Here is a 72,089-nt window from a genome sequence, read left to right on the forward strand (position 1 = left end):
CTTGCATGAAACTTAACAATTTGATTCACATGCTATAATAATCGAGTCGTAACGAGCGATAAGACTAATTGAACACTTTGACCAGTCGTGTTTACCGTTATTGATACGACCTACTTGTTTAGGTCAAGACTAGCATCCGTTCTTGCACACGTTTACTTGTGAAGTACTTTTATACGCTTGCACTCAAGGTGAGATCATAGTCCCACCTTTTCAACAACTTTTACTTTTAAACTATGGGATGAGAAACATATACGTATCATACTTTTATGCTTTGAACACAAGTACGAAAACAAACATTCCACATCGAGTTAGAACAAAAAGCCTCAATTCAATTATCATTAGTTACACTTGCAGGGTGTAAACGTGAACTTATGTTATGTGATCACATTGGGCTTGACGAGCCCTCATTCGGACGGTTCGCTACCGTTAGCGGATGAAATATATTTTCGAGTATAGTGTATGTTCTAACACTACGTAACAGGGTACAAAACAGTTAAGTCTTGATAATTGGGTGCTCGCGAACATACTTTTGGAATAAGAACGATTTGGATAATCAACTATAGTAAATCTTGTGGTTCAAAAAAAACGTTACTATTACACCTATGATTTCACCAACGTTTTTCGTTGACAATTTTCTATATGTTTTCTCAGGTCCTTGAACGCTAGGTGATACATGCTTCCGCACATTATTTTTGATACTTGCTTGGATGTCGAATATACATGCATACGTGGAGCGTCTTTTGACTTAACTTAATTTGTGTCGCATGGGTTTCAATTGTACTTAAAACGTTGTAACATGTTTAGACTTGAACTACTTTGTAAACTTTGAAACATCTTTATAATTGAAATGAATGTGACATACTTTGGTCAAACGTTGTTTTAAAGAATTATGACCACGTAACGGGACCTAAGTAGACGGCGGCGTCAATGACGATTTTTTCGGGTCGGTACAGATGGTATCAGAGCGTTGGTTGTAGGGATTTAGAGTTCATTGGTGTCAACCCCGAGTCATAGGGTACATTAGTGAGTCTAGACTACAACCGGCATATAGACTTGAAATAGGAATTACTTGACTACTTGTGCATTTATACTCGGACTCTTCGATTCATATCTAACTTTTATTTCATCTTAATCTTACGTTGTTTAATTCGATTGACACGCCACCTTGACTTAGTGAAATAATTTCGAATGCACATATGAATTAGGGTAATATAATTTCCGGGATTATATTACGGTGACTCATGTGAACGTTCCGACATTATGACATAAAGAATTTAAGGCGAGTCAAGGAAAAATTTTCTCTTTATCCTCATTCCATATCACGATTAGTATTATTAAGAATACTAATCAACGATATTCTTGTGTTTTGAAGGAACAATGCCTCCTCGTCGTGTACCACGCAACGAAACTCCCGAACAAGCTCTTCAACGCATGATATCCACCGCCGTGGACGCGGCCATGGCCGGTCACTCATCCAACAATAACAATAACAACAACCACAACAACAACAACAACAACAATGGAGCCGGTAATTGAAACGAGGGATGCTCCTATAAAGCTTTAATGGGATGCAAACCTCACACCTTCGATGGAACCGGGGGACCTGTTGTGCTCACCCGATGGTTTGAGCAAACGGAAGCCGTCTTTAGCATAAGCGGTTGTCGGGACCAAGACAAGGTCAAGTACTCCACTCACACTTTTGCCGGTGTCGCTCTCACTTGGTGGAACACCTATGTGCAATCGGTGGGTACCGATGAAGCCCACGCCCTCTCTTGGGCCGATTTAAGGGAAAAGATGATCATCGAATATTTCCCTCGTGAAGAAACCCGAAAGCTCGAACAAGAGCTAAGAACTCTAAAAGCGGTCGGAAACGATCTCAAGGCTTACAATCAACAATTTTCTGAATTAGCCTTGATGTGGCCAAACCTTGGGAACCCCGAGTCTTCAAGGGTTGAACTTTACATGGATGGTCATCCAAAGAGCATCAAACACGGAGTAATGTCATCCAAACCCACTAATCATCAAGAAGCTTTGAATATCGCCTGCAAATTGATAGAAACGGTGGACGAAATCGTAGTACCGGCACCTAAGGCCGAGGATAAATCGGGTGGCAACAAAAGAAAATGGGAAGCCACTCCATCAAGCAACTACCACAACAACACCTTCACCAAAAAGTCTTTCACCTTCGACGACAAGAAAGGTTATGTCGGGAATAAAACATTTTGCAACAAGTGCTACAAACATCATTATGGTGAATGTGGCAAGCCATTTTGCAACAAATGTCAAAGGAGTGGCCATGTGGCCAACGATTGTAGAAACGCCGCTCCCGTTGCTCAAAAGGGGCCAAATGCACCAAGACCGGGTGTTTGTTTTGAATGTGGCCAACCGGGTCATTATAGGAATGTGTGCCTAAAGAAGAAAGCTAACCCCAATACACGCGATCGAGCTTTCAACATCAACACCGAGGAAGCCCGGGATGACAATGAACTAGTCACGGGTACGTTTCTTCTCAACGATTCTTATGTCTCTTGTTTATTCAATTCGGGTGCTGATAAGAGTTTTGTAACCAAGACTTTGACTCATTCTTTTAGCACTCCACCACTCCCACTAGATACTACTTATACCATTGAAGTGGCCAACGGGAAACTATTGAGTGCCGTCGAATTTTACCGGGGGTGTACGTTAAACTTAATGGGTAAAGAGTTTGAAATTGACTTGATACCTATAGAACTAGGGAGCTTTGATGTAATCATTGGTATGGATTGGCTAGCCAAAATGAAATCTCACATTCTTTGCGATCTTAAAGCGATTCAAATTCCTATCGAGAATGGTGAACCCTTGATTGTCTATGGCGATAAGAGTTGCACCGGACTCAACCTCGTCTCGTGCCTTAAAGTTGAAAAGTACCTTCGTAAAGGTTGTTTCGCGATTCTAGCCCACGTTAAGAAAGTTGAAACTGACGAGAAGCATATCGATGATGTGCCAATTGTTAGTGACTTTTCCGATGTATTTCCCGACGAATTGCCGGGACTTCCACCTCATCGACCAGTTGAATTCCAAATCGATCTTATTCCGGGAGCCGCACCCGTAGCACGTGCACCGTATAGACTTGCTCCATCCGAAATGCAAGAATTGCAAAGTCAAATTCAAGAACTACTTGACCGTGGTTTTATCCAACCTAGCCATTCACCATGGGGCGCTCCGATTTTATTCGTTAAGAAGAAAGATGGATCCCTACGAATGTGTATCGACTATCGTGAACTAAACAAATTGACGGTTAAGAACCGATATCCTCTTCCACACATCGATGACCTCTTTGATCAATTACAAGGATCTCGTGTATATTCGAAAATCGATCACCGCTCGGGTTATCATCAATTAAGGGTTAAGGGGGAAGATGTCTCCAAAACTGCTTTCCGGACTCGTTATGGTAGTTATGAATTTCTTGTAATGCCATTTGGTCTCACTAATGCACCGGCAGTGTTCATGGACCTTATTAACCGCGTGTGCAAACCGTATCTCGATAAATTCGTTATTGTGTTCATCGATGACATCTTGGTCTATTCAAAAAGCGAAGAAGAACACGAACAACACCTTCGACTCATGCTCGAACTGTTGAGACAAGAACGACTCTATGCCAAATTCTCCAAGTGTGAATTTTGGTTGAAGGAAGTTCAATTTCTTGGTCATGTTGTAAGCGATCAAGGTATTAAGGTCGATCCCTCAAAAATCGAAGCCATTAGCAAATGGGAGACTCCTACTACTCCTACTCACATTCTCAATTCTTGGGTCTCGCCGGGTACTATCGTAGATTCATCGAAAACTTCTCTTTGGTTGCACGTCCTCTAACCGCGTTAACTCACAGGGGAAAGAAATTTATTTGGGCGACGGAGCAAGAATCCATGTTTTAAGTCTTAAAGACAAAGCTAACCACCGCTCCTATCTTGTCACTTCCTGAAAGGTAATGATGATTTTGTGGTATATTACGATGCCTCTAAACATGGTTTTGGGTGTGTATTGATGCAACGAAAGAAAGTCATTGATTATGCCTCTCGACAACTAAAAATTCATGAACGGAACTACACGACACATGATCTCAAACTCGGAGCCATTGTCTTTGCACTCAAAATGTGGAGATACAATCTTTATGGAACCAAGAGTACTATCTTCACTGACCACAAAAGCGTTCAATACATCTTCGATCAAAAACAACTAAACATGAGACAACGACGGTGGATTGAAACTTTGAACGATTACGATTGCGAGCTTCGTTACCATCCTGGGAAGGCAAACGTAGTAGCCGATGCTTTAAGTCGAAAGGAAAGAGCGGTGCCTCTTCGTGTCCGAGCTTTAAACATCACCATTCACACCAACCTCAATAGTCAAATTCGTGTAGCTCAAGAGAGGCTCTCAAGGATGAAAACATCTCTCTCGAACACTTGAACGTCCTCACCTCTCGATTCGAAGTTAAAGAAACCGGACTCCGATATTTCACCGGAAGAATTTGGGTACCTAGTTATGGGGACCTACGAAGCCTTATTTTAGATGAAGCCCATAAGTCAAGATATTCGATTCACCCCGGTGCCAATAAGATGTACCACGACCTCAAGGAACAATATTGGTGGCCGAACATTAAAAGGGACGTCGCTACTTATGTTGAAAAATGCCTAACTTGCTCCAAAGTCAAAGCCGAACATCAAAGACCATCCGGACTACTTCAACAACCCAAAATCCCGCAATGGAAGTGGGAAAGGATAACGATGGATTTTATCACTAAACTACCAAAGACGGTGGGCGGTTATGATACTATTTGGGTTATTGTTGACCGTCTCACCAAATCCGCGCACTTCTTAGCCATGAAGGAAACCGACAACATGGAAAGACTTGCACAACTTTACATTAAAGAGATCGTAGCCCGTCACGGTGTGCCTTTATCGATTATTTCTAACCGAGATGGCCGTTTGGTTTCTAGATTTTGGCGTGCTTTACAAGAAGCATTGGGAACGCGTTTAGACATGAGCACCGCATATCATCCACAAACCGACGGACAAAGCAAACGCACAATTCAAACCTTGGAAGACATGCTAAAAGCTTGCGTTATCGATTTTGGAAAAGCTTGGGACAAGCACTTGCCTCTCGTCGAATTCTCCTACAACAATAGTTATCATGCGAGTATCAACGCCGCACCATTCGAAGCGTTATATGGCCGAAAATGTCGTTCTCCTCTTTGTTGAGCCGAAGTAGGCGACACACAAATCACCGGACCCGAACTCATTCATGAAACAACCGAGAAGGTCGTTCAAATCCGAGATAGGCTTAGGACGGCCCGAAGTCGTCAAAAGAGCTATACCGACAAAAGACGCAACGACCTCGAATTCCAAGTCAGAGATCGTGTGATGTTAAAAGTCGCACCTTGAAAAGGTGTAATCCATTTCGGTAAACGCGGGAAGCTAAATCAGCGGTATATTGGTCCTTTCGAAATCTTGGAGCGTGTTGGAATCGTTGCTTATCGTTTAGACCTTCTGCCTCAATTGAGCTCCGTTCATCCTACTTTCCATGTATCGAACTTGAAGAAGTGTTTTGCCGAACGCGAACTAGTCATCCCTCTTGAGGAACTTACTATTGATGACAAACTTCATTTTGTGGAAGAACCGGTTGAAATTGTGGACACCTCCGCCAAGACGCTAAAACAAAGTATAATTCCGATCGTTAAGGTCTGTTGGAATGCCAAAAGGGAACCCGAGTTTACTTGGAAAAGGCAAGATCAAATGCAAAAGAAATACCCTCATTTATTCGTGGATTCGGAAACGCAAGATCCCGAGGAAGAAACAACGACTACTACGCCTACTTAAATTTCGGGACGAAATTTATTTTAAGGAGTAGGTAATGTAACATCCCGCCTTTTTTCGTTTACTTTCCGTTTAATTATTTAAAGTCCATTATATGATTATAACATCTTCCGTTAAAACGCGTTTTAAATTATCTCGTTTAGGTAATTCACGCACCCGCTTTGAAACTTGAGGGACTAAACTTGCCAAAGGACAAAAGGTTTGACTAGGTCAACTAGTCAAACCCTTCTCATCCACTCATCCATTCACCTTCCTTTTCTAACTTTTGATACTTCCATTTTCTCTCAACTCACTCAACAAGATTCATCATCTATTCAAGATCTAGCAAGCATCAATTCAAACAAATTACATATTTGGAATCCTTGCATCTTCTTCTTCAAATCCATACCAACTTTATTGCATTTGGGTACTTTTTTAAAAACACTAGATTTTGTGTTCTTAATGTTTTTAACTTATAGAAGTGTTAATTAGTGTCTATCGCTCAAGTCTAACATGAATATATGATTTGTATGCTTATTCTTATCATTTTGATGTAACTAGCTTAAACTTGAATTGGGTGTGCTTAATCTTGAGTTTTGGTGGATCATATGTTGTTAGATGTTAAAAGTGCATGTATTAAATGTGTTAATAGCATCACTAGCTTCAATTTGATATGTAAGTTGACTTGGAAAAGCCTCATTAACATGATTAAGGATTTTATGATTGTTGGTTAGGGTTTGGTAGCCTTGAATGTGATTTTTGATGCATTAAAAGCCTTGGAATGTTGTTTGTAAATATTTAGTAGTATTGTATGTGTAATTACCTACGAAACGGTGTATTATATGTGTGTAGTAAGTTTCCGAATCATCTTATGCGTTTTACGAACTTGAAACCTTGATTACGAGCTTTAAATGATCAATCGACGAGAATTCGATTATTGTAAATGATGTTTTTGTTTGATGAAAAGTGTTTACTTGTATTCCTTGTTAAATTATCTTTCTAACGATATAAGATACGTGTTTTGAATGTTTACGATTGATAAGTTATGGTTGTTTGAAGTTGGATTCGTTTAAGTGTTCAAAACTGCCAGACTTGCTGAACAGATTCATGGAGCGGCGCTCCAAATCCGGCTGTCTAAAGTTTCACTTTTTCGTTTTTAATTCTAACTATGCTACGCGCCTCCGATTAACATGAAACTTTTTCTAACATGCTCATATATGATTAAAAACCTCAGAAAAATAGTTCGGGACCCGACCCGAACATGTTGACTTTTTCGTTGACTTTGACTTGACCAAAGTTGACTTTTGTCCAAACTTAACCAAATACCTATGCAATCATTCTAACATGATTTTTATACTTGTACCTTGCATGAAACTTGACAATTTGACTCACATGCTATAATAATCGAGTCGTAACGAGCCATATGACTAATTGAACACTTTGACCAATCGTGTTTACCGTTATTGATATGACCTACTTGTTTAGGTCAAGACTAGCATTCGTTCTTGCACACGTTTACTTTTGAAGTACTTTTATACGCTTGCACTCAAGGTGAGATCATAGTCCCACCTTTTCAACAACTTTTACTTTTAAACTATGGGATGAGAAACATATACGTATCATACTTTTATGCTTTGAACACAAGTACGAAAACAAACATTCCACAGCGAGTTAGAACAAAAAGCCTCAATTCAATTATCATTAGTTACACTTGCAGGGTGTAAACGTGCTTATGTTATGTGATCACATTGGGCTTGACGAGCCCTCATTCGGACGGTTCGCTACCGTTAGCGGATGAAATATATTTTCGAGTATAGTGTATGTTCTAACACTACGTAACAGGGTACAAAACAGTTAAGTCTTGATAATTGGGTGCTCGCGAACATACTTTTGGAATACAAACGATTTGGATAATCAACTATAGTAAATCTTGTGGTTCAAAAACAACGTTACTATTACACCTATGATTTCACCAACGTTTTTCGTTGATAATTTTCTATATGTTTTCTCAGGTCCTTGAACGCTAGGTGATACATGCTTCCGCACATTATTTTTGATACTTGCTTGGATGTCGAGTATACATGCATACGTGGAGCGTCTTTTGACTTAACTTAATTTGTGTCGCATGGGTTTCAATTGTACTTAAAACGTTGTATCATGTTTAGACTTGAACTACTTTGTAAACTTTGAAACATCTTTATAATTGAAATGAATGCGACATACTTTGGTCAAACGTTGTTTTAAAGACTTATGACCACGTAACGGGACCTAAGTAGACGGCGCCGTCAATGACGATTTTGTCGGGTCGCTACAGATGGTACCTCTTCGCAAGCTCTTCTCACAAGTCCCGTTACATGGCATCAGCGTCTTGGTCATCCCGGACATGATGTTCTTCGAAGACTAGTTTCCAATAAAGATATTATTTGTAATAAAATGTTGACTCCTTTATTTTGTCATGCGTGTCAGCTTGGCAAACATGTTCGACTGCCTTTTTCTCTTTCTAGTACTCATGTTAATGCTACTTTTGATATTATTCATTCAGATTTATGGACTTCCCATGTTTCTAGTATTGGTGGTTTCAAATAATACATTATATTTCTTGATCATTATTCGCACTATGTATGGATTTTTCCGTTAAGAAATAAATCTGACACACTTAATACATTTATAAACTTCTGTGCCTTTGTTCGAACTCAATTTAAAAAAGAAATAAAAGCCTTCAAATGTGACAACGGTGGTGAATTCGATAACATCGTCTTTCATCAACTTCTACAATCTAACGACATCCAATTCCGATTCTCTTGTCCCTACACTTCTCAACAAAATGGGAAGTTCGAACGCATGCTTCGCACAATAAACAACCTCGTCCGCACTCTTCTCTTCCAAGCTCACCTTCCGCCCACTTATTGGGCCGAAGCTCTCTACATGGCAGCCTATCTCCTTAACATTCTACCATCCTCTGCAATTAACCATGAAATCCCGTACTCACGCCTGTACAAACACAAACCCGACTACACCATCCTACGCGTCTTTGGATGCCTCTGCTACCCACACCGTCCAACCACTCACAAACTTGAACCTCGTTCTACACCATGCATCTTCTTAGGGTACCCCTCCAACCATCGGGGATACCGCTGTCTGGACCTTTTCACCAACAAAATCATTCTCTTTTGCCATGTCACATTTGATGAGATTTCTTTCCCTTTTGGATCTATGACACCCACTCAGCCACCATCTTATGACTTTCTTGATCCTCCACGAGCCTCTTCTCTCGATCCTTTTCTATCCCTACTACAACTCCGGAGACACAGCCTCCTCCCACTGAGGCAACCGCCACCGCACCTTCCACACACTCAGCCATGGAGACACGGCCTCCTCCACGTGAGGCTACCGCTACCGCACCTCCCACCAACTCTTCTACGGAGACACAGCCTCCTCCAATTGAGGCTAGAGACACCGCACCTTCCACGGAGACACTGCTTCCTCCTGTTGGGGCTACATCTTCCTCTACCTCCACTCATCCGATGATCACTCGCACGCGTCTCGGTACCACTAAACCCATTAACGGGCCGGGCCTAATCTATACTTTAACAGCGTCTTATAATCCTCAATTATCCCGCTAATTTATTTATGTGCAACTTTTAGTATTGCGCAATCACTATATCACTATATGTAAGCGCAATTCATATGCGCAACCACGCATATCATCAATGCCCCCAAAAGATTTAATAAGACTTGAAATTGAGGAAAAAATTGTCGCTTAAATGCTATGTTATATGTTCACTTAAATGGCACCTCATCAAATTTTTGATGAGGTGAGAGTCATGCAAACCTCTCTAAAAAAATCATGTTATAAGAAAGAAAGTTGTTTAACCGTTTCCTACTCAAGAGACGATGTCTTAATGTCAAAATGTCACCTCAATGAATAAGTGGAGTTAACTTGAAATTCTCATTTGATTGGAAATTAACATTAGTTCCTAATTAAGTATTGGTGGTATGGCATCAATGAATCAAGGATCCAATAAAAAAATAAAAGATGTGATGAAAAGACACCACAAATATTTCCATTCGTAGCAGGGCAAAACATTGTGTTGTAAACTCTCCTAAACTGATAAACCACAAAACAAGTGACATATACCCGTCGCTTTAATCTTCGATGACATGTACCAACGTTAATTGTCATTGTTGTAGGCCTCCTACTCCTAATTTTAAATTTAAATAATTAAAATTATGCAGAAAGAATAAAAGAAAGTGAAGGTAATGTTATACTTCCTACGTCTCAAATTCTTTTATCTACCTTAAGATCACTTGTATTGGTTAAGGCTTTTCCTGCTCGTGTCAATTGTCTTTTTACACTTTTTGGATGAGTATGATGTATTTTTTTTTTAGTGGAGTAGTTGTGGTATTTCTTTTTAGTGTTAGTTAGGAGTATTGTGATGATGTATTAAAATATAATTAGGTTAAGTATTAAAAGATAATAAAAATAATATTTTTAAATTAATAAAAAGATAAAATAAACAAGTGACACACGTTTCTTTTAGTCACTTTCTAACTGGCGCCTAAGAAACGCCTAAAGTGACACAAGGATACGGGAGGAGGGAGGCGTTTCTTGGTGTCCACATGGGCAAGTGACCCCGTCACTTGACCCCGATACAAGTGGTCTAATATATAAGTCTCAATATAATTGATAAAAAAATACCACGAGTAATAAATATTATTAAAGTCTTCAAATCTCATTTATTTATTACTCTTACTAATCATTTATTCGTCAAAAAATTTCAATCGCACTTAACTTAAATATAAGGTCGAAGGTGTTAATTTGAGATTTATTAAATCGTTTTTAATCCATCAAAATTACTATGTGACAGTTTTTTAGGAACGATAAAGTACGTTTAAGCTCAATAGGTGATTATTAATTATATAATATTTAATCATATTTATCTTCAATAAGTTGTTTATTTTCATTTCATTTTATTGTATTTTTGTTTGTAACTTACATTAGACATTTTATAGTTGAAGCGTAGGAAAATGATTGATATAATCATATCGTTTGATTGTTTGATTGTTGGATTACTTAGAAAGAGACGACTCATACGAGCCTCAACTTACAAGACCAACTATATTGGTATCATAATATTATCATAATCGTTTAAAAAATAAATAAATAACAAATTTTAAATAAATAAATAATAAATTTTAAATAAATAAATGAAAATCACATTAGTAAAGAGTAATAATCTATATTTTAGTATTGCTAGTTATTGGGCAAAAAGGTGTAAATCGGCGGGAACACCCTGATCCCGTGTGCCTTTCTTTGGCATCAACCATTGTCCACCTCACAAGGAATAGCTCCGACAACTCCCCTATCCTGGACCCCCAACCATGTGACAGACTGATCCCCGGAGGGATCGAACCTGCGTCTGTATTGGGCAAACTTCCACATAGTGGGTCCCCAAGAATGTTAGGGTGTGGGTACCGTTGAAGCACTGCTTATTTGGTAGTATTGCTAGTTATAAACATCTTAATTACCATTACCATTACCATTACATTACTAAAAGCCATGGACTTTATAGTTCGTTCCAATAAAAAAAATGTCGTACCATCCTTCCCTTTCACACTACGAAATTTCACTTCAAATCCCTCCAAGATATTCAACTTATACACTTTCTCAGGGTTATAAACCGTAAATTTTAATTTTAAATTTAAATCAAAACCAACACCCACCCTAAACTTCCACGGCCCTTATCTCCCTACTCGACGCGAGTTAAATTTCACCGCTACCACCATTAAACTTAAAATAATTTTACGAATAAAACGAGACTAAGTAAGTTTGAAACGGACACTTTTTTAACACGCTAAGAACACCGACATCTAAAACGGGTCTCAACACATGAGCCGTTTTTCCCCTCTGTACGTACACAACGCTACGTTAAATATGAATATGCCGGCCGATCCCGCAGCATCGCGCGGGCCGAAAGGGACTAGTTTTAAGTATTCCATGAAAAGTTTGCCAATTTGGATCCGACTAAACCAAAATCTCGGTACTGGATCCACGAAATGGCCCAAATAAACCCAACAAGTTTGGGCTATAATTTTATGTTTTATGTAATATTAAGCCCGATATAATAGTATATAGCGAAGCGATCCATTAAGATTTAGGGATCCCTAAATAGACAACCGCTCACGTCTCATATTATCTCCTCGTAATCACAGACGGTTAGGGTTTTTACAATCGAATCAGAAAAGGAGAAAGGCAACCTACGGTTTTACGATCACCATGAGAGCTAAGGTAAAGTCTTCGTAGTCAATCAGATTGTTATATTTATTGTCGTATGGTTAAACTATAGAGATACAATGGTATTTTATTTTTAATTTGATTATGAAATTGAATTGAATTGATTTGTGAAATGTTCAGTGGAAGAAGAAGAGGATGAGGAGATTGAAGAGGAAGCGCCGAAAGATGAGACAAAGATCTAAGTAGTTATCTCTGCTGTTTGCTTCGAATAATTCGTTAGCCTTGTTATCGTTTTGTGTTCTCCGTTTGAATTTGTAGTAATAAGTACTGTTTCTATAATTGAATTATGGTGTTTGTTTTATGAGATTTTGATGATATTAAGGGCTTCGATTCTATCAGATGCTTTTGCTTATATTTATTCAGTTTTTACTTTCTTATATGCATTTGTGGTTTTTAGCTAGCCTAATATTCAAGTTTCCTTGTGTACATTACGATCCTGGAGTGATGCCTGAGACTACTCGTTACAGTGGCGATGACTGGTAGTCATATTGTGGGGTTTTGGGGTTGAATGGTTGTGACATTTTGTTACCGTCTTCCCCTCAATGTGTTACTTTTTGCCCTCTCGATGATTTATCCTAGATTCGTCTTGGTTATCATCATCACTATATGAATTTGATGAATCATTCTACATAAAGTACCGGAAATGTTTAGGTTGTGAGTTGCCATTGAAATATTATTTTTTTAATTTCATCCAAGTTTTTGTGTGATTTTATACAATCCACATCAAATGGTGATTATTATGTGAAACACTTCATTTAGAAGTACTATTTGTTGCGAAGAATTTTGAACAAGGAGTGTGGAAGCTCATGCTTATTGCTTCAACTTTAAGCCATTTTTGTTGCTAATCTTGTTATCATTTCTTATGTATATGTCCATAGCTGGATTGGTTTGAGACACTTGTTTGGGTGTTTTGTAATCTTGTAACTATGTTAGGATTGTAATGGAGTTGACATGTATATGTATGATATACATTGTACAGATAACACCCCATATTGGGTAAAGTTATCCCAAGCTTCACTTTATCATCAAATCCAGGTTAAGTGATGATCTAACTATGTTTTGTGAGTGAATGTCCTAAGTTTTGAGCAAGTGTCTTCATTTATATCTCTTGATATTCATTTATATCTCTTGATATTCATTTATTCTTAACTGTTAACCGAATAACAGTTGATATATTTGGTCGTATATCTTTTTTTTTGGCTTGCAAACATACAGTACTTTATTACGGAGTAATATATAAATTTTATCGTATGTATTGAAACGTTAACAATCGGTTTAAGAATCAACAGCCTTTTTTTTTCTTTTTCTTTTTTTTTTTTTGAAGAGCTAAGATTTTATTAAAACACCAAAAGTCACTAGGAACTGATATTACAGAGAAAGCACTCAAGCAGCATGCTGGGTAACAGTTTACTCCTCAACTCCATATGTAATAAATACTAAAACTTCGTACAATTATCAATATCTCAGGATCGTCGCCTTATAATACCCGCCACTTTGGGGTTAGCCTTCCAAATTTCAAAGTCACCATCAACCCATTTGGACATGTTAGAAAGCCAAAGATGGGTCATCACTTTGAGGCTTATCATTACATCTTCCTTCAAAATTGTTTGGGGTCTTTCCAGTTGACAATGAACCACCGTTTTCTCCAATACCATATGAGCCACAACAAAACATACCGAGAGACAAAAGCAGCCCGATTTCTATCATCTAAACTCAAGCTAAAGCTAGAAGCACTTAGGATATTGCTGAGATCATTTGGCGCTGGACTCGAAATCTGCCACCATGAAAGGTAATTTCTCCAAAGAGGTGCTGTGTAACTGCATGAGACGAACAAATGTTCTCGATCTTCTTGCATTCGATCACAAAAGGGGCAATTGCTCGAGGCAAGATTTATCCCCCAATTAGTCAGATTTGCTCGAGTTGCAATCTTGTCCAACGATAGCCTATAAACAAATATATTTATTTTCTTTGGAATACAATTTAGCCAAGTAAAGGAGTTTAAATCTTGACTTACTCAAAGTGTGCATTTATCTAAATCAGCAGCTAATGCTTTCACCTTAAACAGACCTTCTGAACGAAATTTCCTACTCCATCCATCTTCTTCCGAATTCAACGGCCCGCAGGTAACCAACAGGATCATTAAGCTGCTGTAATTCATTATTTGCACGTCCCCTAATCGAGTTACTCCATTCCCAAACTCCTGATACCACACCGTGTTCTGAATTGTGCATTATGGACGCTACAGATGCTGATTTGGCTTGTTCCAAGCCGTATAGACGGGGAATAAGGCTTAAGAATTAACAACTTTACATCGATTATTTTGCACTGATTATTGTATCTCATGCGTCTTTCACTGGAACACTTTAATTTTGGTTCCCTAGTCCCAACCTTAGACGTGTTTGATCAAAAACATGGCATGCTTAATAATGGAAGTATGGAACTAAGCACCTTGCAACTTAGTAGTTAACTCATATTGATGCAACGGTAATACGGTATTATGGTATTTTAGAAGTAAATATATATTAAATATAAATATACTGTCAGGAACAATATCCTGTGCAAATAACAATGTACAATAACAATGTAAGATGAATTTTGGTTTGAAATATATGAAAACAATAAACAGTGAAATTAGTTCCGTTCAGACAGCATAATATAACCTAATATCATCATAAAAACTTGATCTACTTATCCCTTGAATTTTTTACAACCAACCAACTTAAGTGCAAATAATACCTGAACTTCAGCTTGAACTTATCTATATTGTTTAACTTACAAATAGAGCAACCTGCCCTTGAATATTAATACATAACTTGCAACAATTACAGTCCAAGAATTGAGAAAGTTCTACTAGTGGCTAAAAACCTTGGAACTTATAGCCAGAAATAAATTCAACTACAATAACCAATAACAAAAAGCCAACCACCTGTTAAAACAACCTATTAACTAATAATGACCTACCGAACAAGTGAACGATGACAACCACACAAAAAAAACTGTAAAACACCTAAAAGGAAGTAGAAGCAGCAGATAATGTAAGTTTCGATACAATCTCCTCGTAATCATATAGTCGTAGTAAACAGTTGGAGATAAATCACCGACGTATCCACAACCTTTAAAGTCGAGCAGCCTGAACAAACCTTGTATCTCGAAATGAAAGGCCACCCACTGAAGATTGGACCTTAACAACAATGGGTAACAGTGAGATTTTGTTCCGAGATATATGAACCATCGTAAATTCGTTAGATATTAGCTCTTATTCAATTTAATTTATGTGTAAATCTTAAATTCAATTCTGACTCAAAAGTTAATATACATGAATTAAGTTAGGAGAACGTAAGATGAAAGTTTATGTTTTTTGAAAATTTTGTTGGAAGAGTTGGGTGTCAGGGGTAGTGTCCCACATTGGTTAGCTAAGAAAATAGGAGGTGAGAGAGTGCTGTATAAAAAGAGGGGAGTGGGCAACGTTTAAAAGCATCTTTGCGCTTGGGGCAATGATGCAGTTAATGAGGTATTAACCGAGACGCGTCAATTGCTGGTTGAAAACTATTTCCAAACCCCCTCCTTGGCTTTGGGTTTCCCTTGGCCATCGAGAATTTCTGCAAGGGCTCCCTTTTTAAGGGTAAAGCCCTACATTTTTTAGTCTAAAGTTTATATTATTTTAAGTTAGTCGTTATTTACTAAATTAAAATATACGCAACATAAAAAACTTATTACTAGCTTTTAAACATGATTAAAATTTTTGAATTATATGTTTTTATTGTCTAATAAGTTATAATCTATCTTGTAGATTTTTATATTCACAATTTTTTTAGAAGATACATTTTTCAATCTCAGTCTTAGGAGCAAAAGTGCCCTTCCACTCACCCAAATCACGATATCATTTTTTTAAAATGGGTCGTTTTAGTTTTTATGCTACACTATGACTAAAATATATTCACACGATTTTGATTTTATTTCAAAATACGAACAAATTAACAACTGCTTCAAGCAATATTTTTACTCAGGGTTTTGCTACAATATTTTCTTTGTACGTCTATAATAAAAAAACATACTTTTATGATTATTAATACAAGTTTTTACACAGCGTTTTGCTACCATATTTTCTTAGTACGTCTAATCGTCTATAATAAAAAAACATATTTTTCTGATTATCAATGCAAAACTCCTAAAGAAAAATAATGAAACTTACAAAATTTTAATTATTATTGAGATGTTAGCCCATTTAAATTACATGCTTCCTTCCATTTCCATATATGTAAAGATTAGTTATTATTATCTTTCATTTTGAAAAGTTATAGTAAGCAGTTGGATATTTAAATAGCAATACAGAGCAAATTTTATTTTATTTTTGGTACCTCTAAAACATATTGGAATTTTTTCGTGTTACATTATAACATGATACTGGTCATCCATGTTATGGTTTATGTGAGGAGGAAAAGTAGAGGCCAGTATTATTTGTATTTATTTGTTTTATTATTATATATATTTATTTATTATTTATGTATCACAATATAACCTGGTGAGTCAAGTTACATAAGAGAAATCTTGAACCCTCCAAAACCTACCGATACAACTCTTTACCATTTTAAGAAGTAACTACTATGTATTACCATGTACATTAAGAAAAAAGAAATCCTTTAGTTACGGGGAAATTGTAACAAAAAGTTATACAATTTTTGTCACAAAATGTTATGGCACGTTAGGACCCCTTGGGATAATAGATAATTAGATAATAAGTAAGAAAACGTGAACCAATATGATGATTTTTATAAATCATTTTATAATTTTTTTTATTAAAACTTGTTTGTAACTATAGCACTGTTGTTAATGAATTTCATTCAGTTTTATATAAGTTTATTACCACGTTAACGGATGAAATACCAACAAGATAATAATACTCGTAAATGATGATGATCGTCATATCAAGGAAAGGAATAATAAATAGAAATATGTTCCAAAAAATAAAAATACTACTTCAATAATCAATAAAAGTTTCAGTAAATATCGAATAACACATATTTTTCCAAATTCTCTTTTTTCAATTCTAAGTTTGTTTATTTTAGGCTAAAGACTTAAAAACAGGCTCCCCAATTAGGTCTCTTCTTTAGCCCGTAACTCATTAATATACTTTCTCACCTCTTCCGCTATCATACGCCTCATAACCGTAACCATACACGTGTTATCAATCTCAACCGTCGACTTATCATCCACGTCATCACTATCATCCACATCATCACTTCCTTCCCCCACCACCGTTTTCACCTTCTCCCCCGGTGGCAAAAGCGTCAAAACCGTCGTCACCGGTCCATCACAACTACTAAGCGAACACTGTTTCTTTATCGAGTCAGACTGAGTCGACTCACTCGAATCCTCAAACGGCCGTTTGTTGACGGCCGTTACATCACCGGTAACTCCACGTCGCTTGAGAGTCGAATTCCAATGATTCTTAATGGCATTATCCGTACGTCCAGGAAGAAGCTTCGAGATCGTCGACCATTTATTCCCATGGATCGCGTGAGCACGGACGATGACGTCATCTTCATCAGGTGAAAAGGGACGGTGTTGTACGTCAGGACTGAGTTGGTTACACCAACGCAGGCGGCATGACTTGCCTGAACGGCCAGGAATTTCGGAGCTGATTAACGACCAATTTCTAGGACCATGTTGTTGAACCATTTTAACGAGTGCTGCGTCTTCTTGGGGGCTCCATGATCCCTTCATCATTGCAGCACCGGAATCGGTGTTTGTTGATGCCATTGATGGAATTAATTGGGTTGTGAAATGATATGAAACGGTTGGAAATGAGGGTTTTGGTTTTATAAGAAGAACAAGAGAAAATAGGAGGAGGTTAGGTTTAACCGTTTTTGGGGAAGGAAAACTGCTCGTGTACTTTGTGTACGTGCGTCTTCTGTTTAACTTATTTATAATTATATAAATATAAATATAAATAAAATTATTTACTTTAAATGCATAACAATATCACTTGTTCAGTTACAACCTCCTTGTACATTTATTTACTAATTTTTCTGTTAGCATAAGTATTATTATATGAAACATATATAAAAAGGATTTATATATCTTTGGCAAAAGGTTTAATCTGGCGGGGAAACCCTGACCCCGTGTGCCTTCGGCACCTATACCGCCCACCCAGTAAGGGCTAAGTATACCGTGTAAGACACCTCCCCCCAGTATCCAGCGAGAACTTGCAGGCCGAATATCGCCCCCGGAGGGATTCGAACCTACACCCCATATTTGGCAAAGGGTATATTCTCGTGGGTCCAGGGTTCACAGGTGACTGGTACCACTGAAGCACTGCTTCGTTGGTGGATTTATATATCTTGATATCGTCATAAATGTATTTTCCTTAACATGAATGTGTAATTGTTGATAGTTAACATGTATTTTAGTTTAGTTGAACTCGGACGTTTGCTTTAAAGTTTGTAGGTTTTGAGGCTTCATCTTTTTTTATGAAGCATCTTTTTTAGTTTATAAAGTTTTTGTTTTTTTGTCAGAAAATAAAAATAATAGTTGAATGCCCTTATAAAATTTTCAAAACATATTTCTAATAGCTTTTGTTGACATGCATACAAGTAATGTACATAGCAATTAAAATAAATTTTCGAATGACAACTTTTCTTAACAAAGTTCTTTTTGTTGCGTGTTGCGTGTTTGGCGGCGTTCGGCGTTCTCCTGAGCATCGTAGCTGGTTTTTTTTTTTTAAGATAATAGGTTTTTAGGTCTTCGTCGTTTGACTGTTTAGACATGTTTTGTTATCTAGCAAAGTGTGTTTCCACCATGTTAGTGGGTTCATTTGTTTTGATTTTGATGTTTTGGCGCTTGTTTGCCAAAGTTAGATTTATATTATATCGTGATTTTTGAATCCGTTATATGTTATCATATTTTTGGGGGAAAAATAAATAAATTACACTATTTATTTATAATGTATATATCAACGATAACATCAAAAAGTAATAATAAGGATATATTTGGTTAGGTGGTTGCATGGGGAAGGCGGTTGGTGATATAAAACGAGATTTGGGGAGGCATCCAAATCCTACCTTAAGTTGGTTGCAACTGAATGTACAACTTACTTGTAACGGCCTTTTTATAAACCATCAACATCATATCCTAGCTTGTTACATGTGATACCATTATTTCACCATATATTCCTTTTTTGCAACCTTTTCTACTTTGTGTAGATTTTATGACATAATTTTATCATCATTTCGATCTTGCAACTCATATGAATAATAAATAAATAAACATGTTCTTTAAAATAAAAAACCTTAAAATGAACTGGATAAAAAAAATTAGTCAAGTCAACAAGTTGTTGATTGTTGACCACCGTAACTGCTTCACACAGAAGCAGCTAGCCTCTAGTTTCCTTTTTTGTTTGACTACTAGTATCGGCAATTTCTGCCCATATAACTTTTATGATCCAAACCCGTTATGACCATGCCCTTCTTAACCCAATTACCCAGACCATTCTGCCCACCCGTTTTGACACCTCTATATTTGATCACCGTTGGAGGATTTTAATACACCAAATTCATCCATTCAAAAGAAGAGTTTTAGACCCATAAATTTTAAATTTTCCTTGAACATCATATCATCTAACGGCAGAGTTCATATTGTCAAAAGATTTAACTATGAATCAAGAACTTCACATACAAAGATTATTCGAATCCTCAAGAACTCAACCGGTATGAAGTGAAACGAAATAAGCTAATAGCAGTAAAATGTATAAACATGGTTGTTCACCGAGCTAAGTGTGTACATTCAAGTATACGCTTTACTTTAAACATGATACAAACAAAATTCAATCATCACAAGAAAGAAATGGATCTAAGGACCGGCCCACCCTCATTGATGCAACAATCTATTTTCTAGTACTCGTTAAAATGAATTGCACCCACTTTCCAAACAACGTAAGTGGTAGTAAACATAATGGTACTGATTGTAACCACCGAAAGGATTATAAGGAACACGTCCCACCCAACTGGTAATTCAAACGTCAGACCTTTTTTCGGCATTCCACGTTTACTGTCATCAAGCAAGTTAACAGGTGCTTCCGGAAGACCAGATCTTTTTCTACCTGTAACTCTATCACTTTCTCTAAGTGCTTCAAGTACTTTGCTTCCAAGTTCTGGTTTTTTAACTGGTTTTGGTTCTGAGTCACGACTGCGGACTCTTGCTGCTTTTAGTTTCTCTCTTGCTGTTAATTTTGATCTTTTTGGTATAGCATCTGTTTCACGAACAGCGGGGTCTTGTTTTGGTTCAGAGGGTGTGACAGACCCATTAGACGGCTCAGGGGTCTTTTTGATCGGTTCAGCTTCTGAAATCTCGACGCTTGTTTCTGTTGCAAGACCATCACCCTTTGCAACTAAAAGAGGTGTTCTGTTTCTTGCATATGTTGGGCTACTGAAAATATGTGTTTTAGAAACTGACTTGAAATTGTGCGCCTTTACTACTGAAGCTCTTATGCACGTGTGTGGAATATTTATATAGTTTGCCTGCATGTTAACGTGTTTTGGCAGTCACAAATAAAATATATCATCCAAATGAACTATAAATATATAAGAGGGTGACGATATATCCATCATAGTTTGGAAAAATCCACCAATACTGTGGATTAAGAGCTTATACTGTACACAAGGGCGGACCTAGTTTATCTCCAGTGGTAGCACGGGCTACCAATGAAATACGCGATGAAGTGAATTTTTTTGGGGGCTTTTAACTAATGAAACCGCTGAATAGTGTAAATTGTTTTGTGTGATACCATTGGATAATGTAAATTTTTGAGCTTTTAACTACTGACACCGGTGACTAAAATTCCTAATTCCTAGATCCGCCACTGACTGTACAATCCCTAAATGCGTAATTTTTGTGGATATATCTGGCCTTTATTGAAAGACAAGTCTTAACTGTAGCAACCTTTGGTATCGAAAAATTTCGAACAATATACCGGACCCACTACCCTACCAAAGTTGTGTTAAACATAAAAGGTTGACACATGAAATCATAACAAGGTATAGAATTTGCACTAGTCAACGCTCATTTAAACAGCTGTAGGCCCAATTTCTTGAAACGAGTCAGTTTTGACCAGGATGTATGGATTTGCAGTTGATTTTATCATTTATGTACCAAATTTTGTTACTCTTTTGTCTAAACTTTTTTCAAATGGTTGTAATTGTATTAGAATTCAATAACTGACCAGAACATAAAGTAACAAATAGAAACCCTATATTTAGGTGTCGCTGATATTCTTATCTTGTCAGTTTCTAAGATTATAACATGATTTAAGTAGAAATATAATATGCTTCTGATATTATCACAGCCATAACATATTCAGAAACTATATTACGGGAACGTAGACATAAACATAGATTGTTCAAGCACCATAGAGGTTGAACCCTAAATTATCTGAGGCTATTTGTATGTAATCCAAACAGGCGTTGATTATATAAGTGAAAACAACAAATGGATAAGTAGGAGCAATAATTGATAGCTTAATAATAATATATTATCAAACGAAGAAATTGATAACATACCGTTGAATTGAAACCGGCGAATGAATTTAGAGAAACAACCATTGAATTAGACTTGTAATTTTCACGTTCCGACCATTAAAATTAAGATTGAGGGGAAAAAATAGTGCCAAATTAACCTGTGGCGCTAAAGTGATCCAACTGCTCTCTGTTCTCCAGTTGATATTAAGAAATTATTATAAAAAGACGTCCCTGTACTTCATACAAAGTACGACTTTGGTCCACCATCTTTTAGATTTACTTTTTTTGCCCAAAAAGAATTCCATGTATAAGTTTTTAAATTGCTATAAAAATTAAGGATAGTCACATATTCACCATTGTTTTTGATACATCCATTATAATTATAATTATGCATCAATGAATTTGTATTGTACAAATTCTCAGTTCATAACTATAACTATGGTGGATATATCAAAACCAATATTTTTTGGTTAAAAAATAATTAATGACTTAGTTATATATAAGGGAAATTGATCAAAATACACTTTTTTTTAAGGCTTCAAACAAAATACATTTTTTTTTAAAATTGTCTTTTTACACCATTCGGTAGACGGGATTTTCGTCTACCACCTTTATCTGTCGTCTACTACCATTTTTACAAAGTAGTCGACGGTGAGATAAAGGTGGTAGACGAATTCCCGTCTACTGGCAGGGTTAGTAGACAGCGAGAACAAAGCAGTAGACAGACATTTACAAAGTAGTCGACTGTCTACTGCCTTGTTGTGACTGTCTACTGCCTTGTTGTTGCTGTCTACTGCCTTGTTAGTGTCTTCCGTCTACAACCTTTATCTGTCGTCTACTACCATTTTTACAAAGTAGTCGACGGTGAGATAAAGGTGGTAGACGAATTCCCGTCTACTGGCAGGGTTAGTAGACAGCGAGAACAAAGCAGTAGACAGACATTTACAAAGTAGTCGACTGTCTACTGCCTTTTTGTTACTGTCTACTGCCTTGTTGTTGCTGTCTACTGCCTTGTTAGTGTCTGTCTACAGCAACAACAAGACAGTAGACAGCAACAACAAGGCAGTAGACGGTCGACTACTTTGTAAATGTCTGTCTACTGCTTTGTTCTCGCTGTCTACTAACCCTGCCAGTAGACGGGAATTCGTCTACCACCTTCATCTCACCGTCGACTACTTTGTAAAAATGGTAGTAGACGACAGATAAAGGTGGTAGACGAAAATCCGTCTACCGAATGGTGTAAAAAGACAATTTTTTAAAAAAAAGTGTATTTTGTTTGAAGCCTTAAAAAAAAGTGTATTTTGAACAATTTCCCTTTGATTAAGCATTACACTTGCTTCGAAAACAAACATCAAAATATCCCACTACATAATATGTAATTTCATAAAACTGGTCAATTTATTACTGATTGTAAAAAGTATGGTGATTAACAAAATTAATATTAATAATACTTATACTATATTTCAATTTTCATTTTCAATTTTCAATAAAATAAAAGAAAAAAGAAAAATAGAAACTCCCAGATAGAAAATACATGATCAACAAGGTGAGTTAGAGCATTTTAAACTGGATATGGAGATGTCCTATTGTGACCACATTCTCATCTTCCATCTTCCTTTCCTATCAAGTTAACAATATTTTAATCAACATGATGGCTTATAATTGATCTAATAGCAGCTTTAAAATCTTCATAAAATCTTTGCTCTGAAAACCTACTAGCTCGTCTTCTCGCAGCTGCAGCCATCTCATGTTTCTCTGATTCTGTCATCCACAATATCTTCAAAATCGCTTCTTCGTATTCTTCAACTGTTTGTGCAAGAAACCCAGTTTCTTTACCTTCTTCTGGTAACACAATGTCCATCTTAGGTCCAGCTGAATTATGAGCTGAAAATGGTTCAAGAAAGTGACCTTTAGCTATTGAAAACTCACTCACATAAAAATAAAAATAATTCATTGTCTTATTTGGTTACCGATGGGTATGGCTCCTGCAGCCATGTACTCAACAACACTAATGCCAAAATGTTCATCTATCATTGAATGAATCCCTGCAGTTGCACCACCCAATAGTTTCACCAACTCCCTACATTCAAATTAATAAAATATAAGGTCAAAAACTTGTTAATGATTTAATTGATTTTAAAGTAGAGTTGCCTATTTTAACCCATTTACTTACGACTGAATGGGTCAATTGATATTATATACGTATTTACATTTATCTTTATCTTTATCTATGATGAATCAACCCACCCATGTTGCCACCTTTAATATATAGTCAAGTGAGACAAACCTGTATGTCACATTCTTATAGAACTCTACATCCTCTTCTACATTCAGTTGTATAGCTAAATCCTTTAAGCTCTGCAATCGCTTTTCATCAGCAACATTTCTGCAACTACCTACAAATTGGAGTTTGGGTTTAGGAACGTCTGAACTTAGTTTCTTGACAGCAAGTGCAAAAGCCTGCAGCTGAAGGGTATGTGCCTAACAAAAGACGGAAAACGAGTCAACCACAGTTGAATATTTTACATCTTAATACTAACTATTGGAATCTTTATGGCAGATACACACCTTCTCTGGTCGAAACTGAGCCACTGAAATTATTTTGGGTGGTGTTGCTTCTCTTTCCAATGGAAGTGCCTGTTAGAGTTTAATCAGATTTGGCACCTTGAATACACAACATATAAATACACGCATTTCAAAAAACTAAAATCTGTTCAAGAAAGTGATGTATATGCTAGAAATGTATGACACTTTGCTAATCATGTTCGAAGAAAAACTTAGATCTACTACTGTACTGTCCACAATTGAGATCATTTGAAACAACCTCCTACTCTGAATGCATTAAATGCTTGAAAGTATGATTTGAAAATCCTATTATTTTACTTAATTCCCGAAGCACAACCCACATATATTCAATTGATGCGTGAAGGATATACCAGTTTTATATTCACACAAACTTATATCTTACAACGGTATCCTTGCATCATCTTTGTCCAACCATATCAAGTGAACAAATATGATGGTCAATGTAAGAAATATTGATTACTGATATGTAAAAAGTAGAGTGTCACACGATTTATGATTAGAAAATAGAGTAAAATGGAAGGAGATGAAATTGTTTATATGATTATGAAAGTATATCATGCAACTGGAAATTGTGAATGTATAGTATTGTGTCACCTAATTGAAATACCAATTTATTAGATTGTGCGGAAAAAGATACTGATTTTTAAACAATTTTCAAAATGCTATGTCCATTTATGCACTTTACGCTCTATATGTTCAACATTTATGACTCGCAAATAGGGCAAATGCATAGGAAAAAAAAAAACCTGTAATCCAGTCGTATCACAAGGAGGATATACTCGTTTAGTTCGATCTGGAATCCTCCAAAGCTTCTCAATATGTGACTGCGTCCAAGAAGAATTCACCATAGCAAGATTTGCACAAGAACCAACAAAGCCATACATCCAGCTAAAGAACGTGTAATAAACAAGCTTCAACCGTGATAGCAGAACACTGTAATAAAAGTTATTGTTTCAGTCAGTCTATTAATTCAAACTTAACAAATATGTTTAAGAGAATAACCCAAAATTTGCATAAAACTAGTCCTACTTAACGAATGGTAACATTGATTTCAGTTCCAAATCTATGCAGCATGAACAATTTTAAACGAAATAATGGAATAAACAATTAAGTACAAACCTGTTGGCTACAACAGCATCATTATTATACATGGAACTCCGTGAATGAACACGAGATAGCATATCTAAGCTAATCGTTGGATAATGAGTGTAGCAAATGACCTTGCACCCAAAAAGGCAAGCAAGTGGGTAAGTAAAGGCATATCCACTAGTATCCAAATAGTACAATGGTACAAATTTGTTCAAAGCCTCCCATGCTAGGTAAATCGAACCAAAACTTTGTCCAATCATAGTGAATCGAGGATACGTTGTTTCTTCTATCCATTTCCTTTTATGTAAATGAACAACCTGTTAGTAACACAATACACTTATCACACATACTTTGCTTAGCAAATGAACAATTCATAAGATTTAACTTTACAACATCAACAAATTAGAATCATAATCTAGATATTGTGATCCAGCAGTTAGAGTTCAGTACATGTAATTTTTGGAATCATGATACTTACAATTCACTTAGCAAATTACCTATTAATCAGATTTTACAATATCATCAATAAATTGGATTCGTAATTCACGATAAATGTTCATATTACAATATCTAAGCAATTATCCAGCAGCTAGGGTTTAGTACAGTTTTTTTTTTTTTTTTTGAAAAGCAAGATAATTTTATTGATAAGGAAATGATACAAAGAGGATTACAACATGAGTAACACTAATTTGAGCGAAACTCGAGGACCTATACCAGATATAAAGTAAGAAACTAACAAGATGTAGAATACCCTAATTTCGGAGCAGTATTATCAAACTTAACATCAATCACCATTACCCTCATCATCTACTAATACATAAAAAGGATTGTTTGTTTCAATTCTATCTTTGGAATATGTCTTATTATTACCTTCACCATCAATGTCCTTCCCTTTATCTCTTTTCCTTAAAACATTATGATTTCGACTTTTCTGGGACTCCACATTCCAATCTGTTTCCTCCACAACAATATTGTCTTTAATACCATAATTATTCTTAACTGCATTTTGCTTGATACATTTTGCTTCTGTTGACTGCCATTGACTTTTATTATTATCAAAATTCAACTTATGAAATACCCTTCCTTTCTTACCAACAACTTTAAAGCCGTCCTCAACACACTGGTTATTTAAATCAACTGTTTCACCATCATTGTTGATTTTCAAAGCGTCTTTTAACACTTGTGCAGATACTTCATCTTCTGTTTTAGGCATAATTTTACAAGTATTAAAAGAGTGCCCAAACACTTTGCAATGAGTGCATAAAGGCGGTTTCCATTGATAAGTCACCTCAAGTTTACCCACTTTGGCTGGAAAAGAACCAATCACAGGATAGGAAAATTCGACAAAGCTAGGAAGGTCATCAGCTGCATTGACTTCAGTCAAAACTCTAGCAAAACCTAGTCTTCCACTTTTACTCAAACATCTCTCTGAAGTAACTTTGTCCATCAACATAGGCCTACCAATACCACTAACAAGTTTCCTATACTTCTGCCACTCCATAGTTCAATGGGTATATTGTGAATGCAAATCCAAATTGGAACTTTTTCAGGTTCAATTTTTTCAAGCCAAGCCCCAGGTTCCCACTGATTCACGAAAAAAGGAACATTATTAACTAACCATGGACCACTCTCAAGAACCTCCTTCATACCCTTTTCATTTTTAAATTTGCATAAATAAAATCCTGCAGCTGTTTTGACGATTTCTTTAAGGTCATACCTCCGCCACATTCTCCTTAGATGGGTATTAACAACCCTATAATCCATAGAAGTTCCAACAAAATACCCATATAATTGAAGAGAAAATGCACTACCGCCCTTCTTAACCTCCTCAGCGGAGAAAACTACTCTCTTTTGACCATTAGACATTAAAACAGGAGGAATGAACTCCATTTTTAATTCTTCTTCATCTTTGTTTTTTTTAAGAAGTCAGCAAAAGTGATGTTTGGATTTACCCATGGTCTTGGGGTTTTAGTATTTGTATTGCCTTGCCCATCACTAGTCTCTACCCCTTCCATTGTTGTAGATTTAATCCCAGAAACAACATTATCTTTATCACCACTATTATTATCCTGCGTATTCATTAATGTTACATTGCCACCCAATGTAAATTGGGAGAAATCATCAGGAACAACAATTGACTCTCTAAAACCATCATTCTTAAATAACTTAACAGCATTCTCAGCAGCAGCCACTAGGTTTACATCAACCTCATTATAACTACCATCTTTTGAACTCTTAAAGAATACAACAGGACTAGCAGAAACAGTCGGTTTAGCAACAGCAATTGTTTCACCAATAGATTTAGCAATAATATCATCGTTACTAACTACAATATCATCAATAGAATGATCAGTTACAGCAGAATTCTTACCATACCCACCTTTCTTCCTGTTACCCTTGCGTTTTTTAATTACTTCAGGGAGTATTTTTTCATTAGCAGGAATAGAAGAATCACCAGCATAAGGAACAAATTGAGCACTCTTCTTTTCTTTAGACGGACCATCCCCAACATCAATCAGCTGGTTCACTTTACCCTTCCTCTTTCTAGAACTATAGGTTTTCAGAACCATCCCCTCTGAATCACGATTATCCTTCCCAGGTTGATCAATTGGCACATCTCCCTCATTCTTATTTGGCTGATCAACTTCATCTACCATCAGATTGGAACGTACGACATCATCCATAATCTGAGATGAACGATCCCCATCAGAATCAGATGAAGACACTTCTCCACTTTTAGAAGCCGCATCCGCTGTTCCACGACTAACCGATCGGTTTCGCAAAACCCTAGTAGCAGTCGCCGTTATCGTTATATCTTGGTACTTTTTCTTCTTCTTGGACACCATGATACACGATTACTCTTAAAGATAAAAATTATTAGGGTTTAGTACAGTTAACTTATGAAAATCATGATACACATACTCTGCTTAGCCAAAAAACTATTCATCCGATTTGGCAAAACAACATCAACAAACTAGGATCATAATTCACCATTTATATTGCAACATCTAAACATTGATATCCAGCAGCTAAATTTTATTACAGACAAATCATCGTAATCATGAAAGATGAAATTAGGTTATATATCATTAAAATTACCTTGGGAGGTGAAATCAAATTAACACCGAACCGATCAACGGCACGGCGGATGAGGCTGTCCGGAGAAGCATCATGATCACCGGTATAAATGACGCAATCAAGATCAGGTCGTAGTTCTTGAATAGCTTTGACTGCACACCATAAAACTCGTTCTCCACCGCCGCCATCGTTAGTGTACGGATGGAAGAACCCTACCGCTTTCTTTCTGTTACTCCGACCGATTGTTAAAAGTAAAATTACGTTTGCTGTTAATGATATTAGAGCTGATACTAGCAATATTCGTATTACAGTAAGAATCAACATTTTAGAAATCGAGTGTTTGTGTGTGCGTTCGTTAGAATGGAAGAAGGGGAAGAGTACATGTATATTTGCAGAATTGTTTTAGAAATGCTATACTTAAATACTTAAATATACTTAAATAGAAATAGAAAATTATATATACGGAGTAGAAAAAAAAAATGACAATGTTAACCTGGAAATTGAACATTAATAATACTGTAATACGGATTATTATGAGTATTATTTTTCTTAAATGTAAATTACATTGTGGGTTCTTCGAAAACCTTCTCTTCTGGATGGCCTAAAGTTTTTTAATTTTCGTAAAACTCAAGAGAGTCCGTTTGTTTTGAAAAGGTTGATGGAAATATTTTAAAACCCTGCTTCAGTGGTAAAAAGACATTTCTTGCTGCGGATTTTCTTAGGTATCCTTTAATTTGGTCGGTGTATTGTTGGCTAGGTGTTGGTCGTTTGGTCATGTTGGTGTGTGTTGTGTTCCTTTAGTTTTGGATGGTTTTGCTTTGTCTCTTGTTTTAGGGTGTCTATTTCATTATGTTTGTTTAATTAGTCCATTCCTTGTGGTTTGACGGTGTGTTTTGGTTGTTTGGTTGTTGGTTCCTTTCAGTTCGACTCTTTCTTAGATAGCTTTTTTTTTTTGTTAGGTTGGTTTTTTGGGTTTGCTTTCTAGTTGTGAGGTTTGTTGAGTTTTAGTGTATCTTTTTTATAGTTCTTTAATGGGTTGTTGAAAATCCTTTTACTATGGAGTATTAGTTTTAGTTTTTACGGGAGAAAAATATGGAGTAAATCATATTTGCCACCCATGATATCTATAATAACAGAGTGAACAAGAAGCTTTTTTCACAAACTGTTTTTGCCTATACAAAAGCTGCACAAAAGCTGCACATTAGACACCACAAAACTACATTTTTTAAGGCAAACTCACACATACCCGCCACAAAACTACATACAATGCTACTTGCGCAATAATCTGCAGACCATGTATTTGTGCTAAGTGGAACTCCTCAACATCAACACAAGTAGTGCTAGATATAGTCATGTGTAAAGTGTGCAGTTGCACATAACTCATAATCTAAAATGGCCTATTGTTTATTCTAGTTTATATGTAACTCTTTGTTTTAATATACCCATAATCCAATATATACACAAAATTAACAGATGACCTACTTCTTTTTTTTTTTTTGTTACTAAACAGGACCCATAATACTTCTGTATGTAAAATTGGCAACCCAAAACACAAGCAAAAGAAACTTCTATCCATGTCTTTGTGTAGATGCGTTACGAGCACCCTCAACAACATCCTGAACATATGCGGCCTAACTTGTGTAACTGCAAGCTTGGACCAGTTAGATGTGAAAGCATATACGTTGGAATGTTGGATAACTATTGTTGCATTTTGAATTGAGAAACTCAATGTATAATTTGGCTATCGATATGATATTTATAAAAGGCCTGAAATTGAAGTGAACCATTACGAGTAGCAAGCACCATTTTACATACAATGTAAAGCGAATCAAGGACGACTGCTTTTCGACATAGAAGCACATAGCTATACAGTTTTTCATTTATCTCTTTATAAAATTGCACAAGCTATCAAGCTTCACTTATTTGACTCGCTTACAACTTAATTTAATTGGTCAACTCAAACTATCGTACAACTTTTCAAAATTGCTAATGTCATTAAATGGATCCTCAAGGTTACCTAAATATATAGACAACTTTAAATGTGTAGGATCATCAATGAAAAATCGAGTCTAAATAATTATTTGGTTTACATTATATATGCCAATGCCAATAATTAGGTTTAGTTAATGTTAGATGATCAGGCCGAAAAATTAGGCAGTCGGATGACCATAAGACCCTCTTGTTGTCGATAAGCCAACAAGCATCTTACAAGCAGACGTTAGATCTGGTTTCTTCGTTCCTACGCAATAAGGATGAACAAGGTCAATTGCTTCTTGAATACTCACCTGAAAGATACATCAAATTTTATATAATTAATTACCGAGGGTGATTAATGTGATCGATTGGTTCAATATTACACTAATCAAACTGAGAAAACGGAAAGCATTTACCTTATCCCAAATCCCATCAGGAGCAAGAATTAAGAACTCGCATTGAGGTCTAATTTTGAAAATTCTAGTTTCGCGTTCAATAATCACCTATTTTGTTAGAAGCTTGTCTCCTATAGCTCTTGATATCGCTAGTGAACCTTGTATTATCCATACACCATTTCAACAATCAACATATCCACCCTCAAATAATAACATTTCAAAACATTGAAATTAAATCCAATCACCACATTTCACAAACTTCCTCAAATCAGAAAATTTGTTGCAAGTTTTATGCCCTTGGAATTTTCATAGTTCAAGTAATGCACTTGCCAAGTTTTTGATTTTCTCTTTTTCGTCATGCCTAGAAGCTTTATGATCAACAGTAAGAGCTTCAACCACGCCACCTCGGCTCGACTCATAACCGCACGACAATCATCTGTAATAGATACTATAAGGTTACCCTTGCGAATTAATGCAGTCACACAACAAACACCACCATTTACATCTTTATTAAACTCGGAATTTGTAGATAGATATCCTTCTCTAATGGCATCCTCAATTTTGTCTTTGCAATGGTGCGCTATTTCAAACATTATGATTTTATTCAAATTTTTTGCTGCATATTCACTAGCCTTTCGACCTCCATATCCATCAAAAACTCCAAAAATTGCATTTATACAATCAAACATCAACATAAACGAAGACAGTTGAGATATCACACAAATAATATATGTAATTGTCAAGTAAGATTTAATAAAATCTCAACAACAACAATACTCAATCTCGCACCTACGAGGTATGAGGACGTGGTATCTAGACAATCCTTCCTTCACACTTTTTTTACAGCGCGCGATTGGGATCACACGAAGGGGACTAAACCACCTGTTGCGATCATCTCCCGTTTCGACTATGCCGATGCAGCGATAAACCCCGCCCCCATCGCTTCCCGGGAGGAGACCTTGAAACCGATCCAAGGGCACGGTCAAGTAAAACCCCTCTCCCCTATACCCCCCAAACGATAAGAGAAATGTGTCATGGGCGGATACTTCATGACAGAGATGAATTGTGCTTTTAATATGTAGCAAACAGGGAGTCGAACCCCTGACCTCCCCTAAAGGAGGCAGGTCACCAACCGAGCGACCACATCACAACTTCAATCCTTCCTTTACACTAACCACGAGTCGAGAAAAAATTCTCTACCCACCGGAATAGAAAGTCTATCCTCCTCTCTAGAGAAAAACTATTGTTATAGTAGTGGATGAGAAAAACTATTCTTATGTATAGTCATTGTTTTTTAATACATTTAGATAGAAAAATCGAGACCTTGAATAGTAGTCTTTTAAATTCCGTATTCATATTATATATTTAAAACTAGTGAAATGACCCGTAAAATTACGGGTAAACGAAACAGTTTTATATGTTTTAGTTTTATATGTTTTATGTATTAAGTGAATGTAAATGTTAAAGTCATTTAGTTTAATGATGCATGAAACCCCAAATTCTGACTAAGAAACTTCTCGTTTTTACAAACATATTTTTTACAAACTTCTCGTTTTTACAAACATATGTAGTTAAGTTGATCAGAATAAATTAACTACATTTACTTCATCACCACCCTATTTCAATTTTCATCACAATTACTATATTTTTTGTCATAAAGCCTACATTGCAAACTTTTATTGAGACATGTATCTCACATACATATGTAAACGTAATTAATCTCGTAAATGAACCTATATTTGAATAATAATAATAATAATAATAATAATAATAATAATAATAATAATAATAATAATAATAATAATAATAATAATAATAATAATAATAATAATAATAAAGTTTGTCTAAAAAGTTGAGTATTTATATTTTAATAATAATTAGTAGTAATAACAAATGCTTCTTGAATTGTTTTAAAAATTATAATACAATTATTATATAAAGGTTGTACAGTATGCTTCAAATTTGTATATATTTTTATGAGTGTTTTGTAAAAGATTGTACAATTTGTTTTAAAGTTTGTACATATAGTTATGGAGGTATTGTATTATAAGATTGTACATAATGTTTCAAATATTGTACATATGATGATGTGGTCACTTAAAGATTTTTTTTTAAATTGTAAATTAAATGATTAGTGATGTCACATAAGTTGCTTAGATTGTTTTCTTTTTTATTTTGATTTTTTTAAATAAAGGAAAAATCTTATTTATGATGTCATCATTTTAAAAATATAATAGAAATTATAGAGATAAACAATTTTAGCAAGATCAACAACAACAACAACAACGCTTATAAATTATGAACGACCCAAGCTTGAGCCTGATCGAAATGGCTCGGATCGGCTCGTTTACAGCCCTACTCACTAGGTGTGACGACCCGAAAATTTCCAACCAAATTTAAACTTAATCTTAATATGAATTCGATACGATAAGCAAAGCCTGTAAGGTTGAGTCTTAAAACTTTTGGACTGTTTACCTGAATTCATTTACCCTTTGACTACTCCTGATGATTCACGAACAATTAATGGTAAATTAATATGGATATATATATATATATATATATATATATATATATATATATATATATATATATATATATATATATATATATAACTTGAAAGGTTATTAATCTATTGTATGAAATTGTTGTATAAATAATCATGTAAATATATATATTAAGTAATGAAAAATTTTATTTAGATATATATATATATATATATATATATATATATATATAAGTAATATTCTTATATATATATATATATATATATATATATATATATATATATATATATATATATATATATATATATATAATCATACTAAATTTATATGTTTAAAAATATACAATTAGTATATCCATTTATGATTTATGTAATAAAACTTGATAATCAAAATGTATATATATATATATATATATATATATATATATATATATATATATATATATATATATATATATATATCTGGCTTAGAAGTTAGTTATTAAAAGAGTAACACTCAATTGTTAGTCATTGATATTTAAAACATAATTACATATATAATAAATTGAAATTATTTATATATATGATTTTTATATACAACTATTACTATGTGTATATTGTTAAAATATATAAATATTATATATTATATATATAAATATTTCATAATTAATAATAAATAATATTAATATATGTAATTACAAGTTAAAATATAGTTATTATATTGATTTCAGAATTATCAATATTATTAATTCAATATATATATATATATATATATATATATATATATATATATATATATATATATATATACATGGGATTTGATAAGCATAATTAGTTATATCAATCTCATTATTATTATTAATAGTAATATTAATATTATAGATATAAAAATTTAAACATGTAATTTGATATTATTAGTATTATTACTAAGTATTATCTCGAGAATCAATGTTATTATTATATAGTAGTAGTATTATTATTATTATTATTATTATTATTATTATTATTATTATTATTATTATTATTATTATTATTATTATTATTATTATAAAAATAATACAATTTATTAATATTATCACTAATATTATCCTTATAAAGATTATTATAATTATTAGTATTATTATTCTAAATACCATTGTTATTAACAAAATCAATATATTATTATTATTAATTGATATTATCAGTATTATTTTTCATTATTATTATTATTATTAATCCTATTATTGTTATTATTAGTATTTTTATTATTAATAACATTATCAATATTATTATTATTAATATTAATTAAAAATAAATTAAAAAGAAAAATGAGCGTACGAAATATTAAACTTCCATATCTGCTTTTCAATTTTTGGTTTCTTCTCTGTACTAATTGATTCTCCTGTCTCTAATCTTGAATTAATCAACTGATAAATCCAAAATTATGTTACCCATCACAATTAAACTTTATTTTTTTATTATTTTCCATCACTGATCGAATATTTGCTTGTCGATGCAATCCTAGCTATAAAACAAATACAATGGGATATTAATGCTGTAGTACTCGTTAATAATCACAAACAACCTTCACAGCTTCTTACTGAATCGAAATTAATACAGAAATGTCGAAGAACTCAGCCGTTGTGACACCGCTAATTATATATATATATATATATATATATATATATATATATATATATATATATATATATATATATATATATATATATATATATATATATATATATATATATATATATATATATATATATACGTGGCGGAAGCATTAACATTAATTAACCCATTATAATAACATAACCGTATTTACATATCCAAATTATCTGACAGCTAGCATTAAACTAATACATCTGGTGTCACGTGACATTATAACAAAATTCAGTTTTGACGGAAAAGACACATCAGAGTTTCTTCATAATCAAACATAACATCACCATGCCCGTCTTCTCCCAAAAGCATTATCTACAAAAGCTAACAACCTGCAGGGAGGAGATGGAGGGGAATTAGCACGAAGCTAAGTGAGTACGACTAACTACAGGCCATAGCATACACAAGCGTTATACTAATCAAGTCACAATAGTCTAACACACAAACATCACCCAAGTGCCGTCTACAGAGACTCTGGCGGCTCGGCCAAACCATTAACCACCAGCTGATCGGACTGGGGCTTACCAAAAGTTCCTCCACCACCGTATGTATATACATAATCCACACGCGACGGACGCGTCATTCACATATATATACACCACGGCTGTCTAGGCTACCACAGAGGAACCCAACCCGCAGGTTGATCTCTCCTACCGAGGCTACCACACAATAGGGACGCACTGGGCTCCAGCAGACAAGCATTAACCAACATGCAGTCATCACAACATACTAACTAACCACATCAATAAGTATATGTAACAAGCATGGCAATCATAATATAACATGCTTCTATATACTATATTCTCCAGTTAGTCTCACTCACCAATTACCAGCAAACGAGAAGGTATTCAGCTATTTAATCACTGAACCTTCTCTTTCTCCTTTTCTCCTGAGAAAAACATATCCACAAGTTAGTTTCTGTTCGTTAACCTCAAATAACACAATATATAAATTTTTGTATCAAAAACTGTCCGCTAAAATTTTTTGCTTAACACTTGTGCACTTTCAAAATTCACATCATAAACATCAAAATACAAACTGGCAGCATAACGGCTAAAAATCAACACTTAGGTAAAATATTCTGCCCTGGACACTCAGTCGGTCGACTGACTCTTACAGTCGATCGACTGTCGACACAACCGGTCGACTGACCTTCCCAGTCGGTCGATTCATTTGGTATTACATCAATCGGCCGAAGGTAAATCTCAGTCGGTCGGTTGTCTTCGTCAATCGACCGGTTCAACCCTCGGTCGGTCGACTGTCGACCGAGAGTCGACCGACTGTGTTCATCTTCATCAGAAACTGAACAAAGGCTATGGACTTCACGACGAAATCCTCAAATCTCGATCTAGAGCTCGTTTTTAACACTAAAATCGACCACAACTTGTTCACTACTTGTTATAGACTCAAACCCCACAACAATTTGACCATAACAACACTTAAATCACTTGTTTTGACACAATTTACACTTTTATGAAAACTAACACAAAACCTTAAATTTCTCAAAGATTAGAGCATGGAAGCTTGTGATTCTTACCTTAAACGAATCAGTGAATCACAAGGAACACAAAGATATGAACAATTTGAGCTCTAGCTAAAGATTAAGGATTAGGGTTTGATTGTAGGTGAGGAAGATGAAGAACTGGTGTGTTTGGTAAATTTTCTAGAAATGGGAAGAAGAACACATGCACTAGTCACTTAATTTCGATTAATTTCCCACAATGTGCAACACACGGATATTTACCAGTTATCTGATATCTTTCGTACATCATTTGGCAACCCAAACGGAGTCCAAATTAAATAAACAAACCTGTTCTGTGACCCTTGTCACAAACTGGTCCTAACCACATCATTATATAATAATAAATATTAAATAAAGAATAAAAGCATATAGTAACGCAATACAAACTTAAGGGCAATATAGTAATCTTACATCTAGACCCGATTGAGGATGTTACAGCCGTCCTCTGTTTCATGTTCAATTTATTAAATTTTTTGAATTTTCAACAAATTTTAAAATCTATTAATGCAGTGATGTTAGAAAAATTTCATTTAATCTAACTACAAAGTTTCAAGGTCCAATTTCATCTATCGAGTTTAAATTTCGAAGTCAAAGTTTTAAACTCAACAAGTCAAACGATGTTCTTCGATTAAATTCGAGTTCTCTGTTGTTATTCAGGTTAAATTGATGATTTAGAAAGTTTCTAGGAGTTAATTAGAACCTAAGTCATGTAGAAATCGAAAGCTAAAACCCTTTTAAATTCAATATCACATGATGACTTGTTCATCGTGATTTTTTTTATTTATTTTATTTTTTTCTACAGCTTGAATATGATTTTTCTGTTTTAATCAATCTTTCTCTGAGGAATGTTCTGTATAAATTTCATGATATAATGTAACTAATATGGTTGTCATTTAAATCATGATCGTTTGATTTCTTGAAGATGAAGAAGAAATTATACAGAATATAATTACAGGTTATATATATATATATATATATATATATATATATATATATATATATATATATATATATATATATATATATATATATATATATATATATATATATATATATATATATATATATATATATATATATATATATATATATATATATATATATATATATATATATATATATATATATATATTAAGTTAGATATATATCAGAAAATAGGCAACGGCCGAATGGTTAGGGAGTGATTCGGGTATGCGAGAGGTCGGGGGTTCGAGTCCCTGTTGTGGCAGTATTTTTTTGGGCCAATTTCTTTGAAGGTAGCATCATTTTTTTCACTAGTATTATTATTATTATTATTATTATTATTATTATTATTATTATTATTATTATTATTATTATTATTATTATTATTGTCATGATTGTTAATGTTATTATTATTAGTATTATTATTAATGTTATAAAGATTATTATTATTATCACATGTATAAGTATTATAATTATTATCATTATTATTATTATTTCTAATACAAGTAGTAAATATCATTTATTATTATTATTACGATTATAAATACAAAAATAAATATTATTATTATTATTATTGTTAAGTTAAGTATTATTATTACTATCATATTACAAATTAATATCATTCTCATAAATATTAGCATTGTATCATTTTTAGTACTATTACCGTTATTAAGTAACATCATTAATTATTATTAGTATTATTATCAGTATTATTAATATTGATATAAGTATTATTATTATTAGTAACATAAATACTATTAGTACTATTATTATCATTATTATTTTATTATTAGTATTACATTATCATTATTAATAAAGTTATTATTATTATTATTTTTATCAAAAGAATCGGTATTATCAAAACTATCCTTTTTAACAGATAAATATTTTGTATATAAAAATATACTTATTACCTATACTATAATCATATTAATATCTCATATAACTATATATCAAACCTATTAACATTTTTATATATAAATATATACATATAACAAACTAATGATTTTTAAATATAATACTAATCATATATATAGATATATTAATATAACTAAATGTATGGATACTAATTATTTTAAATATATTTACAAAATAAATACACATAATATAAAAATTAAGATATAATATAAGTATATGTTTTAAATGGAATTTAGTATAAATTCTATATAACTACAAATATATAAATAATATATATATAAATGAAATTATGTGATAGTTCTATTATATGTTTTAATAGATATACAATTGATATAGGTTCGTGAATCTGAGGCCAACCTTGCACTTATTCAATGCCATCATATGCTTAATTACTACGAAATACAATATAGTGAGTTTCATTTGCTCCCTTTTTAAATGCTTTTGCAATATATATATTTTTGGGACTGAGAATACATGCGCTACTTTTATAACTGTTTTACGAAATAGACACAAGTAATCAAAACTACATTCTATGGTTGAATTATAGAAATCGAATATGCCCTTTTTATCATGTTCGAAGTTGTGCCGGAATGATGGCGAATTTATCATGTCCGAAGTTGTCCCGGAATGATGGCGAATTTATCATGTCCGAAGTTGTCCCGAAATGATGGCGAATTTATCATGTCCGAAGTTATCCTGGAATGATGGCGAATTTATCATGTCCGAAGTTGTCCCGGAATGATGAGGATATTCTATATGCAACTTGTTAAGGTCGATTACCAGGTGTTCAATCCATATGAATGAATTTTATGCATGATGTTTATGGGAAATGAGAATATTAAATCTTGTGGTCTATTAAAATGATGAATTTTATTGTTTACGATAAACCTATAAACTCACCAACCTTTTGGTTGACACTTTAAAGCATGTTTATTCTCAGGTATTAAAGAAATCTTCCGCTGTGCATTAATTCATTTTAAAGATATTACTTGGAGTCATTCATGGCATATTTCGAAAGACGTTGCATTTGAGTAGTTGAGTTCATCAAGATTATTATTAAGTCAATTATAGTTGGATGTATTATGAAATGGTATGCATACTGTCAACTTTCGATGTAAAAAAAGTTTGTCTTTTAAAAACGAATGCAATGTTTGTAAAATGTATCATATAGAGGTCAAATACCTCGAGATGTAATCAACTATTGTGAATCGTTTATATTGTATATGAACGGGTCCTTTAAGTTGGTATCAGAGCTGGTCTAAGCTGTTTAATCAGCTTAATCGTAGAGGGGGTTCTCACAGTGTTACCTGTGACGAATCATTGACTCTTACTCCTCGCGGTCCGATTATGGTTGGCTTTGTCGAGAGGCAGGGCTGTAAAATCAGTGTCTCTGAGGTACGCTCAGTGGTCACCAGGCGGTTAGCTGAGAAGGCACTGAGTGGGATGCGTCCCCACTGTATTTCAGTTGGTATCAGAGCGGTGGTCGTAGTGAACCAGGTCTTGCATTAGTGTGTCTAACAGGTAGTTGTTAGGATGCATTAGTGAGTCTGGACTTCGACCTAGTATTTGTTAGGTTATATTAATAAGTCTGGACTTGAACCTGGTCTGCATGTTAAAAGTTTTGCTTACCGTTCTTTGTCGAAAACTATCTACCCATTATTTCAGTCTCGACACGTCTTATTGCAATTATTGCATAGATGATGTACAGACAAATTCATATCCCATCACATTAAACTTTGTCTAACACGTTTCCTTAATTCCCTCCGTAATTTACAGGATCTTCTGTACTATAGACAGGTATTCTGTGTAATTAGAATATCATCCGATATCCAAAAACCATTTCATATCAAAAACCCTTTATCTAACCGTACCTGATGGAACTCACAACTAGTTAAATTCCCTAGAATTCTGACAGCTATTCCGACATGGATGTTCACCTAAACTCTGGAAGCAGCGTCACCAGAATGAGTCAACCAATCAACCATCCCCAATTCATCTGATGGGTTCGTAGTTTACTTAATCATTGAAGACAAAAAGAAGGCGATCCTTTCCATCCACCACATTGCCCTCTTGGCGATGAACCTGAAGCACTTACCGGCGAACCTGTCTGAAACACCATCTTCTCTCTCATTTCCAGAGTATCTCGTCACGATTATATACTACATCAAATTCTAGATTTTATTTATCCGCTCGTCCGAACCGACAATCATCCTGGAGTAATCGAAGAAGTCAACGAGCTCCGAGCTCGGGTAGTGGCTTTGGAGAATATGGTGCAAAGGTTACTGAAATGTCCCGTTCTTATTGATTAAAAACGTTCCATATTAATTGATTTCGTTGCGAGGTTTTGACCTCTATATGAGACGTTTTTCAAAGACTGCATTCATTTTAAAATAAACCATAACCTTTATTTCATCAATAAAGGTTTAAAAAGCTTTACGTAGATTATCAAATAATGATAATCTAAAATATCCTGTTTACACGCGACCATTACATAATGGTTTACAATACAAATATGTTACAACGAAATAAGTTTCTTGAATGCAGTTTTTACACAATATCATACAAGCATGGACTCCAAATCTCGTCCTTATTTAAGTATGCGACAGCGGAAGCTCTTAATATTCACCTGAGAATAAACATGCTTTAAACGTCAACAAAAATGTTGGTGAGTTATAGGTTTAACCTATATATATCAAATCGTAACAATAGACCACAAGATTTCATATTTAAATATACATCCTATACATAGAGATAAAAATCATTCATATGGTGAACACCTGGTAACCGACATTAACAAGATGCATATATAAGAATATCCCCATCATTCCGGGACACCCTTCGGATATGATATAAATTTCGAAGTACTAAAGCATCCGGTACTTTGGATGGGGTTTGTTAGGCCCAATAGATCTATCTTTAGGATTCGCGTCAATTAGGGTGTCTGTTCCCTAATTCTTAGATTACCAGACTTAATAAAAAGGGGCATATTCGATTTCGATAATTCAACCATAGAATGTAGTTTCACGTACTTGTGTCTATTTTGTAAATCATTTATAAAACCTGCATGTATTCTCATCCCAAAAATATTAGATTTTAAAAGTGGGACTATAACTCACTTTCACAGATTTTTACTTCGTCGGGAAGTAAGACTTGGCCACTGGTTGATTCACGAACCTATAACAATATATACATATATATCAAAGTATGTTCAAAATATATTTACAACACTTTTAATATATTTTGATGTTTTAAGTTTATTAAGTCAGCTGTCCTCGTTAGTAACCTACAACTAGTTGTCCACAGTTAGATGTACAGAAATAAATCGATAAATATTATCTTGAATCAATCCACGACCCAGTGTATACGTATCTCAGTATTGATCACAACTCAAACTATATATATTTTGGAATCAACCTCAACCCTGTATAGCTAACTCCAACATTCACATATAGAGTGTCTATGGTTGTTCCGAAACATTCTCCTACGTATTTAGCAACATCGGCTTTCATACCCGGCCACCAAAAATGTTTCTTGAGATCCTTGTACATCTTCTCCGTTCTAGGATGTATTGAGTATCTGGTTTTATGAGCTTCTCTAAGTACCATTTCTCTCATATCTCCAAATTTTGGTACCCAAATCCTTTTAGCCCAATACCGGGTTCCGTCTTACCGAATATTAAGATGCTTCTCCGATCCTTTGGGTTTTTCATCCTTTAAATTTCCCTCTTTTAAAACTCCTTGTTGCGCCTCCTTTATTTGAGTAGTAAGGTTATTGTGAATCATTATATTCATAGATTTTACTCGAATGGGTTCTCTGTCCTTCCTGCTCAAGGCGTCGGCTACCACATTTGCCTTCCCCGGGTGGTAACGAATCTCAAAGTCGTAATCATTCAACAATTCAATCCACCTACGCTGCCTCATATTCAGTTATTTCTGATTAAATATGTGTTGAAGACTTTTATGGTCGGTATATATAATACTTTTGACCCCATATAAGTAGTGCCTCCAAGTCTTTAATGCAAAAACAACCGCGCCTAATTCCAAATCATGCGTCGTATAATTTTGCTCGTGAATCTTCAATTGTCTAGACGCATAAGCAATCACCTTCGTCCGTTGCATTAATACACAACCGAGACCTTGCTTTGATGCGTCACAATAAATCACAAAATCATCATTCCTTTCAGGCAATTACAATATAGGTGCCGTAGTTAGCTTTTTCTTCAATAATTGAAACGCCTTCTCTTGTTCATCCTTCCATTCAAATTTCTTCCCTTTATGCGTTAATGCAGTCAAGGGTTTTGCTATTTTGGAGAAATCTTGGATGAATCTTCTGTAGTAACCAGCCAATCCTAAAAATTGACGTATATGCTTCGGAGTTTTTTGGGGTTTCCCACTTTTCAACGGTTTCGATCTTTGCTGGGTCCACCTGGATACCTTCTTTGTTCACTATGTGACCGAGGAATTGAACTTCTTCCAACCAAAATGCACACTTTGAAAACTTAGCGTACAGTTTTTCTTTCCTCAATACTTCTAGCACTTTTCTCAAATGTTCTTCGTGCTCTTGATCATTCTTTGAGTAAATAAGTATGTCATCAATGAAAACAATGACAAACTTGTCAAGATATGGCCCACACACTCGGTTCATAAGGTCCATGAATACAGCTGGTGCTTTAGTCAATCCAAACGGCATAACCATAAACTCGTAATGACCATAACGCGTCCTAAAAGCAGTTTTTGGAATATCATCCTCCTTTACTCGCATTTGATGATATCCAGAACGTAAATCGATCTTCGAATAAACCGACGAGCCTTGTAGTTGATCAAATAAGTCGTCAATTCTCGGCAGTGGATAACGGTTTTTGATGGTAAGTTTGTTCAACTCTCTGTAGTCAATACACAACCTAAATGTACCATCCTTCTTCTTGACAAACAAAATAGGAGCTCCCCATGGTGATGTGCTTGGTGGAATGAAACCACGTTCTAATAGTTCTTGCAGTTGGCTTTGCAGTTCTTTCATCTCGCTGGGTGCGAGTCTATAAGGAGCACGAGCTATTGGTGCAGCTCCTGGTACAAGATCTATTTGAAATTCAACAGATCGATGTGAAGGTAGTCCCGGTAATTCTTTCGAAAATACATCGGGAAATTATTTTGCGACGGGAACATCATTGATGCTCTTTTCTTCGGTTTGTACTTTCTCGACGTGTGCTAGAACCGCATAGCAACCTTTTCTTATTAGTTTTTGTGCCTTCAAATTACTAATAAGATGTAGCTTCATGTTGCCCTTTTCTCCGTACACCATTAAGGGTTCTCCTTCTTCTCGTACAATGCGAATTGTATTTTTGTAACAAACGATCTCTGCTTTCACTTCTTTCAACCAGTCCATACCGATTATCACATCAAAACTCCCTAACTCTACTGGTATCAAATCAATCTTAAATGTTTCGCTAACCAGTTTAATTTCTCGATTCTAACATATATTATCTGCTGAAATTAATTTACCATTTGCTAATTCGAGTAAAAATTTACTATCCAAAGGAGTCAATGGACAACTTAATTTAGCACAAAAATCTCTACTCATATAGCTTCTATCCGCACCCGAATCAAATAAAACGTAAGCAGATTTATTGTCAATAAGAAACATACCCGTAACAAGCTCCGGGTCTTCCTGTGCCTCTGCCGCATTAATATTGAAAACTCTTCCGCGGCCTTGTCCATTCGTGTTCTCCTGGTTCAGGCAATTTCTAATAATGTGGCCCGGTTTTCCACATTTATAACAAACTACATTGGCATAACTTGCTCCGACACTACTTGCTCCGCCATTACTCGTTCCGACACCATTTGTTCCTTTCGTTCTATTAACCCCTGGTCCGTAGACCTCACACTTCGCCGCGCTATGACCATTTCTTTTACACTTGTTGCAAAATTTGGTGCAGAACCCCGGGTGATACTTTTCACACCTTTGGCATAGCTGCTTCTGATTGTTGTTGTTGTTGCGGTTATTATTGTTGTTGGGATGATTGTTGTAGTTGCTGTTGTTGTTGTTGTTGTTGTTGTGGTTGTTGTTGTTGTTGGGCCGTTTGTTGTAGTTGCGATTGATGTTGCGATTGTTGGGATAATTGTTGCGATTATTGTTGTAATTGCTGTTGTTGTTGTATTGGTGATTCTTATCACCGTTTTCCTCCCACTTTCTTTTTACTTGCTTCACATTGGCCTCTTCAGCAGTCTGTTCTTTAATTCTTTCTTCAATCTGGTTCACTAGTTTGTGAGCCATTCTACATGCCTGTTGTATGGAGGCGGGCTCGTGTGAACTTATATCTTCTTGGATTCTTTCCGGTAATCCTTTCACAAACGCGTTGATCTTCTCTTCCTCATCTTCGAATGCTCCCGGACACAATAGGCACAATTCTGTGAATCGTCTTTCGTACGTGGTAATATCAAATCCTTGGGTTCGTAACCCTCTAAGTTCTGTCTTGAGCTTATTGACCTCAGTTCTGGGACGGTACTTCTCGTTTATCAAGTGCTTGAATGCTGACCACGGTAGTGCGTAAGCATCATCTTGTCCCACTTGCTCTAGATAGGTATTCCACCATGTTAATGCAGTACCTGTGAAGGTATGCGTAGCGTACTTCACTTTGTCCTCTTCAGTACACTTACTTATGGCAAACACCGATTCGACCTTCTCGGTCCACCGTTTCAATCCGATCGGTCCTTCGGTTCCATCAAATTCCAAAGGTTTGCAGGCAGTGAATTCTTTGTAGGTGCATCCTACACAATTTCCTGTACTGCTAGATCCAAGGTTATTGTTGGTATGTAGCGCGGCCTGTACTGCGGCTATGTTTGAAGCAAGAAAGGCACGAAATTCCTCTTCACTCATATTCAAGGTGTGTCGAGTAGTCGGTGCCATTTCAATACCGCTATTTTACATATAGCATGAAATATAGCACATAAAACTTTGATACAAAGTAGTTGCAAAGATAATTCTAGTTAATAAATAAGGCGTTCAGCAAAGGCAACAAAGACACGTAATTCATACGTCCAGAAACAAGTCATGCATTCTGGTTTTACTAATACCACTTCCCATCCTTGGTCTTGTGGAACGTAACCGTTGTGACCGATAGTATGACAACGTGTTGTAACGTCGTCAAAAGGGCGAAGGTTACGTAATTACCAACAGTCTCGTAATAACCTAAAAACCTCATTTCTTACCCCAATTACCGACTCCGTCACTTGTGGGAAAGTTTTGTTTAATATTTGTAGCCCGATGTTCTTTTTCTCACTTTGGTGAGAAGCGAAAATTACTAACCCGTAAGCATAACATGCTTCTTTATGTTGCATGTTATCCGCTTTTTCTAAATCATGAAGTCCTATATTCGGATACATTGAGTCAAAATAATTTCTTAACCCGTTGCGTAAAATAGCATTTGGGTTCCCCGCAATATATGCGTCAAAGTAAACACATCGTAACTTATGGGTTTCCTAATGTGATATCCCCCATCTTTCAAACGAAAGTCTCTTATAAACCAAGACATTCTTGGAACGTTCTTTGAATGTCTTACAAACTGATCTCGCCTTAAATAGTTGTGCCGAGGAATTCTGACCGACTCTAGACAAGATTTCATCAATCATGTCTCCGGGTAGGTCTCTTAAAATATTGGGTTGTCTATCCATTTTGTGTTTTTAAACTGTAAAATAGACAAGAGTTAGATTCATAAAAAATACTTATTAATACAAGCAATTTTTACATATATCATAAAGCATAAGCACACTATATTACATATATTACACCACACGAATACAATTATCTTATTCCGACTCGCTCGTTTCTTCTTCTTCAGTTTTGGTTCGTTTTGCCAAGTTTCTAGGGATGTATGATGTTTCCCTAATACTAGCTGTCGTTTTCCACAACGGTTTAGAAAAACCTGGTGGTTTAGAGGTTCCCGGGTCATTGTTACAACTTAAGGACTTCGGGGGTTGACGATACATATAAAGTTCATCGGGGTTGGAATTAGATTTCTCTATTTTTATGCCCTTTCCCTTATTATTTTCTTTTGCTTTTTTAAATTCAGTTGGGGTAATTTCTATAACATCATCGGAATTCTCGTCGGAATCCGATTCATCGGAGAATTGGTAATCCTCCCAATATTTTGCTTCCTTGGCGGAAACACCATTTGTAACATCCCGCCTTTTTCCATTTACTTTTCCGTTTAACTATTTAAGTTCCGTTATATGTTTATAACACATCTCGTTAATACGCGTTTGAATTATCTCGTTTAGGTAATTCCCGTACCCGTTTCCTAAGTTGAGGGACTAAAGTTGCCAAATGGAGAAAGAGATGACTAGGTCAACTAGTCAACTCTTTCCTCTCCATTCATTTTATCACCTCCCAAATAATACTTCACCTTTTTCTCTCAAAACCCTCAAACCTTCAATCATCATCCAAATTCGTTCAAGAAGGATTCGATCAAAACAAATTGCATATTTGAACTCCTCGTGATCTCCTCTTCGTTTCCATACCGATTTCATCAATTTTGGGTAACTTTCTAAAATCACTAATTCTTGTGTTCTTGAGATTTTTAAGTTATAAGGTTGTTAATTAGTGTCTATGGCTCGAGTCTAGTTTGTTTATGTGATTTGTATGCTCGTTTTTGATATTTTGATGTAACTAGTTCATATTGAAAGAATGCTTGCTTAATCTTGAGTTTTAGGTGTTCATATGTTGTTGAATGATGAAAGTTCATGTTTTAATTGTGTTCCTAACATCACTAGCTTCAAATTGGTATGTAGGTTGACATGGATTAGTTTCATATGCAAGATTGTTGAATTTGTGATTTTGGATTAGGGTTTGATGAGCTTTACATGAACTTTTGATGCGTCAAATGCTATGAGATATTGTTGTTAAGTGTTTTGTTGCAATGTGTGTTTGATTACCTTCGAAACGGCATAACATACATGTAGATTGGTTGCCCGAATCATAAAATGCGTTTTTGGAACTTAAACTTTGATTATGAACGTTTAATTACGGTTTTTGGTTGTTTTAAGTGCAAGTTTGATTGATGATATGTGTTTAGTTGCATTCCTCGTCAAAATACCTTTCCAACGATGTATGATAGGCGTTATAAGTGTTTGCGGGTCAAGTTTTGTGTTAAAATTGATTTTGGCTCGTGCATAGTTTTACAAAACAGAAAAATAGCTGAGCTACAGGTCGCGCGGCGCGCACCATACCCTGCGCGGCGCGCCAATGGCCTGGCCAGAATTCTGTCCAACTTGGTCAATTTTTGAATAATGTTTGCTATGCTACGCACCTCCGATTCACATGTAACTTGTCCTAACATGCTCATACATGATTAAAGACCTCAGAAAAATAGTTCGGGACACGACCCGAACGTGTTGACTTTTTTCGTTGACTTTGACCGACCAAGTTTGACTTTTTGTCAAACTTAATCAATTAATTATGCAATCTTTCTAACATGCTTTTATACTTGTGTCTTGCATAAAACTTGATGATTTGATTCACATGCTATATTAATCGAGTCGTATTGAGCCATAGGACTAATTGAACATCTTTGACCCTTCGTGACTATCGTTATTGATACAACCTATTTGTTTAGGTCAAGACTAGCATTGTTCCTTGCACACGTTAATTGTCGAAGTACTTTTTGGTTCGTGCATACAAGGTGAGATCATAGTCCCACTTTTACTCTTTTAAACTTACTTTTGGGATGAGAAAACATAAACGATTCTTTTGAACTAAGTGAACACAAGAACGGGAAAACAAACATTCTACATACGAGTTTAGAACGAAAATCCTCAATCCGATTATCATTAGTTACATCAGATGGTGTAAGCGAGAACTTATGTTATATGGCCATATGGGTTTGACAAACCCTCATTCAAACGGTTCGCTACCGTTTACGAATGAAATATATTTTCGGGAACAGTGTTGTTCTAGCACTAATTGATGGGGTATTCAACGGACGGAACGTTAAGCTTTGATAATTGGGTGCTCGTGAATATTAACTTTTAGAATGTACTATGGCTTTATCGATGTTGCAAATCTTGTGGTTCAACTTACTATTACTCATTTACTTATTTAAACCTATGATTTCACCAACGTTTTCGTTGACAGATTCTCTATGTTTTTCTCAGGTCCTTGAACATTAGGTGATACATGCTTCCGCACATACTATTTGATACTTGCATTGGATGTCGAGTATACTTGCTTACGTGGAACGTCTTTTTGACTACTTTTAATCGTGTCGCACGTGTTTCATACAAACTCTAAACATTGTTATGTACTTGTTATGGAAACTACTTTTGTAAACATTGAAACACCCTTATTTATGAAATGAATGCGACATACTTTTCGGTCAAACTTTGTTATAAAGACTTACGACCATGTAATGGGACCATACGTAGATGACGCCGTCATTTGACGATTTGTCGGGGTCGCTACAAGTGGTATCAGAGCTTTGGTTGTAGGGATTTAGAGTTCATTGGTGTCAACCCCGAGTCTTAGGGTACATTGGTGAGTCTAGACTACAACCGGCATATAGACTTGACGTAGGAATTACTTGACTATTTGTGCATTTATACTCGAACTCTCTTACTCATATCTACTCTTATCCTATCTAAATCTTGCGTTATATAATTTAATTGACACGCCACCTTGACTATATGATGTAATGTCGAATGCACATATGAATTAGGGTAATGTAATTCCCGGAAATTATATTACGGTGACTCATATGAACATACCGACATTATGACATAAAGAATTTAAGGCGGGTCAAGGATAATTTTCTCTCTATCTTTATCCCATATCACGGTTAGTATTATTTAGAATACTAACCAACGGTATTCTCTTGTTTTGAAGGAACAATGGCTCCTCGTCGTGTACGCCGCAATGAAACTCCCGAACAAGCTCTCGAACGGATGATAGCTACCGCCGTAGATGCGGCCATGGCCGGTCACTCTTCCAACAACAATAACAATAACAACAACCACAACAACAACAACAACAACAACAACAACAACAATGGGGCCGGTAACTCAAATGAGGGATGCTCCTACAAAGCTTTCATGGGGTGCAAACCTCACACTTATGATGGAACCGGTGGACCGGTTGTGCTTACTCGTTGGTTTGAACAAACCGAGGCCGTCTTTAGCATAAGCGGTTGTCGGGATCAAGACAAGGTCAAATACTCCACCCACACGTTCTCCGGTGTTGCTCTCACTTGGTGGAACACCTATGTTCAATCGGTGGGTACCGATGAAGCTCATGCCCTCTCTTGGGCCGATTTGAAGGAAAAGATGATTGTCGAATACTTTCCGCGCGAAGAAACCCGAAAGCTCGAGGAAGAACTAAGAGCTTTGAAAGCGGTCGGAAACGATCTTAAGGCTTATAATCAACGCTTCGCCGAACTATCCTTAATGTGTCCTAACCTGGTTAACCCCGAATCTCAAAGGATTGAGCTCTACATGCTCGGTCTTCCAAAAAGCATCAAACAAGGGGTGATGTCATCCAAACCCGCTACTCATCAAGCCGCTATGAACATGGCTCGTCAATTAATCGAAACGGTTGACGAAGTCGTAGTGCCGACTCCTAAGGCCGAGGACAAGTCGGGTGGCAACAAAAGGAAATGGGAAGCCACTCCATCAACTAACTACAACAACAACACCTTCACCAAAAAGCCCTTCAACAACGACGGCAAGAAGGGTTATGTCGGAAACTTACCTTTGTGCAACAAGTGCCACAAACATCATTACGGCGAATGTAACAAGCTAATTTGTCACCGTTGCCAAGGAGTTGGTCATAGGGCCAACAATTGCACAAGCACCGCCCCCGTCGCTCGAAAGGGGCCCAATCCTCCAAAAACGGTCACTTGTTACGAATGTGGCCAAACGGGCCATTATAAGAACGAATGCCCGAAAAAGAAAACCAACCCCAACAACCGAGGCCGAGCCTTTAACATCAACACCGAGGAAGCCCGAGATGACAATGAACTAGTCACGGGTACGTTTCTTCTCAACAACACTTATGTTACTTGCTTATTCGATTCGGGTGCCGATAAATGTTTTGTGTCTAAGACTTTGACTCCTACTCTTTGCACTCCACCACACCCCTTAGATACTACTTATTCTATCGAAGTGGCCGACGGAAAACTCTTAAGTGCCGACAAATATTACCGGGGGTGTACTTTGAACATTTTGGGTAAAGAATTTGAAATTGACTTGATACCCATGGAATTAGGGAGTTTTGATGTAATAATCGGTATGAATTGGATGGTCAAAAATAAATCTCACATTCTTTGCGATCTTCACGCAATTCGAATTCCTATCGAGAATGGTGAACCATTGATTGTCTATGGCGACAAAAATTGCACCGGACTCAATTTCGTTTCGTGCCTTAAAGTTCGAAAGCTACTTCGCAAGGGTTGTTTCGCGATTCTTGCTCACGTTAAGAAAGTCGAGGCCGACGAAAAGCGTATCGAAGATGTGCCAATTGTTAGTGACTTTTCCGATGTATTTCCCGACGAATTACCGGGTCTTCCGCCTCATCGACCGGTTGAATTCCAAATCGATCTTATTCCGGGAGCCGCACCCGTAGCACGTGCACCATATAGACTCGCCCCATCCGAAATGCAAGAATTGCAAAGTCAAATCCAAGAACTACTTGATCGTGGTTTTATCCAACCTAGCCATTCACCTTGGGGCGCTCCGATTTTGTTTGTTAAAAAGAAAGACGGATCCCTACGAATGTGCATTGATTATCGTGAACTAAATAAATTGACGGTTAAGAACCGATATCCTCTTCCTCGCATCGATGACCTCTTTGATCAACTACAAGGGTCTTGTGTATATTCGAAAATCGATCTCCGCTCGGGTTATCATCAATTGAGGGTTAAGGGGGAAGATGTCTCCAAAACCGCTTTCCGAACTCGTTATGGTAGTTATGAATTCCTTGTCATGCCATTTGGTCTCACTAACGCACCGGCGGTGTTCATGGATCTTATGAACCGCGTGTGCAAACCGTATCTCGATAAATTCGTTATTGTGTTCATTGATGACATATTGATCTATTCTAAAAATGAAGAAGAGCACGAACAACATCTCCGACTTGTGCTTGAACTTTTAAGACAAGAACAACTCTATGCCAAATTCTCCAAGTGTGAATTTTGGTTAAAGGAAGTTCAATTTCTTGGTCATGTTGTAAGTGACCAAGGTATTAAAGTCGATCCAACGAAAATCGAAGCCATTAGCAAATGGGAGACTCCTACTACTCCTACTCACATTCGTCAATTTTTGGGTCTCGCCGGGTACTATCGTAGATTCATCGAAAACTTCTCTTTGGTTGCACGTCCTCTAACCGCATTGACTCACAAGGGAAAGAAATTCATTTGGGCGACCGAACATGAATCCGCATTCCGAATTTTGAAAACGAAGCTAACCACCGCTCCTATCTTGTCACTTCCCGAAGGCAATGATGACTTTGTTGTATATTGTGATGCCTCGAAACATGGTTTTGGGTGTGTATTGATGCAACGAACGAAAGTCATTGCTTATGCTTCTCGACAACTCAAAATTCATGAACGAAACTATACGACACATGATCTCGAACTCGGAGCCGTTGTCTTTGCACTTAAAATGTGGAGACACTATCTTTATGGAACCAAGAGTACTATCTTCACCGATCACAAAAGCCTTCAACACATTTTCGATCAAAAGCAACTAAACATGAGACAACGAAGGTGGATTGAAACCTTAAACGATTACGATTGCGAGCTTCGTTACCATCCCGGGAAGGCAAATGTAGTAGCCGATGCCTTAAGTCGAAAAGAAAGAGCGGTGCCTCTCCGTGTCCGAGCTTTAAACATCACCATTCACACCAACCTTAATAGCCAAATTCGGGTAGCCCAAGATGAGGCTCTCAAGGATGAAAACATCTCTCTCGAACACTTGAACGTCCTCACCTCTCGATTCGAAGTTAAAGAAAACGGACTCCGATATTTCGCCGGAAGAATTTGGGTGCCTAGTTATGGGGATCTACGAAGCCTTATTTTAGATGAAGCCCATAAGTCACGATACTCGATTCACCCCGGTGCCAATAAGATGTACCACGACCTTAAACAACTATATTGGTGGCCGAACATCAAAAGGGACGTAGCCACTTATGTTTCCAAGTGTTTGACATGTTCCAAAGTCAAAGCCGAACACCAAAGACCGTCCGGACTACTTCAACAACCCGAGATCCCGCAATGGAAGTGGGAAAGGATAACGATGGATTTTATCACCAAGCTACCAAAAACGACGGGCGGTTATGATACTATTTGGGTCATTGTCGATCGCCTCACCAAATCCGCGCACTTCCTCGCCATGAAAGAAACGGACAAAATGGAGAAACTTGCGCAACTTTACATTAAAGAGGTCGTAGCCCGACACGGTGTACCTTTATCGATTATCTCCGACCGAGATGGCCGTTTCGTTTCTAGATTTTGGCGTACATTGCAAGAAGCGTTGGGAACGCGTTTAGACATGAGCACCGCATATCATCCTCAAACCGATGGACAAAGCGAACGTACAATTCAAACCTTAGAAGACATGTTACGAGCTTGCGTGGTTGATTTCGGAAAAGCTTGGGACAAGCACTTACCTCTCGCCGAGTTCTCTTACAACAATAGTTATCACGCGAGTATTAAAGCCGCACCTTTTGAAGCGCTATATGGCCGCAAATGTCGTTCACCTCTTTGTTGGGCCGAGGTAGGCGACGTGCAAATCACCGGACCCGAACTCATTCACGAAACCACCGAGAAAATCATTCAAATTCGAGATAGGCTTAGGACGGCCCGAAGTCGTCAAAAGAGCTATACCGACAAACGGCGCAACGATCTTGAATTTCAAGCCGGTGACCGGGTAATGTTAAAAGTCGCACCTTGGAAGGGTGTAATCCGTTTTGGGAAACGCGGGAAGCTAAATCCGCGGTATATTGGTCCTTTCGAAATCTTGGAGCGTATTGGAACCGTTGCTTATCGTTTAGATCTTCCGCCTCAATTGAACTCCGTTCATCCTACTTTCCATGTATCCAACTTGAAAAAGTGTCTTGCCGAACCCGATATCGTCATTCCTCTCGAGGAGCTTACCATTGATGACAAACTTCATTTCGTGGAGGAACCGGTTGAAATTGTGGACACCTCCGTCAAGACATTGAAACAAAGCCGAATCCCGATTGTTAAAGTCCGTTGGAACGCCAAAAGGGGACCCGAGTTTACTTGGGAAAGACAAGATCAAATGCAAAGGAAGTATCCTCATCTATTCGTGAATTCGGAAACGCAAGATCTCGAGGAAGAAACAACGACTACTACGCCTACTTAAATTTCGGGACGAAATTTCTTTTAAGGTGTAGGTAATGTAACATCCCGCCTTTTTCCATTTACTTTTCCGTTTAACTATTTAAGTTCCGTTATATGTTTATAACACATCTCGTTAATACGCGTTTGAATTATCTCGTTTAGGTAATTCCCGTACCCGTTTCCTAAGTTGAGGGACTAAAGTTGCCAAATGGAGAAAGAGATGACTAGGTCAACTAGTCAACTCTTTCCTCTCCATTCATTTTATCACCTCCCAAATAATACTTCACCTTTTTCTCTCAAAACCCTCAAACCTTCAATCATCATCCAAATTCGTTCAAGAAGGATTCGATCAAAACAAATTGCATATTTGAACTCCTCGTGATCTCCTCTTCGTTTCCATACCGATTTCATCAATTTTGGGTAACTTTCTAAAATCACTAATTCTTGTGTTCTTGAGATTTTTAAGTTATAAGGTTGTTAATTAGTGTCTATGGCTCGAGTCTAGTTTGTTTATGTGATTTGTATGCTCGTTTTTGATATTTTGATGTAACTAGTTCATATTGAAAGAATGCTTGCTTAATCTTGAGTTTTAGGTGTTCATATGTTGTTGAATGATGAAAGTTCATGTTTTAATTGTGTTCCTAACATCACTAGCTTCAAATTGGTATGTAGGTTGACATGGATTAGTTTCATATGCAAGATTGTTGAATTTGTGATTTTGGATTAGGGTTTGATGAGCTTTACATGAACTTTTGATGCGTCAAATGCTATGAGATATTGTTGTTAAGTGTTTTGTTGCAATGTGTGTTTGATTACCTTCGAAACGGCATAACATACATGTAGATTGGTTGCCCGAATCATAAAATGCGTTTTTGGAACTTAAACTTTGATTATGAACATTTAATTACGGTTTTTGGTTGTTTTAAGTGCAAGTTTGATTGATGATATGTGTTTAGTTGCATTCCTCGTCAAAATACCTTTCCAACGATGTATGATAGGCGTTATAAGTGTTTGCGGGTCAAGTTTTGTGTTAAAATTGATTTTAGCTCGTGCATAGTTTTACAAAACAGAAAAATAGCTGAGCTACAGGTCGCGCGGCGCGCACCATACCCCGCGCGGCGCGCCAATGGCCTGGCCAGAATTCTGTCCAACTTGGTCAATTTTTGAATAATGTTTGCTATGCTACGCACCTCCGATTCACATGTAACTTGTCCTAACATGCTCATACATGATTAAAGACCTCAGAAAAATAGTTCGGGACACGACCCGAACGTGTTGACTTTTTTCGTTGACTTTGACCGACCAAGTTTGACTTTTTGTCAAACTTAATCAATTAATTATGCAATCTTTCTAACATGCTTTTATACTTGTGTCTTGCATAAAACTTGATGATTTGATTCACATGCTATATTAATCGAGTCGTATTGAGCCATAGGACTAATTGAACATCTTTGACCCTTCGTGACTATCGTTATTGATACAACCTATTTGTTTAGGTCAAGACTAGCATTGTTCCTTGCACACGTTAATTGTCGAAGTACTTTTTGGTTCGTGCATACAAGGTGAGATCATAGTCCCACTTTTACTCTTTTAAACTTACTTTTGGGATGAGAAAACATAAACGATTCTTTTGAACTAAGTGAACACAAGAACGGGAAAACAAACATTCTACATACGAGTTTAGAACGAAAATCCTCAATCCGATTATCATTAGTTACATCAGATGGTGTAAGCGAGAACTTATGTTATATGGCCATATGGGTTTGACAAACCCTCATTCAAACGGTTCGCTACCGTTTACGAATGAAATATATTTTCGGGAACAGTGTTGTTCTAGCACTAATTGATGGGGTATTCAACGGACGGAACGTTAAGCTTTGATAATTGGGTGCTCGTGAATATTAACTTTTAGAATGTACTATGGCTTTATCGATGTTGCAAATCTTGTGGTTCAACTTACTATTACTCATTTACTTATTTAAACCTATGATTTCACCAACGTTTTCGTTGACAGATTCTCTATGTTTTTCTCAGGTCCTTGAACATTAGGTGATACATGCTTCCGCACATACTATTTGATACTTGCATTGGATGTCGAGTATACTTGCTTACGTGGAACGTCTTTTTGACTACTTTTAATCGTGTCGCACGTGTTTCATACAAACTCTAAACATTGTTATGTACTTGTTATGGAAACTACTTTTGTAAACATTGAAACACCCTTATTTATGAAATGAATGCGACATACTTTTCGGTCAAACTTTGTTATAAAGACTTACGACCATGTAATGGGACCATACGTAGATGACGCCGTCATTTGACGATTTGTCGGGGTCGCTACACCATTGACCATAATTAACCTTGGTCGGCTGGTTGAGGATTTTCTTTTACTTAACCGTTTTATTATTTCCCCCACCGGTTCTATTTCCTCCTCCGGTTCCTCCTCTTCCGGTTCTGATTCTTCTTTCGGTTCTAATTCTTCTTCCGGTTCCTCTTCGGGAACTTGTGAATCAGTCCAATATATATTCGACTCTTCGTTATTATTAGGTGAGTCAATGGGATTTGTGCTAGAGGTATACATCTATCACACAATATCAAACATGTTAAGAGATTAATATATCACATAATATATACATGTTAATAATATATAGTTTCCAACAAAAATGTTAAGCAATCATTTTTAAAGAAAACACGGTCGAAGTCCAGACTCACTAATGCATCCTAACAAACTCGATAAGACACACTAATGCAAATTTTCTGGTTCTCTAAGACCAACGCTCGGATACCAACTGAAATGTCCCGTTCTTATTGATTAAAAACGTTCCATATTAATTGATTTCGTTGCGAGGTTTTGACCTCTATATGAGACGTTTTTCAAAGACTGCATTCATTTTAAAACAAACCATAACCTTTATTTCATCAATAAAGGTTTAAAAAGCTTTACGTAGATTATCAAATAATGATAATCTAAAATATCCTGTTTACACGCGACCATTACATAATGGTTTACAATACAAATATGTTACAACGAAATAAGTTTCTTGAATGCAGTTTTTACACAATATCATACAAGCATGGACTCCAAATCTCGTCCTTATTTAAGTATGCGACAGCGGAAGCTCTTAATATTCACCTGAGAATAAACATGCTTTAAACGTCAACAAAAATGTTGGTGAGTTATAGGTTTAACCTATATATATCAAATCGTAACAATAGACCACAAGATTTCATATTTAAATATACATCCTATACATAGAGATAAAAATCATTCATATGGTGAACACCTGGTAACCGACATTAACAAGATGCATATATAAGAATATCCCCATCATTCCAGGACACCCTTCGGATATGATATAAATTTCGAAGTACTAAAGCATCCGGTACTTTGGATGGGGTTTGTTAGGCCCAATAGATCTATCTTTAGGATTCGCGTCAATTAGGGTGTCTGTTCCCTAATTCTTAGATTACCAGACTTAATAAAAAGGGGCATATTCGATTTCGATAATTCAACCATAGAATGTAGTTTCACGTACTTGTGTCTATTTTGTAAATCATTTATAAAACCTGCATGTATTCTCATCCCAAAAATATTAGATTTTAAAAGTGGGACTATAACTCACTTTCACAGATTTTTACTTCGTCGGGAAGTAAGACTTGGCCACTGGTTGATTCACGAACCTATAACAATATATACATATATATCAAAGTATGTTCAAAATATATTTACAACACTTTTAATATATTTTGATGTTTTAAGTTTATTAAGTCAGCTGTCCTCGTTAGTAACCTACAACTAGTTTTCCACAGTTAGATGTACAGAAATAAATCGATAAATATTATCTTGAATCAATCCACGACCCATTGTATACGTATCTCAGTATTGATCACAACTCAAACTATATATATTTTGGAATCAACCTCAACCCTGTATAGCTAACTCCAACATTCACATATAGAGTGTCTATGGTTGTTCCGAAATATATATAGATGTGTCGACATGATAGGTCGAAACATTGTATACGTGTCTATGGTATCTCAAGATTACATAATATACAATACAAGTTGATTAAGTTATGGTTGGAATATATTTGTTACCAATTTTCACGTAGCTAAAATGAGAAAAATTATCCAATCTTGTTTTACCCATAACTTCTTCATTTTAAATCCGTTTTGAGTGAATCAAATTGCTATGGTTTCATATTGAACTCTATTTTATGAATCTAAACAGAAAAAGTATAGGTTTATAGTCTGAAAAATAAGTTACAAGTCATTTTTGTAAAGGTAGTCATTTCAGTCGAAAGAACGACGTCTAGATGACCATTTTAGAAAACATACTTCCACTTTGAGTTTAACTATAATTTTTGGATATAGTTTCATGTTCATAATAAAAATCATTTTCTCAGAATAACAACTTTTAAATCAAAGTTTATCATAGTTTTTAATTAACTAACCCAAAACAGCCCGCGGTGTTACTACGACGGCGTAAATCCGGTTTTATGGTGTTTTTCGTGTTTCCAGGTTTTAAATCATTAAGTTAGCATATCATATAGATATAGAACATGTGTTTAGTTGATTTTAAAAGTCAAGTTAGAAGGATTAACTTTTTTTTGCTAACAAGTTTAGAATTAACTAAACTATGTTCTAGTGATTACAAGTTTAAACCTTCGAATAAGATAGCTTTATATGTATGAATCGAATGATGTTATGAACATCATTACTACCTTAAGTTCCTTGGATAAACCTACTAGAAAAGAGAAAAATGGATCTAGCTTCAACGGATCCTTGGATGGCTCGAAGTTCTTGAAGCAGAATCATGACACGAAAACAAGTTCAAGTAAGAGCATCACTTGAAATAAGATTGTTATAGTTATAGAAATTGAACCAAAGTTTGAATATGATTATTACCTTGTATTATAATGATAACCTACTGTAAGAAACAAAGATTTCTTGAGATTGGATGATCACCTTACAAGATTGGAAGTGAGCTAGCAAACTTGAAAGTATTCTTGATTTTATGTAACTAGAACTTGTAGAATTTATGAAGAACACTTAGAACTTGAAGATAGAACTTGAGAGAGATCAATTAGATGAAGAAAATTGAAGAATGAAAGTGTTTGTAGGTGTTTTTGGTCGTTGGTGTATGGATTAGATATAAAGGATATGTAATTTTGTTTTCATATAAATAAGTCATGAATGATTACTCATATTTTTGTAATTTTATGATATATTTCATGCTAGTTGCCAAATGATGGTTCCCACATGTGTTAGGTGACTCACATGGGCTGCTAAGAGCTAATCATTGGAGTGTATATACCAATAGTACATACATCTAAAAGCTGTGTATTGTACGAGTACGAATACGGGTGCATACGAGTAGAATTGTTGATAAAACTGAACGAGGATGTAATTGTAAGCATTTTTGTTAAGTAGAAGTATTTTGATAAGTGTATTGAAGTCTTTCAAAAGTGTATAAATACATATTAAAACACTACATGTATATACATTTTAACTGAGTCGTTAAGTCATCGTTAGTTGTGATGACCCGAAAATTTTTGACTTATTTAAACCAATTCTCTATACGATTTATTATTTTAACACGTTAAACAAAGTCTGTTAGATTGAGTCTCAAAATATTAGAACTGTTTCATATATACAATTACCTTTGACTACTCTCGACGATTCATGAACAATTATATGTATGTATATATATATATATATATGTACAAGTAAAAACGACTTTCCTACAGTAAAACCCTATTTGCTACAGTAAAAATTACTTTGCTACAGTAAAACACTATTTGCTACAGTGAAACCGTATTTTGCTACAGTGCTACAGTGAAAACGAGTTTGCTACAGTGATTTGCTACAGTAAACACTATTTGCTACAGTGAACACTATTTGGTACAGTAAAACACTATTTGCTACAGTAAAACACTATTTGCTACAGTAACACTATTTGATGTCGACGAACTAGCAAACAAAAACAGAAAATGCGGCCATGCTATCGCATGGCAAAAACACTGAAAACTCATGCGATCGCATGAGCTACAGTAAATCGAAAAGTACTATAAAAGGTCAGTTTTGCTCGACGAATTTTCATAATAATTTAAGTACGTAAATTTTATATTTATAATTATAATTTTAATTTTAAGTTTAATAATAATAAAGTATATTCGAGAGTATTTTTAATTCAGGTTTCAAACCGTTTTAAAATAAGGAAATATTGGGTATTGTTCGGGGTATTGTTCTTGAATCCAAGACCAACCATACAGTCGTCTACCATCATTACGTCTACGCAATTTGCCTACAATATTGAATCGCAATATTGAACTGTGAGTTATAGTCTCCCTTTTTAAATACTTTAAATATTTTTGGGCTGAGAATACATGCAATTTATTTTAAACGCGATAAGACACAAGTACATACTAAATTCTACAATGAGTTAAACCGAAAATCCCTTAGCTTTGGTAACTAGTAGCTGCCAGTACATAGGATATGGACTGGTGGGCGCGAATAATTGTATATGGATCCATAGGGCTTGACATCCCCGTCCGAGCTAGAGCGCTAGCCTTTTAACGGACGTATGTTATTTGAGTTTAAGACACGTTGGTTTGCGTGTATTAAAACGAATGGGGTAATTATCACTATAGCGTTAAGTTTAGTTACCAGGGTGCTCTGTTACGTAGAATCTATTGATAAACTTTTGATGAAATCTTGTGGTCTATCTTTATATATGTTTATGACTCGAGCAATTAAACCTATAACTCACCAACATTCGTGTTGACTTTTTAGCATGTTTTATTCTCAGGTCCTTAGAATGCTTCCGCTGTGATGTGCTTGTTGCCTGCATGGAGTCTCTCATGCTTTGTACAAAGTTTATTGCATTCAAAATAAAACTGCGTTGTGTAATAAATAATTGGACTGTGATGTCAACCTGTAAATTAAAGACTTATGTATTTCGGGGTTTTGCTTATACCTAAGCACTTGCCCACATGTTTATATCTTTCTATGTTTAGAAAGTCACTTATTTTAATGAATGCAATATTTTATCAAAACGTATCATATAGAGGTCAAAACCTCACTATGGAATCAATGATTAACGTGCCGCGTCAATAGCGATTTTGACGGGTCGTTACATTAGTCGTTACATGTAAGTGTTGTTTTGAAACCTTTAGGTTAACGATCTTGTTAAATGTTGTTAACCCAATGTTTATAATATCAAATGAGATTTTAAATTATTATATTATCATGATATTATCATGTATGAATATCTCTTAATATGATATATATACATTAAATGTCTTTACAACGATAATCGTTATATATATGTCTCGTTTAAAAATTATTAAGTTAGTAGTCTTGTTTTTACATATGTAGTTCATTGTTAATATACTTAATGATATGTTTACTTATCATAGTATCATGTTAACTATATATATATATATCCATATATATGTCATCATATAGTTTTTATAAGTCTTAACGTTCGTGAATCACCGGTCAACTTGGGTGGTCAATTGTCTATATGAAACATATTTCAATTAATCAAGTCTTAACAAGTTTGATTGCTTAAAATGTTGGAAACATTTAATCATATAAATATCAATCTCAATTAATATATATAAACATGGAAAAGTTCGGGTCACTACAGTTACAAGCACCGGAAACATCACCGGCACCAGCAGTATCACCAACAACACAAGCCTCAACACCGCAAACCTCAACTTCACAATCTGTCCCACGAGCATCAACGTCATACACACCATAGATACCAAGGGGTACCAACAATAATGAACGATGAAGTATTGATCCATAACTTCATTGAAGAAATATTCTGCAAAGAATATGTGGTTTCAAAAAGTTTTAGAGATTATTTATTCTAGCTCAAACCAAAAAGCAAATGAGATTAATATCATATTAACTCATTAAATCCATGATTACATCTGAAGAAAATATATATGTATATATGTTTTCATAAAGATTGTAATTAAATTTTTTTTCGTACAAACTATTAATGATGAAAATATTTTATCGGGTAGGTAATACCCGAGGAATATTTAGATTTCACATTAATAAGTTACACTGTACATTCTTTCAAATCTGATTCAACAGTCAATTACTATCCTACTTACATCCATAGATATACGAATCCGTTCACCACAGAATAACCATTTTCATTCAATTTCATATTTGGATTTTGACCTATCAGAATCCAACAAGTGGCATAATGAAGAAAACATTTGACAAAATAAAATTTGTTAGAAACTGTGACGATCGCTCCAAATCCATATGGACGAACACGTCATTCATTGATTTCATTGCGAGGTATTTGACCTCTATATGATACGTTTTGTAAACATTGCATTCTTTTCAAAAGGTACACAATAAATGAATATCAATTTCTAAGGTTTTCAATGTTTGATGATTTCTACATATAGACAATCACCAAAAATAAAAGTTTACCATAATACATCCATTGACAATGAAGTCGAAATAAGATACACGGTGATGATTTTGTGAATGCAAAGTTTTCTTGAATAAAGCATGTATGACTCCATGCATATAGCTTGTATCACATATAAGCAAACAGCGGAAGTGTGATGCCCCGTACAAAACCATTGTGTACGAATCATCAACAACAGGATCATTACAAGGTTAAGTACTATATGCGATTTCAAAAAGAGTTTGCATTCATAAATAAAGTGATGTCTAAACCAACATCGAATGTTTTACAATCTAAAAGCATGCTTCACTAAGTAGAAGCAAATAATAAGTGTATGTGACCACAATGGTCGTTACAAGTCATAGTTCAAAAGTACTAAAGTTTGAATGCAACGTAAAGTAGTTCATGCGATGACAACTCTAAGCAGCGGGTGTCTACAGCACGACTAGTACACAGCGGAAGCTAACCTCAAGCACCGGAGAAAAACATGCTTAAAAACGTCAACACAAAGGTTGGTGAGCTATAGTTTAAGTATAACAGTAAGTAAGGTAGGCCACGAGATTTCAGTGCTACAAAGAGTGTTTCAAAACAGTATGATAAAGCATATGTTAACCGTGGCCACTTGGTAACTAACTTAACGTTTATACCCCCTGAAAGTACACTTGGCAAGTGCGTATGTCTACGAAGTATTAAACACTCATTAAATGCTAGCGCTACTAGCCCGAGTGGGGATGTTAAACCCTATGGATCCATATCTAAGATTCGCGTTCACGGTTCAAAAACCAATGATTAAACGTTACTGAGCTAAAGGGAATGTTTCTGCCGTTATATAACTCACACATATATAAGTTTAAGTACTCATTCCTAGTATGTAAAACATAAAATCCGCATGTATTCTCAGTTCCCAAAATAAGTTAAAGTAAAAAGGGAATGCTATAACTCACAATGATAAAGTAGTCGTAAAGTCGAGTCGGGAAAAGTGTGCAAGTAATCGGTCCGAAAGTCCTCAACCTAAGTCAAATAGTACTAAGTCAGTAAATCGTCCGAATAGGTTTAAAAGTATATAAATAAGGTCTTAAGGGTCATCATCATTCATCATTTAACAAAAGGTGTAAAGTAAGTTTCGTTTATGAAAGTAGTTTAGAACAAGGGCTGAGTTCGGTCAATCACCACGGCCTCTACCCTTACTGAATTAAGGTGAGACTAGTGGAAATGGCTCCGTATATGAGTCCTTTAAGTGTGGTAAAATTTACAGAAGCAAACTCGTCTTTGTTTGACCGTGGCGACGGTCTAAGTGCGAGTAGGTCAGAAATTTCTGCACAACGTTAAAGGACATAGGGACGATCGGAGGGCCATAAATCCTAAACCGTAACTCGGATTAAGACGAGTCCTATATGAAAAGTTATCTACTCGAACAGAGCTATTTGAAAATCAAGGTTACAGTAGCCCAGGTGTATTGGTCTGGTACAGAACCCAGAAACAGTAGGCTGTAAACAGAAACAGAAAGATAAGTGGGTTCCGGTGGGTTTTGGTGCTTGATGTTCATCATGGTTCTCATCCTTGATGCATATAGCTTCAAGTGTACAACTCATTGATGTGTTTACATCATATTTACCATGGTTTGACCATCATAACCCAGGTGCAAGTCTAAGACATGAAGCACAACTCACTTAAGTGTTGCAAGTGTTTTGATGAACCAAAGTTTCATCAAAGTCTTAGATTTAGCACATACGTGAAATGTAAAAGTAATACTAACTAAGTTTTGACAATTGTGACACAAGTGTGAGTCTAAGACATGTAGATCAACTCACTTAAGAGTTGTATGAAGTTGATGAACCAAAGTTACATCAAGGTCTTAGATCTAACACTTACATGAACTTTAAAAGTAAAAACAAGTTACAAACTTGAAGTAAACTTATGAAATCAAGATCTTGAGTTGTAGAACATAGTTCTTAGTTTGATCTTGAAGATCCAAGACTCAAAAGTCTAGATCTACCATAAGTGTACCAAGTTATAATTAAAAAGTTTCATTTACATGTTCTTGAACTTTTAAAGTTACTTTTAGTTCAAGATTAATGAGATCAAAGTTAACTAGTAACATTTGACCAATCACAACCAACAAACAAGAAATTAAAGTGTATAATATGAAGAAATAAACTAAGTAAACAAGTAATTAGTTCATGGTTTGTTCATACTTTAAAGATTCAAACCAAAGTTTGATCTTTAAGAAAGTAAACTTTAAAGTTTACTAACATGACTTTCAAGTATGATTTGCAACACATGAACTTGCAATCTTTTAAGAAAGTGTATGTAGAACATAACTAGTAAGTTAAGTTCTTGTGTGTTCTTGAAGATACAAGATAAAAGAAGAATCAAACTAACATGTAAGTAAGTAACAACAATTAACAAAGACAAGTAGTTAAACAATAATCAAGAACAAGTAACAAAAGATGATGATGATTAAAGGGGTGTTTGAATTCAGTTTTACAAAGAAAGAAATGAAGAAATGATTCAAGTTTACTTACAAGAACTAGAGAGAAAAGTGAGAGAGAAAGAAGAAAGTTTGAGAGTGTTTTGGAGAATGAGAGAAACAAGTGAATGAATGTAATGAAAAATGAAAGTGTAAACTCCTAATCCCCCTAAGGAGGCCGATGGTTTCAGCTGCAAAAGGGGGGGGGAGTTGTTTGTTGGGTTCTTGCATGTAAAGCTCATAAAAGGTGGATAAAGAATGGTTATGCATGGGGATTGTGGGAACTTGATAATGCTAAAAACGAACATATATTTCATAGCATTATTCCTCAAGAAAGACAAGCTTTTAGTTGCAATTTTTCTATTTACAAGTGATATTCGTTTAAATAATAAAAGGTGAAGACAAAAGGCGAAAACGACGAATTAAAGACGCAAATGACCAAAAAGCTCAAAAGTACAAAATACAATCAAAGAGGTTCAAATTATTGATGAGAAACGTCTAAAAATGACAAGAGTACAAGTTGCGGAACGCAAAGTACAAGATATTAAATTATACGAAAGGACGTTCGAAAATCCGGAACCGGGACATGAGTCAACTCTCAACGCTCGACGCAACGGACTAAAAATTACAAGTCAACTATGCACATAAATATAATATAATATTTAAATAATTCTTATAATTATTTAATATATTATATTATTTATAAAACGTCGGCACAAGGAAACAAGCAACATGTGAGCTCTCCCAGCTGGCCATGCGATCGCATGGCCAGGAAGAAGAAAGTCCATGCGATCGCATGGCATGAAAAGTCAGGCCACATCTCCTATAAATTCGCAGTTTGGTGAACGCAAAAATATCCATCTTTCTCTTTTCTCTCATATATACGTAAAACATATATATATATTTATATTTTATATTTTAATTTTAATTATAATTTTAATAATAAGGGTATGTTAGCGAATATTATAAGGGTGTAAGTCGAAATTCTGTCCGTGTAACGCTACGCTATTTTTTAATCATTGTAAGTTATGTTCAACCTTTTTACATTAATGTCTCGTAGCTAAGTTATTATTATGCTTATTTAAAACGAAGTAATTATGATGTTGGGCTAATTACTAAAATTGGGTAATTGGGCTTTGTACCATAATTGGGGTTTGGACAAAAGAACGACACTTGTGGAAATTAGACTATGAGCTATTAATGGGCTTTATATTTGTTTAACTAAATGATAGTTTGTTAATGTTAATATAAAGATTTACAATTGGGCGTCCCTATAAATTACCATATACACTCAATCGGACACGATGGGCGGGGTATTTATATGTACGAATAATCGTTCATTTAACCGGACACGGAAATGGATTAATAGTTAATAAACTTGTTGAAACAGGGGTGAATTACATTCAAGGGTAATTAGTGTAATTGTTAACAAAGTAGTAAAACCTTGGTTTACACGCAGTCGATAACCTGGTGTATTCATTAAACAAAGTATTAAAACCTTGTTACAATTCGAATCCCCAATTAGTTGGAATATTTAACTTCGGGTATAAGAATAATTTGACGAGGACACTCGCACTTTATATTTATGACTGATGGACTGTTATGGACAAAAACCAGACGGACATATTAAATAATCCAGGACAAAGGACAATTAACCCATGGGCATAAAACTAAAATCAACACGTCAAACATCATGATTACGGAAGTTTAAATAAGCATAATTCTTTTATTTCATATTTAATTTCCTTTATTTTTATATTTAATTGCACTTCTAAATATCGCATTTTTAATTATCGCAAGTTTATTTTATCGCACTTTTATTATTCGCAATTTCATTATCGTTATTTACTTTACGCTTTAATTTAAAGTCTTGTATTTATTTTTAATATTTTACATTTGGTTTTAACTGCGACTAAAGTTTTAAAATCGACAAACCGGTCATTAAACGGTAAAAACCCCCCTTTATAATAATAATATTCCTTATATATATATATTTGTATTTTTATAAAAGTAAACTAATATAGCGTTAAGCTTTGTTTAAAGATTTCCCTGTGGAACGAACCGGACTTACTAAAAACTACACTACTTTACGATTAGGTACACTGCCTATAAGTGTGGTAGCAAGGTTTAAGTATATCCATTCTATAAATAAATAAATATCTTGTGTAAAATTGTATCGTATTTAATAGTATTTCCTGCTAAAATTTAATAGTATTTTATACCCCTTAGCTTTAACATCAAGTATTTTTGGCGCCGCTGCCGGAGAATTTCCTTAAAAGCCGGAAGCGCAACGCTAATATAAAAAAAAAAGATTTTTAGTTTACTTTTTTTTATAAAAAAAATACGTTTTAAATATTCGAAAATATAAAAAGAAAAACAAAAATACAAGTATTTTTAGGAGTTTGATAAATATTTAAGTTTTATAAAGTTTCTTTAGTTTGTAAAAATATAAGTTTTATTTAATTTATTTTATAAATATATTTTAAAACCGAAAGAAAAAAAAATAATTATATATAAATCTATTTTTTTAGATTGTTATTTATAAAATCATAAAGTATTTTATTTTTATCTTAGTTTTTTAAATAAGTTTTATTTAATTTATATAAATACTTTTTTATAAATATTAAAACAGAAATTTTAAAAAAAAAAGTAGTAAAAAAACCACTCGGCCCGATCACTGTTGCAGCCCAAAGTATGGCCCGAATTCGTAAGCCATGCGATCGCATGGTAAAACAACTAACACCTCATGCGATCGCATGAGGTGAGTTGACAGGTCTGGTAACCTAGTCCGACCAGTTTAGGGTTTAAATTAATTATAATTATTATTAATTAACCCTAATTAGGGTATTGTTATTTTATTATTTAGTTTATTTTGTATTTTTTAGTTTTAATTAATTTTATTTTGTTTTAATAAATTATAAAATTGATACTTTTATAAAATAATATAAAAATAATATTTTTATAAAAAAAAAATTGTACTTTTTACAACTTTTTGTATATTTTTATCTTTTGTCACTTTTTAATCGTTTTAGCGTAATATTTGTATTTTTAGCTCATATTTAGTTTTAAACTTAGATTTTGCCATAGTTATTTTTACTTCTAGATTTTTAGGCTTTGCCGTAGAATTCCTTAAGTGCTTTTTCTTTAGACTAAGATTTAGGTACTTTAGAATTTTGCGACGCCTTTTTAAGTTTTAGTTTCTTTTTAAGTTAATTCCATTTGGGATTTAGTTTTTCTTGTAAGCTTTAATATTTTTAGACGACTTTTACCTATGTATCAATTATCATTCCAATTAGTAATTTCAATTTGCGATTATAATTTTAAGTTAGTTGTAGTAATAAGGTTAGGTTAGTCAAGTATTTTTAAGTTTTATAAGTTTCTTTTATTTTTCCGTCACCTTTTATTTTTTCAACCATTTTTCTTTTTCTACCTTTTTCGACGAACTCTTTTTCTTTCTTATTTCTCGCTATTCTAGTTTTAGGACATAGATTTTTATTCTACTACTTATCTAAATTTCTTAAAATTACGAAAATTTATTTTGAGTGGTTAAATTGATAGACATCAAAATTTTCTGGTTCGTAGTAATAGTTGGATTTGTACGTGGACCGGGTTATTGGAGCCAAACAGTCCTCAATTATATTGAGACCAAACGAATCCTGCCCCTCTGCTGCATCTTTTGGCTATTCGAAACGTGGGCAAAATCAGAAAAGTCTATTGATTGGATAACTTATTATAATTTTTCTTTCCTTTTTAAAACTAATAGGATATTCAGTGAATGCACCGAGCAAGACGTTCACCACCTTTTGTACGTTCACCACCTGTAACTAGATCAAGACATTTAGCAAATATAACCGCCGTTGATTTTTCTTTAGAATCGTCATCCAGTCAACCAAGTACTTCAGTTCAAATTTCCGATAATCCATTTTTTGAACCCGACCTCACAATTGAGAATCCGGAGAATATTCAGGAACGGTTCGTAGATCCTGAACCACTAAATTTTCCTCCGGAACCACCAATCATTCAAACAGAGATTGTTGAGGAACGAACCATTAAATCAGAATCCTCTAGTGATTCCGATTCAACAAATTCAATTATGGAGAATCTGGAACCTTTAAGTATGGAAGACCGAATGAGAGCTAAACGCACTGGCCAAGGTCACGCAATTACTCATCCAGACATTAATGCGCCAGATTATGAAATCAAAGGACAAATTCTACACATGGTGACTAATCAATGCCAATTTAGTGGTGCGCCGAAGGAAGATCCAAATGAACATCTACGTACCTTTAATAGGATCTGCACACTATTTAAAATCCGAGAAGTGGAGGATGAACAGATATATCTCATGTTATTTCCCTGGACTTTAAAGGGAGAAGCCAAAGATTGGTTGGAATTGTTACCTGAAGGGGCGATTGATACATGGGATGTTTTAGTTGACAAATTTCTTAAACAATTCTTTCCGGTATCGAAAGCCGTAAGACTTCAAGCAGAAATTGTTACGTTTACACAGAAGCCAAATGAAACTCTATATGAGGCATGGACAAGATATGGAAAGTTGTTAAGAGGATGTCCGCAACATGGTTTAGACACCTGTCAAATAGTACAAATATTCTACCAAGGATGCGACATCACTACAAGGAAAGACATAGATATAGCAGCTGGTGGTTCTATTATGAAGAAAACCGAAACTGATGCTTACAAAATTATTGATAACACTGCTTCCCACTCACATGAGTGGCACCAAGAAAAAGATATCATTAGATCATCTAAAGCAGCTAGAGCCGATTCTAGCCATGACTTAGATTCCATTTCCGCAAAGATAGATGCTGTGGAGAGACGAATGGAAAAGATGACTAAAGATATTCACTCAATACGAATTAGTTGTGAGCAATGTGGAGGACCACATTTGACAAAAGATTGTCTCAGTATTGAATTAACAATGGAACAAAGAGAGAATATTTCATACATAAACCAAAGGCCTGGAAATAATTATCAGAATAATTATTAACCGCCAAGACCGATTTACAATCAAAACCAAAATTATAACCGAAATATTCCATACAACAACCAACAAGGTCCTAGCAATCAACAAGTATCCAATAATACTTATAATCAGCAAAGACCTAATTTTCAAAACAAACCACCACAACAAACCGATGATAAAAAGCCGAATTTAGAAGATATGATGACGAAGCTAGTTGAAACTCAAACGCAGTTTTTTACATCTCAAAAACAAACCAATGAATAAAATGCTCAAGCATTTAGAAATCAACAAGCTTCTATTCAAAATCTGGAACAAGAAGTAAGTAACCTAGCAAGGTTAATAGGTGAAAGAAAACCGGGAAGTCTACCTAGTGATACAAATGCTAACCCTCGGAGTGAAACAGCTAAAGCCATTACCACAAGAAGTGGTACAACACTTAAACCACCTGAAATACCTGTAACTTCTGATGAAGCCATTCCTACTCCACAAGAACCACAACCTGATCAAGATAAGGAAAAAGAACCGGTAGTTGAAAAGGTTAATGAAGATAACACAATTAAGGATAAACCTTATGTTAAACCATACCAACCACCACTTCCTTACCCGAGTAAAATGAAGAAAGAGAAACTTGAAGCCGAGCAATCCAAATTCTTGGATATGTTTAAACAGATAAATGTAAATCTTCCTTTCATTGATGTGATTTCAGGAATGCCTAGATATGCTAAATTCTTGAAAGATCTAATCTCAAATAGAAAGAAAATGGAAGAACTCTCGGCTGTTACTATGAATGCTAATTGTTCAGCAGTGCTGTTGAATAAGATACCAGAAAAATTATCTGATCCAGGAAGTTTCACAATTCCATGTTTTCTGGGTAGTCTTAGTTCAATAGAAGCATTGTCAGACTTAGGTGCTAGTATAAATCTAATGCCGTATTCACTATACACTAAACTAGACCTTGGAGAATTGAAACCAACCAGAATAAGCATACAACTAGCCGATAGATCAATAAAATATCCTAGAGGGATAATGGAGAACATGCTAGTTAAAGTTGGTACTTTAGTATTTCCAGTAGATTTTGTTGTTTTGGACATGGAAGAAGATTCTCAAGTTCCTCTCATATTAGGAAGACCATTCTTAAACACGGCTAAAGCAATGATAGACGTGTTCGGTAAGAAACTGACCCTAAGTATAGAGGATGAGAGTGTTACCTTTTCAGTTGATAGAGCAATGCAACAACCACAATCTGCAGATGATACATGTTATTATATTCAAACTATAGATGCACATGCAGAATTATTAGAAGAATTTCCAGAATTACAAGGAACAGGAGAATGTTCTTTAGGAGAAGGTAATGAACCAATTGATGAAGCTGAAATGTTAGCTACACTTATAGCTAATGGATATGAACCAACAACAGAAGAAATTCAAATGCTAAAAGAAGAAGACAGATATCGATACAAATCATCGATAGAAGAACCTCCGAAATTAGAGTTAAAGCCACTTCCAAACCATTTGGAATACGCTTATTTACATGGTGAATCTGAATTACCTGTAATAATATCATCTTCTCTTACTGAAAATGAGAAATCACAACTCATTTCTGTGTTGAAAGCTCATAAACCAGCCATTGCATGGAAGATTCATGATATTAAAGGAATAAGTCCTTCGTATTGCACACATAAAATCCTTATGGAAGAAGGTCATAAAACGTATGTGCAACGCCAACGAAGACTAAATCCTAATATGCAAGATGTAGTTAAGAAAGAGATTATTAAACTGCTAGATGCAGGTTTGATATATCCAATTTCTGATAGTCCATGGGTAAGCCCAGTTCAATGCGTGCCGAAGAAGGGTGGCATGACTGTCATTACAAATGAGAAAAATGAGCTTATTCCTACTAGGACTGTAACAGGATGGCGTGTGTGTATTGATTATAGAAAATTAAATGACGCCACCAGAAAAGATCACTTTTCCTTACCTTTCATTGATCAAATGTTGGAAAGATTAGCCGGAAATAGTTACTATTGTTTTCTAGATGGATTTTCCGGATATTTTCAAATTCCAATAGCACCCGAAGATCAAGAGAAAACCACATTCACGTGCCCTTATGGTACTTTTGCTTACAAACGCATGCCATTTGGACTTTGTAACGCCCCTGCAACCTTTCAAAGGTGTATGATGGCGATTTTTCACGACATGATAGAAGAATGCATGGAAGTTTTCATGGATGACTTTTCAGTCTTCGGTGATACATTTGAATCATGTCTAGTTAATCTGGAACGAATGCTTCTTAGATGCGAACAATCAAATCTAGTACTTAATTGGGAGAAATGCCATTTCATGGTTAAAGAAGGCATCGTTCTTGGACATAAAATTTCAAAAGAAGGAATTGAAGTGGATAGAGCTAAAGTAGATGTAATTGCTAAACTTCCACATCCCACCAATGTTAGAGGAATTAGGAGTTTTCTAGGGCATGCCGGTTTTTACCGACGTTTCATAAAAGATTTTTCTAAAATTGCCACTCCTATGAATAAACTCCTAGAAAAGGATGCTCCAT

General features: G+C 35.2%; 3 protein-coding genes, 1 long non-coding RNA gene, 1 other non-coding gene and 1 pseudogene across 5 annotated transcripts; 2 read left to right on the forward strand and 4 right to left on the reverse strand.

The window, feature by feature from the left end:
- Positions 1 to 11,991: 11,991 nt before the first annotated feature.
- Positions 11,992 to 12,461, forward strand: LOC139895873 (uncharacterized). The gene is made up of 2 exons (XR_011776061.1): positions 11,992 to 12,117; positions 12,244 to 12,461. It is a non-coding gene; the product is annotated as an uncharacterized lncRNA (long non-coding RNA).
- Positions 12,462 to 15,599: 3,138 nt separating this feature from the next.
- Positions 15,600 to 15,753, forward strand: LOC139903700 (U4 spliceosomal RNA). The gene has a single exon (XR_011778503.1). It is a non-coding gene; the product is annotated as a U4 spliceosomal RNA (small nuclear RNA).
- Positions 15,754 to 17,217: 1,464 nt separating this feature from the next.
- Positions 17,218 to 17,883, reverse strand: LOC139899689 (transcription factor MYB77-like). Its single transcript, XM_071882536.1, has one exon. It carries the CDS (start codon positions 17,881 to 17,883, stop codon positions 17,218 to 17,220), a length of 666 nt encoding a protein of 221 aa, XP_071738637.1.
- A 1,949-nt stretch (positions 17,884 to 19,832) lies between these two features.
- LOC139895758 (uncharacterized) lies at positions 19,833 to 21,826 on the reverse strand. The gene is made up of 2 exons (XM_071878294.1): positions 21,678 to 21,826; positions 19,833 to 20,639 (listed from the first exon to the last, which is right to left on the reverse strand). The coding sequence occupies exons 1-2, from the start codon at positions 21,717 to 21,719 to the stop codon at positions 20,013 to 20,015; spliced, it is 669 nt and encodes a 222-aa protein (XP_071734395.1). The 5' UTR covers positions 21,720 to 21,826; the 3' UTR covers positions 19,833 to 20,012.
- Positions 21,827 to 23,032: 1,206 nt separating this feature from the next.
- LOC139895759 (GDP-Man:Man(3)GlcNAc(2)-PP-Dol alpha-1,2-mannosyltransferase-like) lies at positions 23,033 to 28,766 on the reverse strand. The gene is made up of 7 exons (XM_071878295.1): positions 28,410 to 28,766; positions 25,341 to 25,627; positions 24,968 to 25,154; positions 24,204 to 24,272; positions 23,923 to 24,116; positions 23,606 to 23,715; positions 23,033 to 23,519 (listed from the first exon to the last, which is right to left on the reverse strand). The coding sequence occupies exons 1-7, from the start codon at positions 28,710 to 28,712 to the stop codon at positions 23,275 to 23,277; spliced, it is 1,395 nt and encodes a 464-aa protein (XP_071734396.1). The 5' UTR covers positions 28,713 to 28,766; the 3' UTR covers positions 23,033 to 23,274.
- Positions 28,767 to 30,538: 1,772 nt separating this feature from the next.
- LOC139899690 (probable protein phosphatase 2C 25) lies at positions 30,539 to 31,452 on the reverse strand (annotated as a pseudogene).
- Between the last annotated feature and the right edge of the window lie 40,637 nt (positions 31,453 to 72,089).

Source organism: Rutidosis leptorrhynchoides, chromosome 3, assembly GCF_046630445.1.
Source record: "Rutidosis leptorrhynchoides isolate AG116_Rl617_1_P2 chromosome 3, CSIRO_AGI_Rlap_v1, whole genome shotgun sequence".
NCBI classification, from domain to species: Eukaryota; Viridiplantae; Streptophyta; class Magnoliopsida; order Asterales; family Asteraceae; genus Rutidosis; species Rutidosis leptorrhynchoides.

What these genes read in the sequence shown, in the direction of transcription:
- LOC139895759 (XM_071878295.1), bottom strand. Translation starts at nt 28,712, where the DNA reads ATGTTGATTCTTACTGTAATACGAATATTGCTAGTATCAGCTCTAATA. An exon ending in ATTTGATTTCACCTCCCAAG is followed by an intron (nt 25,628 to 28,409) that starts GTAATTTTAATG and finishes TGTTACTAACAG; the next exon opens with GTTGTTCATTTACATAAAAG. An exon ending in TGCAGGAGCCATACCCATCG is followed by an intron (nt 23,520 to 23,605) that starts GTAACCAAATAA and finishes AACCATTTTCAG; the next exon opens with CTCATAATTCAGCTGGACCT.
- LOC139895758 (XM_071878294.1), bottom strand. Translation starts at nt 21,719, where the DNA reads ATGGTTGTTTCTCTAAATTCATTCGCCGGTTTCAATTCAACG. An exon ending in TCGCCGGTTTCAATTCAACG is followed by an intron (nt 20,640 to 21,677) that starts GTATGTTATCAA and finishes GTTAACATGCAG; the next exon opens with GCAAACTATATAAATATTCC.
- LOC139899689 (XM_071882536.1), bottom strand. Translation starts at nt 17,883, where the DNA reads ATGGCATCAACAAACACCGATTCCGGTGCTGCAATGATGAAGGGATCA.